This window comes from Podarcis bocagei (genome assembly GCF_964188305.1).
Source record: "Podarcis bocagei genome assembly, chromosome: 17".
Classification (NCBI taxonomy): Eukaryota; Metazoa; Chordata; class Lepidosauria; order Squamata; family Lacertidae; genus Podarcis; species Podarcis bocagei.
In genome coordinates, this window is record NC_138143.1 from 25,763,576 (window position 1) to 25,835,664 (window position 72,089).

The window sequence follows — 72,089 nt, forward strand, 5'->3', positions numbered from 1 at the left end:
ATTATTCGGGACAATGCCATTACCCAAGAGGCTGGGTTCTATAGCCTCTCTCTGTAAAGATTGAAATAAAAAAAGTATGGTAAGGAACTTTCCCTTGTCTTTATACTTTCCTGGGCAACCAGCCAGGAGCTGCTGACAGCATCCTGACAGCATCACACCCTTCATAGGACTGCTGGGAGCATGCTGCGATAATAAGGCCTCAGTCACAACATTGCTTTCAAATGAGTTTTTGAGCTTCCATGTTATCATCTGACACCTGCAGGTGTTGTGTATGCAAGTGCCATAAGCTAAGCTAGGAACATATGAAGGTGTCTTATGCCTAACCAGACAACTGGCCCATCTAATGGTCCCTATATGTGGAGAACATGGGCCCTCCAGATGATGTTGGACACACATCATGGTCAAGGATGATGGGGGTTGTAGTCCAACAACATCTGGAACACCTCAGGTTCCTCATCCCTGGTCTATGTGAAGTGGTTGAGGAGCTTCAAATGACCTCTCAAAATTCTTAGCCCGATTTGTGGCAGAGAAATTGCAAGATGATTTATTTAGACGGCAAATAAATTATCCAATAGTTTATTTCTTGGGGGAGTGTGGTGGTCCACAAACAGCAATGGTATTCTTTCTCCATTTGCTGCAACTTCCTGTCGCAGCAGGAACTGCTTGGGCGGTGTGATGACCACATTGTATCACAGGTGTAGCATTGTTCTGGGGCATTGTGGGAGAATTGGAAGCTGCCACAAAGAAAGAAAATGGAGGGGATCTTGAGAAAAACTTGCAACTGGCTCTCTTTTCTCCCCTGGAAGGATAAGAAAAATAAAAATCTCAGGACATTTCTTAGGAAAAGAAATTTCTTAGTAATTACGGACCAGTTCTGGTTTCAGACAGGGTTAACTTTTCCTGGGCTACCTGGAGATGTGAGGGATTGAATGTACAATCTTCTACATGCAAAGGATGTTCTGTTTTTTGTTTTGTTTTGTTTTGTTTTGTTTTGTTTTAATTATTTATTATTATTAATGCACAATGAAAAAAGCCATACATCAAAACTGAACGAAAAACAAGTAGAAATGATAATAAACAAAGTAAAAACAACAACAAAAAACACAAAGCATTATAATGAAAAGAAAAGAGGTCTTTTGACTACAGACCTGACCTCCCGTCTACTCCTTAATTCAATTACATATGACTTATTGCCGGTAAAAACTATTATCGTGATGTGAGATCAAAGAAAAACTAAGAATAAGTTAAACCACACAAAGGATGTTTGAGTGGCTCCTGTCACCAGAGGCAGAGCAACCTGCTCTGGTACCCAGAACGGCGCTTGTCCTAGAGGGTGTGGCACGCATCCGTGTCACTCCTCCTTTGGAATGGCACCTGGGGTGGACCGCCCTGCCACCCCACCCCCGCCTCGGGACACCCCTGCTTGTCACTGCCAATTTCACAAACAGAACACTACACAAATCAGGCTTCTGCACACAACTGCAAACAGGACATCCCAATCCGTTGCTGTGACTAGGAAGCTAGATGGAGCCGGCAGTGGGCAGTAACATAATTTCTCCAGCTCGTGGTAATGGCTGACATGCAACCATGCTTGAAAACATTTGTGTGCTAGATTGTTCCCATTACATCTATTATCGACACATATAATAGTGCTTAGCTCATTTGAAAGAAGAACGAAAGAAAGAAAGCTCCTGTTTGTCTAGGTTATGTTTGCTTTCATTCAATGAAAATCCAAAATCCATGCTGTTGAATAGAAAGCATGGTTAACACTTGCCATTAGGGGAAGCCAGTTGCATAGAGAGACAGGGGGTGGCAATGCTCTGATGTGGTTTAATGGCAGATGCTTCCAGTACATCGCTGCCCTTGAAATTGGTTTTAATGTAGGAGTCCCTGGCAGGCTCTTTGATTGACTTGGCTGCACTGCAGTTCTGTATTAACCATAATTTTATCTTGTGCCGAAGACAAGATGAACATACTTTTAAAAATCTGGGAGTCAATGACTTTGTTGCTATGTGCCCCCCTCCTTTTTATACTAAATAAACATGTGCATTTCCTATACCTCTAACTCCGAGTACATTTCCATCTCCAGCTTCTGTGAGGCAGACTTTTCTCTCTCCTCATAGATCTTTCTCTGCATGACAACCATGTTAAAACATGTGGTTCAGTTGCTGAGAAGTAATTGTCTGACCACAGCCAGAGATCTTTTGCAAATATTTTCCAGCTGCATCAGAGTACAGTCTCTGGGCATCTCTCTCCCTCTCTCTTGTTCAATAAATCAAAATCAAGCCAGGCCACTCTCTGCTTTCTAATCTTCTTTTGCAAAACAACATATTATCACGGTCATGCCAGTCTTAGCTTCATGCTGAGGGGGTCACATTTGAGGGCAGCAGCAGCTTACAGTGGTAGCCGGGGTTTTTTTGTTTTTTTTTTAAAAGCACCTAGGCTAAGCACAACACATCTGATTGCATTCTCTGTTAACAGCGTCAGACTTTTGCAAGAGAGGACAATTTTTCATCTGGTATGGATGCTTGACCCTCCACTGATTTTGCTTAAGCCTCATTTAATGATATGAGCTAATGACCTGAGATAAGACATAATGTCAAGAACTAGTATCCGGCACAATCTCTCTGCAGATTCAGAATCTCCATTTTCATTACTGCTTTCACGACTGGCATGACAATCAGCTATGCAACTTCCACGAGACTAGCATATGAAGCATAAAAAAAGGTAAAGGACCCCTGACAGTTAAGTCCAGTCCCGAACGACTGTTGGGTTGCGGCGCTCATCTCGCTTTACTGGCCGAGGGAGCCGACGTTTGTCCGCAGGCAGTTTTTCAGGGTCATGTGGCCAGCATGACTAAGCCGCTTCTGGCAAAACCAGAGCAGCACACGGAAGCACTGTTTACCTTCCTGCCAGAGTGGTACCTCCTTATCTACTTGCACTTTGATGTGCTTTCAAACTGCTAGGTTGGTAGAAGCTGGGACAGAGCAATGGGAGCTCACCCTGTCACGGGGATTCGAACCACCAACCTTCCGATCAGCAAGCCCTAGGCTCAGTGGTTTAGACCACAGCGCCACCCGCATCCCCTACATGAAGCATAGTATTTCCTTAAATCTTATTTTCAGTATGAATGTAGCAGTCTTCAGGGTTTCAGACAATTGCCTTTCCCAGTCCTACTGGGTTCAAAGAATCATGGAATCAAAGAGTTCTAAGCAAAGGATCACAAGAGCCATCTAGTCGAACTCCCTGCAATACAGAAGTGTTTTGCCTAACGTGGGGCTCGAATCCATGACCCTGAGATAGTGTCTCATTCTCCACCAACTGAACTATCACGCAAAACACGTGCTCTAGCACTGAGTTTTGGCCCTTGACCATCTTATATTTTCCTCTGGTGTCGCAATGTTGAAAGCTTCCTCTGCAGCCAGAAGACCTGCTGCATGTAAAACCCAAGGGCCTCTTTGGTCACATCCAAACAAACAAAAAAAAAAAACCATGCACACACTGCTGGGAATTGATCCTTCCACTGCCACTAACGAGAGGGAAATGGTCCCCTCTGCCTCGCTTCTTATAAACACAAGTTTAGGTATTTGTGCTTCTCTGATGTTTCTATTTCAGGGTCTATAGAATTCCCCACCACAATAACTCGGAGTTCCTCAATGGGACCCTATTGCACCAGGTACCTTGAAGAATGTAAGAGCCTACTGGATCAGGCCAATGGTCTATCTAGTCCAGCACTCTGTGGGAAACTCACAAGCAGAACCAAAGCACTAGAGCCGTCTCCTCCTGTCAATAAGGATTAATCAAGCCTGCAACTGCAAGCTCCCCTTCTAGCAACCCCTGCCATTGACTCTTGATAAAAAGCACCAGGTGCCAACATAATATGGGACGGAGGTGGCACTGTGGGCTAAAGCACTGAGCCTAGGGCTTGCTGATCGGAAGGTTGGTGGTTTGAATCCCCGCGACAGGGTGAGCTCCCATTGCTTGGTCCCAGCTCCTGCCCACCTTGCAGTTCGAAAGCACATCAAAGTGCAAGTAGAAAAATAGTTACCACTCTGGCAGGAAGGTAAACAGTGTTTCCGTGTGCTGCTCTGGCTTTGCCAGAAGCGGCTTGGTCATGCTGGCCACATGACCTGGAAAAACTGTCTGTGGAAGTGGACAAATGCCGGCTCCCTCAGCCTGTAAAGCAAGAGGAGCGCCGCAACCCCAGAGTCATTTGCGACTGGACTTAAACTGTCAGGGATCCCTTTACCTTTACCTTTACCAACATAATACAGGCCAATTTAGCCAGTTTCACAAAGTTTGGACAACTAGAGGTCAAGCTTACATTAAGTATGCCAAGGAAATATGAATCAATTAGTAAATCTTGTGGGGTATTTTTTGTGGGGTGGGGGATTAAATATCCTGTTGTATATATTCATAGATATCATTATATCTATCTATCTATCATCTACCTATCTATCTATCTATCTATCTATCTATCTATCTATCATCTACCTATCTATCATCTATCTATCTATATGCAGGTTTTGGTGTCTTCGGGTGTCTTCCCGTGTAAGAGTTGGGGTGTCTAGGCGACGTTTCGACGAGGTCTCACTCGTCATCTTCAGGCTGGTGCTTTCGGCTTCTTGTTACTGGAACAGAGCTCTGTTCCAGTAACAAGAAGCCGAAAGCACCAGCCTGAAGATGACGAGTGAGACCTCGTCGAAACGTCGCCTAGACACCCCAACTCTTACACGGGAAGACACCCGAAGACACCAAAACCTGCATTCCTATACCCGTGAAAATCTACGAAAGCAAATATCTATCTATATCTATCTATCTATCTATATATATATATATAAAACACCCAATCTTGCTATATATAGTCACAAATGATGTAATCATGGCCAGAGCAAGAAACAACTCAGAAATCTCATTCTAACAGTAGTTTCTTAGTCCCAAATGTTGCTTATTTGTTCTCAGGGCAGGCTGATATGTGGAAGCAGAGCTGCCTGTCTTTTTAGCCAGTGTATGCCTCAGGTGGAATCATTTACATACAGTTAGAGGGGTTAATGAATAGAAAAGTGCTGGCAGTGATGAGCTTTTGATGACTTTTCTGCTGATTTTTCTTTCCTCCCAAGCAAAATCTGCGTGGGAAATGATGTAAATGGACCATAACAATAACACATTAACGGATGGAGCCCTAGGTATCCATTTTTGTATGATATATCTCATTTGAACTTGGCTTTCGAAAGGGCTGTTATGCTGGTGTGCGATGGGTGTTGGAAGATAAGCAAATCTGTAAACATTTGCCTTTGTTTTTTGTACAAGCAAAGGCAAACTTGATGGAGATGCAGGGCGAGCCATTTCCATCCATTAATATCTCCCCACCATTGTGTTGGTGAAGGAAAAAGATGGAAGGAACAAGTAGAACAAGTGTTTCCCTAGTTATGATTATTCCCATCTCAGGAATTTCATTCAGCTTACATAGGAACATGGGAAGCTGCCTTACACTGGTACATATAGCTTTGTATTGTATACACTGATTGGCTAGTGACTTTATAGCGTTCTAGATTATCTTTGATGTTAGGTTTTTGTTGGTTACTGATACATTTACAGAACCTCGAAAGGAAGATGTTTATGGTGTCATTCATTTTGCTACTTGAAGCCCAGCACTGGTACTTCTGCTCCTCCCTTGTGTTTAGGCTGAGCAGTGGCCAACTTTGGGCTCTCAAATCTCAGTGACGCCCTGTGCAATGCTAAAATTTAGTGCCCTCTTCTTTCTTACTCTGTTCTGCAGCATTGTTGTGGCTCCCCCTTCAGTGCAGCACCCAGTACGGTAGAAACAGAACCCTACGGTACCCTAAAACAGCCTCTGGGCTGAGAGACAGTGACTGGCCCAAGGTCATCCAGTGGGCTTCACAGCTGAATGGAACTATAACCCTGGTCTTCTAGATCCTTGTCTGACACTCTAGCCACTAACCGGCTCTCTCTTTTAGAGGGATTTATTTGCCCACTTCCTTAGATCTGCTTTACATAACCAGTTACAATTCAGTGCTTAAAGTATTGCCAGCAGTTTTATAGATTTGCTGCTGTTTTCTTTCAAGGAGGTGGCTATCAGATAGGGGAGGACAAGTTCAGTTCCCATCTCTGCCATTGCGACTGGGTAGGCTATGAATCAGCCAAACTAGAAGGAGATGAACTTTGCTGTGAATATTTGGTTCTGCTCCAGTTTTAATTTGAGCTATGTAGGTTGGGGATTTACCATATTGAGCGGTTTGAAGTTTGTACATAGACGGATGTATTTCTCCCTTTCCCTCAGGGCCATATTAGAATTTTAATCTCCTAAAGCAGAACTTCCAGAGCATGAACTCTCATCATTAGCACAATGGATGTACTTTTGAAAAAGAACCAAGCCACATGTTAACACAAGGTGGGATAGAAAACCGGCAAAAATATGATACCCTATTAGATTTGACTTACATACAGATGATGGTGTATCTAAACTAGTGTTGGGTTGCATTTTTTTGCCCCCCCCCTCTCTCTCAATTTGAGGAGCTGGCAGTGAATGGAAGTATCCTGTGAAGCAGTGGCATCTGGTGCCCTTTAGGACTGGAAGGAGAGATGGCAGGAAGACCAACAGTAGGTGGCGCCAGAGGCAATGACCGACCGAATCAACTAATACTCATTTTCTCCTTGTCCTCTTCCCCACTGCATTCTATCAGGGCAACACTAAGACAAACAACAAGGGAGCCAACAGATGGTGTCACCCCCTGAACTGGTTTTAAGTAGTAAGGTACACAAATGGGGAAGGTAGGCAGGTGGAGGCTGGTTGAGGGGGATACTGAAGCTGGTGGGGCAGTGCCCTATTCTCCCTAATGGATCCTCCTCCGCTACAGTCAAGGGACTGGGAGAACTGTGAAAATATAATTGGTGGGTGGGTTGCAGTTACTTTTCTGCCAGCTGGACCTTTCTTTCCCACCTTTCTTTCCCCTTCAAAATTGTAAATGTTGTTTACAAATTGCGAGTCTCTTGGTATAAGGTCTTAGACCTCCTAGAAGGACCATGTGAGCATATGACATCACATGCTGCTGGGATGCAAGTCTTTGTGCTAAGGGAGGGAGCTTTAAAGAATCAAAGGAGAAGAGAATCCATTCAGTCAGCTGCTGTAAACCTCCTTCTGCCCTTACAAATTATTTTTTGGAAGTTCTTCCTCTCTCAGGAAAAGAGCCATGATTTTCATGGAGAATTAACATCTTTGCAAAAATAGGAGATAGGGTTTGGCTCAGAACTAGTCTATGCTTCCAATATGGATGGATTATTATTTATTGTTTATTTGTTGGATCCATACCCCATATTTTTGCCCCAATGAGCTCAAAGGGCTGCACATGGCACCACCTGATTTAGGCATCACAACAACACTGTAAGAAAAGTGTAAGAAAAGGTATCTGAAGAAGTGTGCATGCACACGAAAGCTCATACCAAGAACTAACTTAGTTGGTCTTTAAGGTGCTACTGGAAGGAATTTTTTTTATTTTGACTGTAAGAAAAGGTTGGGCTGAGAGATGGCAACAGACCCATGCAGGGGTGCCAACTTGGACCCCAGATTATGGGTGCCCAATTGCAGCTGCTATATAATGTGGCGTCATGACATCCCGTTACATCAGCGTGCCGCAGTGGCACTTCTGAGAGTTCGCAGGGCCTTGGAGGTCATGTGCGAGACATCTGACAAAACTTCTGTATCGGAGCCATATGGTGTGGGTGCCAAGGACCCACAAAAATTGTTTGTGGGTGTCCGGGCACCCAGGGCTCCCTATAGTTGATGCCACTGAGCACAAGGTCACAAAGTGAGCTTTATAGCCTACTGGGGTTTGAACCCTGGTCTTCCAGGTCCTAGTCTGACACACTAACCAATAAACTGCCTCCACATCATGTACATATCATCTTTTGAAGGTGGAAAATACCCACATTTATTAATATTTTTAGTCACATGCCATATATATATATATATAGAGAGAGAGAGAGAGAGTACACACACACACACACACACACACACACACACACACACACACACACACAGTGCTACCTTGGTTTATGAATTTAATCCATTCCGGAAGTCAGTTCTTAAATCAAAGCGTTCTTAAACCAAGACGTGCTTTCCCATAGCAGTGGGGGACTCAATTTACAAATGGAACACACTCAACAGGAAACGAAACATGTTCTTATTCCAAGGCAAAGTTCACAAACCAAAACACTTACTTCTGGGTTTGCAGCATTCTTAATCCAAGTTGTTCATAAACTAAGCTGTTCTTAAACCAAGGTACCACTGTATACACACACGCTCTCTCTTTCTATATGTATGTGTATGTGTATGTGTCTGTTTCTGTGTGTGAGAGAGAGAGACAAAGGGATGTCTACAGTTGGACTACAATATGCAAGCTTTTGAAATTTATTCAGACTTTTCTTATACCATTGACACCTTGAGGATGGGAAGAAGTACATAGCTGAGTCTTCCTGAAACTGTTATGGTATTTATAGTGTTTTAACTTTATCCAAAATAGATATGCAGCCAAATCGGACACATCTGACAGCCAGTTCTGATGATTTCAATGGGACATTTCCAACTAAGTGTCCATTATGAAGGCAGATTCTGTATTTGCTGCCAATATCAGGTGGAAGACATTATTCACTATTGCTTAATCTGCCTTTTATATAGTGATTCAAGAGAGAGATTTCTGAAAACCTTTGCTGACATATGAAAGCAGGAACATCTTTGTAGAAACACTACAATTTCTGTTGAATGACACTAACAGCTTTGTGACACACAAAGTGGTTCTTTTTACACTGGCCGCAAAAAAACCCAAAACCCTTAGAGAGTTAATATTGCTGTAAGTTGTTTTGGAAATTTTGAGTTTAATCTGAAGTTCAGTTAGCTGATGTTACTTCTGATTTTTCTCCTTTTATATTATTGATGTTCTATTTTTACTATGTTTGTATTGAGGTGCATTTTATGGACTAGCACAATAAACTCAGCTGTAGCTGAGCTGCTGTAGCATTGCAGGGGGTTGGACTAGATAACCCGTGGGGTTCTCTTCTAACTCTACAATTCTATGATTCTATGAACTAAGGACTCATCCTCACTTTCACTTTCGAGGCACGGGTCTAAGTGGTTTGGGCCTTTGCCTTGCAGCTTTCCTCCAGAAATCCCACTCCTTAGTGCTAATTCAGAGCAAACATCAAAGAAAACCTGATTGATGTTTTGCTCTGATTCAGCAGTAAAGAGCAGGTTTCCCGGCAGGAAACAGTGGGACAAGTGGAAGTATGGATGACACCTTAGTGTGCATAAAATGCTGATTGTTCCCACCTTTATTTCCCCCTCTTGCACTGAATGTGTGGTTCCCAATGTAATTTATTGCACGCACTTCTACAGGCCTGTGGAACCTGTGGCCCTCTCGGTCAGGCTTCCTCAACCTCGGCCCTCCAGATGTTTTTGGCCTACAACCCCCATGATCCCTAGCCAGCAGGACCAGTGATCAGGGATGATGGGAACTGTAGTCTCAAAACATCTGGAGGGCCAAGGTTGAGGAAGTCTCCTCTAGATGTTGCATACCCTCCAACATTGATCCAACGGAAATTGTAATGTCCTACCATGCCCTCCAGCATTTCGCTGATGAAAATGGGGACATCCTAAGGAAAAGCGGGACATTCCAGGATCGAACCAGAAACCAGAACAACTCCTGTAAATCTTGGAATATCCCTGGAAAATAGGGACACTTGGAGGACCTGTTGTTCTTACACTTAAGCTCCTGTCATCTCTGATTCTTGGCCATGCTGGCTGAATGGGAATTGCAGTCCAACAACACCTGGAGGTCACCACATTGTCTATCCCTGCATTCAGTCAGGCAGAAGGCCTTCTCAATAGTCACGCCTGCCCTGTGGAACACCCTCCCATCAGAGGTCAAGGAAATAAACAACTATCTGACTTTCAAAGCATATCTGAAGGCAGCCCTGTTCAGGGAAGTTTTTTAATGTTTGATGTTGTTTGTGTTTTAATTTGTTGGAAGCCACCCAGAGTGGCTGGGGGGACCCAGTCAGATGGGCGGTATATAAATAATATGGGCACGGGTGGCGCTGTGGTCTAAACTACTTAGCCTCTTGGGCTTCCTGATCAAAAGGTCGGGGTTCGAATCCCCGCGACGGGGTGATCTGCTGTTGCTGTCCCAGCTCCTGCCAACCTAGCAGTTAAAAAGCATGCCAGTGCAAGTAGATAAATAGGTACCACTGCGGCAGGAAGGTAGATGGTGTTTCGGTATGCTCTGGTTTCCGCCACGGTGTTCCGTTGCACTAGAAGCAGTTTAGTCATGCTGGCCATATGACCCAGAAAGCTGTTTGTGGACAAACGCCGGCTCCCTCGGCCTGTAAGCAAGATGAGTGCTGCAACCCCCATAGTCGCCTTTGACTGGACTTAACCATCCAGGGGTCCTTTACCTTTTACCTTTTTTATAGAGATGATGATGATGATGATGATGATGATATTGGTTGACAGTTCTCTGGTAAAAGTGAGTCAGCTCAAAGGTGGGGGTTAGGGGTAAAAGGTTTTACATAGCCACCCTCACTCACCATTTTGACCACTGCCACAACTGAGTCAATCATTCCTATTGATACAGACTGCATTTTTAAGGCATCACATTTTCTATCCTTGGTAAGATACATACGTTGGGGCGGGGGGGGGGGGAAATAAAGAAACATTGGAGGTGGGGAGGGTCATAGATGCCTTGTGGAAGAATTGACCTTGCAGTATATCAGGGAGAACATTACAAATGAAAACATGCAAAAATATCTTTCCTTTTCTCTCTACTTTATGGTCCAGATCTCTCAGCTAATGCATCCTAATGCAATGCATGGTGATGTATTGGACCATGCCTTGTACGCATTTGCTAGAGTGCCCTGGATATCCTATTTAGTGGAATGGTTTTCGATTGCTGCTTCAGTGCCATTCTCTTTAATAGGTTGGGAACTTTGATTCCATTAGCATGTTTAGCACACTCCTCCTGCTGATGTGTTTTCAGGGTCACTTCCAGGATATAAGGAGATGAAAATTAGCAAGAGCAGGTCCTGGGTGACCTAGTTTCAACCTGGGAGATGGCTGTGGTGCAAAAGGGGGAAAAAAGAAAAGAAAAGAAAAAGCAGCTGTAGATTTGATTGACTCATTGTGTCAGGGAGGCAGAGTATTATAAATGAAGGAATTATTAACAGATTGAGCCTCCTGGGATCGATTCACCTTCAGCGCTAAGCAATGGCAGGAGTAGTGAGGCATTTGCATTTGAAACAGTGTTGATTCTTTTTTCTATCTCCTGTCAAAATCACTATCTCATTTCCATGGAACTTTTACGGAGAGTGAAAATGGAACGTGGGCTCCCAAGTCTGGAGTGTCAGTAAAAGAGGTTATTTAAGATCCTTTAGTAAGGTGATGCTGATGATAATTTTTACCATTGTTGTTGCTGCTGTTATCATTGTTACTACAACTGCTGCTGCTGAAAGGGTCCCAAATGAATAAATGGATGGATGATAAAATTAAGTATCTAATGCTCAGAAATGATTTATTAACTATTGTTATTAATGGTATTGTTATTAACGGCTTAATGCCAAAATAGGCTTCTAAGCAGTTTACAGGTACAAAAGCCAATGACGCAATCATTAAAAGATGAACATCCATAATTAAAATACACAATAAAGCAATCCCATTAAAACACCAAAATATAAACATCCATAATTAAGATGTATAATAAAACAATTCCATTAAAATGGCGTAGCAATGAAATCAAGAGACTTAGATCAAGGGACCAAGGGAACGTCTGTGCAAATGGATGTGTCTTCAAAAGCTAGCAGAATGCCAGTATGGCATCTGGCACAGCACTTTCCATTTGCTATAAGAGGCAGAGAAACGATTAAGAGGTCCTCCAAGACCCTCAGCAATTTTCAAGTGGTATGTGATGGTGGGGAGTTTGGGAACCATTCATCTAAGATGCTGTCTCTGTTATCGTCTCTCTGTCACATAGGTTAGGCCTGGAGATTGTGACTCGCCCTGGACAATACAAAATTCCCTGGACAATTCCCAAAATGCACCCCCAAAAGCACAATAAGAAAGACAAAGCCTACCCTACCCCGGGAAAAGATGAGCAGAACAGTAGAGGTCAACTTAACTACCAACTATTCAACTACTTAACTACATTCCAACTCTACAGCAGTTCTATGGTTCTGTGCCAAAGGTAAGCAGAAATGTCTTAACTTGGTGCCTGAAAAAACAATGATGAAGTATTGCATTTTTATTTTTATTTTGTGTTTTTACATATTTTGAAAGTTGCTTTGATGCATCTTTGGTTGTGGGAAGGGATGAGTAAATTAAGTGAAGAAGAAGAATACATGGCACCAACTTTACTAATTCATTATCGATCAGTTTGCAATAATGTCCTGAATTCAAATGAATTCATGAAGCTTTGGTTTGGCAAAATTCCCTCCTACCTCCAAACTACTTTATGAAGATGAGATAGGTCTCCAAGAAAGCAGAAGTGGTCTATTCTTTCCCAGTTTCATCCAATGCTGACATTCTACTCATTGGTCATATGCCCCTTGGGTTGTCTAAAAGGCTTCTGAGGCCACTAACCTGCAAATCAAAGGCAATACACTGATGAACAGCTTTTCCTTGACATCCTGATTCAAAAACATGAAAGGTGTGCTTAATTTTTTTAATTTTCTTGACAAATGCAATTGGGCAAGAGGATTGTGGTAGGAATAATGGAACTGGTGGAGTGGAGCTGCAGCTAAAGTCTCCCCCAAAACAGGAGAGGTTAAGGGGTGAGGTGGCAGAAAGGATAGGGCTGTGCAAGTGGAGCAACAGCAATGCCAGATTGGCTCCACTGGGGCACCTGTGAATCCCTGGCCTTGCCACTATTTACTCCTCCTCCTCCTCCTGGCATTGCATGGAGACTATTGCCAAAGCTCTGAGTGAGCCACTCCTGGAGTATAGCAACAGCACCAGTAAATGGCTGCCAGAAAATTATTGCCACAGGCAGAAAAAAAACTGTCCTTAAACCTTTACAGATTGTAAATAGCTCCAAGATGTCTCATAGGCATACAAGGGGAGGCGGGTGGCCCTGACCCTCTTGGGCCAGTGCAAGTAGATAAATAGGTACCAATGCGGTGGGAAGGTAAACGGTGTTTCTGTGCACTCTGGTTTCCGTCACAGTGTTCAGTTGCACCAGAAGCAGTTTAGTCATGCTGGTCACATGACCCAGAAAGCTGTCTGTGGACAAACGCCAGCTCCCTCGGCCTGAAAGCGAGATGAGCGCCTCAAACCCATAGTCACCTTTGACTGGACTTACCCATCCAGGGGTTCTTTACCTTTACATTTTAGGCATACAAGGCACCATCGAACCATCTTAGGGATTCCACTCTGGATTTGTGTAGAGCTTACTTCTTAACCTTTTCTTCTTCAAAAGATATCCCTTAAGGCAGCAGCAGTTGAGGATCAGAGTTTTCCTTCTCCTAGATGGGCTGCTTTCCCATGTGGACAAGTCCCACCTGACCCCCGCTTCCATGTACAGAAAACACCTTCCTGGATCCACTATTCCATTGTTCTTGTCCATTCAATCCTCCAGAGCCTGTCTTCACATGTAGAGGAAGTCCCTAACTCACTGAGGAGTTGAGACCCATCGGCTACCCCAGTGCTTTTCTTCTAGGGGAAAAAAAGGTGCTAGTACTAACCATGAAGTTGTAACAGTAAGCCCCACACTTTTAACCAGTGATTTTCTTCTTGGGAAAAAATGGTGCTGGTACTGCATACCATTGAGTACCCCCAGAAGAAAGCACTAGGCTACCTTCACCTGGTTTAGGCAGCCACTCAAAGCCATTCCTGGGGTTTGGCCACTGTCGCATGCTGACATCCAGAGGTGTAGGAAGGTCAGGTGGTACTTGATACGGAAAATTTCTTCTCACCCCCCCCAAACATTAATTTATTTTTTTTTGCCTGCAAAAATGGTTTTACGTTATTTCATATTTTCTTACGAAGGAGTAATAATAAGTTCAGTCATACCTCTTGTTACGTTTGCTTCATGATACGTTTATTCAGGTTGTGTCCCGTGGTGACCCGGAAGTACCGGAAAGGGTTACTTCTGGGTTTCGCCACTCGTGCTTGTGAAGATGCGCAAAATGATGTCACGCGCATGCGCAGAAGCGGCGAATCACGACCCGCGGGTTGTGTTCCTTTCAGGTTGCGAACAGGGCTCAGGAACGGATCCCGTTCGCAACCAGAGGTACCACTGTAATTATAATAATAAACTTTTATTTATATCCCACCCTCCACAGCCAAAGTTGGGCTCAGGGCGGCTAGCACCAGACACATAACATTGGTATAAAATCAAACAATAATTAAATTACCTCCTAAAAACATGTCAAAATAGAATTAAAGTCTAATTAGATGGTTTTCCGCAGGGTTAGGGTTGGGAACAGTAAGTGCTCCACTGAATTGAAATTTCAGCCTTCACGACATAGGGAAACGGCCAAGTAAACAACTATTTTCATGGAGGAGGGTCAAGATATTAACTGATATGCATGAAGTTTCATATATAGCTATATAATCCCTCATGTAGTAAGATAAGACCTTTGGAGCGGGAATTTTTTTAAAAAAAGTTTTTTATGAACTGTCCTAGTAGGGCAGTAATTGTTCCTTGATAATTTGTCACCCGCCTCCATGATGGAACCTGGTGCGTCCCTCCCTCCCCGCCCCCCCTTCCTACGCCCCTGCTGACATCTTCTAGAACCCACAGGTGAGAGATGAGTGCTGGGTGGGAACCAAAGGTGGAAAAACTACCCCAGAAAAAGCACAACATGTCCCCCACCAGAGGTACTACCCCTCCTCTAGCCCCCCGATTGATCAGTGAAAACAATAATGACATATCTTCCTAACTGACTGTATATTTTACTTTTTCCAGGGCAAATAGGAATTCTGGTGAAAGACACGTGGAAGCCAAAATCAATGCCTTTCTTCTGGGAAACACAACAACATTGCGTTTTCTCTGCCCACACTCCCTTGGCCTGGCCTTGTATTCAGGGGAGAAAAAGCTGTATCATTTCCTGAGCATGCTGCCGGCACAGCCATTGTCCTACTCACGTCAAAAGTCTGAAATGTACACCTGCTTCATGTCTCCATTCTGGTTTGCCACACATGCGTAATGGGCTTTTGGGGAGGAAGCAGTTCATTATGTCAAGGACAGCATGAGTCAATGATTTTAGGGAATTCAATAACAAGCTTGAGAAATCTGCTCTGGGAGAGATTTGCTCTGACACATCCCTCAGAAGTGTCATACAGGCCTCGCAGAATTGTATTGCTGAAGAAGGTACTCCAGGAGAGCGAGGAGAAAGTGCTCTAAATGTGGGTCATCATGTTCTTCTTGTGTAATCATGGTGAAGTAGCAACTAGGCCTTTATTATGCTGGGAACTTGAAAAATAAAGGCGTGAAATGCTGCTGCCACAATCGCCCAGAATACACCAGCCACTTAATAAGCTGTTCCATTTTCTAGACGTCAGTCTAGTGATTGGCAAAAATTGAAAGGTCCAGAGGTCCAGATAAGCAGAGCCTTAACATTTTGCTACATGTCCCAAGCTCTTTGGTTTGGCTTGTGAAACAAAATAAGCAGGCCAGCAATTTGATATGGTCATGGCTTGCTTTTTCAATTTGGATGTGATATGCATACAAGGACACTCTTACATGGCAACATTTTCAAAGCGATCATCGCCAAAGGTGCATTCTGACATGTTTATTCCACAAAAGAGCTGTATTGTGTGCCCTTCTGCATTTTTTAGTTAGCTCTGAATAAAAGCAGATTGGCTTGCATCTATTTTATCAACCAATATATACAGTATTATTTTTGTAGGATCTGTTGGTACAGCTTTATCCATGTAACTGTTGTCCCAAGCAGTAATTTTCTCTCAGTCCCTAAATTCTCCGAAGCACAGATTGACTGTTACAACTTGAACTTTGACAGATGTTGAGGGAGACAGCTGAAGCCCTGTCAATTTAAAATTCATTCAGAGAGACCCACCAAATTCAGGTGGTATTTTCTGACAGGAAGGGAAGTCAAGCCGCACAGTTTTCTGGCAATACTCTGTCACTTCCTATCAGATCATTTTGTGCTGTTTCTGTCTATAAGCATTGACACAATTCTCTGAGATGTGTGTAAACAAACTACAGAATTCTGGTTGAAGCTAAGTACCTCAAAATAGCATGGGTGGAGGAGAAGTTTGGGGAAGCTTTCCTCCGAAGCTCAAACTGCAGGTTACAAGGAAAGTGTGGCCATTTCAAGCCAACATCTCTTCTCCACTAAGAAACTTTAACTAAACCAGGGGTTACAAACATGGCAGACTTAGTGGACAGTATGCTTGCCACTACATCCTATGGTGGCCATGGAAGGACTCTGTAAATATTTGATTTGTGTTATGCCATGCCCCTATAACATCCATTTTGTGAAGGGCACCGATTGCACTTTCTCAAAATTCTTAATGTGCCCACTGACTCTCAAAGGCTGGCAAAGCCTGAAATGAACATTACCGGGAAGAAATGGGAAAGATCTGTTCCACTGTGGGTAAGAGCCACATTTTATTTGTCAAATTTAGTTTGGGCTGAAGCACCGTTATTTAGAGATGCAAGAACATTGTAAGGGAGATGCTCAACTTAAGCTTTTCTAAGGGTCTGTTTTAACGCCCAGGAGTGAACACAAACGCACAGTGCTATTCTCAAACAGCTTCATTAGAGGAAAATATGGTACTGCAAGGCTGGTCATTGGTCCATCTCCACCAGGCTCTTCCCTTCTCCATTTGTCACCTTGTGGTAGCCATTACATCAGGCTGCAGAGGAGATAAAAATAGGCTATTCCATCAGCTCTGCTGAGTGAACAGTTCCACCATGAAAACATAAGAAGAGCCATGCTGAAGCAGACAAAAGGCCCATTGAGTCCACCATCCTGTTGTCACAGTGGCCAACCAGATGCCTCTGGGAAGCCTCATCCCATCCATTGTCACACCATGAGGGCAATGTTCTGAAAGAGTGCTGGGGAAGTCTGCCTTGGTGTCAATCCATTTCCCAACGTTCAAAGCCACACTCCCATCAGAGAAAGTGTTTGTGTGGAGTGGTCAAAGTGTTCAGGAAGCAGTCTCAACCCATCATCTTATCTTTAGTTGCAGCTGCAATGATGAGGGAGAATTTCAGGAATCTCTATTTGGGATATTGTGACTTTGGCAGCAGACTTCCACATCTCTCTTTTATGCCTCAAGAGTTGCTCATGTTGCTATTTTTCTTCTGTCATCTCCTTTGCTGGGATACAACTTATTACTTTCTGTCTCAATCCCGGCCATTGCTTGGAGGAAACCATTTTCACTAAGGCTGAACATACCAAGTCATTTATCAGCAAAGGGGGTGACAGACTGTTTAGTACCTTTTGCAGGAGGTCACCAGGTTTCCGCCAATAGTTGAGGATTGTACTCTGCCACAAACCTCTGCCAGTTGTGGGGTGGGGGAAGGTGTGGTGGCAAGGAAGGCATTTTTGTGTGTGGGGGGGGGGGTAACCATCTCCCTGCCCCTTGGATGCCCCTCTCCCTGAATGGTACAATCTATTCCCATGAAAATAATGGCATTTCTCCCATCAATACTGTTTGTCTACAAGAATCCTATGCATTGCTATACTTGGAATCAAGCTCTATGGAATCCATTGGGGCTTACTGCCAAATTAGCATGCACAGGATAGCAGTCTAAATAATGTTATCTGTTCCAAACATTTAAGCTAAGCTAATGGAAATAATATAAATATTATACATTATTTAAAACTCATTAAATTATGCTTTGCTTTTTTAAAAAAAACCTCATCATGACATTATGCAGAAATGATTTCTCATTCTGAGTAATTGCAATTAATTACATAGCGTTTGTGTGTTTGTGTGTCAATGGCTAAGCAAAATAAATATTTTTTCCATAAATTGATGCATCATCCAATATGTAAATAATGATTTTGCTATACCGTACTAGCATCTAAAGAACATGAGAAGCATATTTGTCGAATGGGAGGGGGAGATGAAGAAGTTAAGATTTGTTTTGAATCAAACAAAATCATGTATTGGCATTGGGACAATGAGCAGCATTCAGCTTTGCTGCTTTAAATTCTGGTTCCTGCCTAGAATTCAATTTTAATTCCCATTGAAGTATGTTTTCCGATCTCATTGAAGCACCTCCAGTTCAAAAGCAGATGACTTTGGTCAGATTGCATTAGCTTGGGAGGGACCTGAGGTTATTGTCACTCGATGAGACATCTTTATGTAAAAGCTGCTTTGGGCATGATGCGCCGAAACTGACTCCTGCTGTATTATAGTTTATCATTTGTTTAATGGAAGCATGTGTTCTGATTACTGCCGGATGACCACAGCAGCGCTGCATATTACAGATAACAAGACAATTATAAAATCCACTTGGCATTGTTGAAAATGGTAAACATCCTTATATTTACAACTCAACAGATGCTATACGGCTTTCATGTTTTGCTTCTCTTTTGCGTGCTAGTACATTGGCGCGGAATGGATATACCCTCCTCCCCCCCCCACCCAAAGATGCTAATGCAAATATGAAGTGCTAGGGATAAGAGCATGGTTGAAGGAGACTAAGTGAAACAAAAGTAATTAGAAAGACAGAATTAAGAGACTCAATGAACAATTAGTGTCTCGTCAGCAGTTCTTTTCAGTATTGCCCTGGTCCTGTTCTTAACTCAGGGTGTGCAGAATGCTGAAGGCGTAGAGCCTGGCAGGGGTGGTTCATAGGTCTAGTGAGCCAGGGATTGAGCTGAAAAGACTGATCAAACAATAGAGATAAGGGAGAAATTTAAATAAAAAAATTTCTTCCAGTAGCACCTTAAAGACCAACTAAATTCTTGGTATGAGCTTTCGTGTGCATGCACACTTCTTCTGAAGACGTGTATCTGAAGAAGTGTGCATGCACACGAAAGCTCATACCAAGAACTAACTTAGTTGGTCTTTAAGGTGCTACTGGAAGGAATTTTTTTATTTTGACTATGGCAGACCAACACGGCTACCTATCTGTAACTGGAGAAATTTACTTTGGGTTCTCTAATTCACAGTTCCCTAAACAATACACTGTGATGGACTGGCTGGATAGAGAGGGTGTGTGTGTGTGTGGCAGGCACCAACTAAGGAACCCTCAAAGGAAGAAGGCTCAGTGTCCAGGGAGTAGTGATGGGATGACAATAAGTGGAGAAGAGGGAGCAGACTGGGAGGAAGAGGCGTCAGAAACTGAAAAGGTGACAGGGTTTGGTGAGCAGGAAGAATCTGAGGCAGAGAGCAGTCCACAATCAGAGGCAGAAGTGGAGACTGGAGAGGAGGGGAGCCAAGAGGCAGCCAGGGTATTTACTTCACCTGCGCTGATCAGCTCCCCTCCCCCTGGTCTTCCAGAACCCGAAGAGGTATGAAGAGGGTGGAGCAAAGACGGGCAAGATGAAGGAGCCTCAGATTGCTTGGTAAGGAACCTGGGGAGGAGACTTAGAGGTGGGGACTTTCAGTCTTCACACCTGCCTCATTGGGGCAAGATCTACCAGGAAGAGTTGCTGTGCAAGAGGCCTGAGCTGTTCGTTTATCTGAATAAAGAGTTAACTTTACTGATACCATATGAGTTATTACTGACTTAATCCTGGCACCTGTCCCTGACATAAACCAAGGGTGGGCCTGATCTTTATTTCTCTCACCTGCCAAGAGCCAGGTTTGACAGGTGGGCAGCTTCACCCACCTGTCAATCATCTGACATCATGATGTTTTTTGCCCGGTGCTGTTCATGGTGCTTTGTAAGCCCCAATAAGAAATATGGCTCATAGTCTTGTTCCTTTTGAAATTTGCCAGATATTTCTCCCAAGTGGGAATGAGGCTTGACATTCTACTTCACGTCTGTGGAAACACAGCGGAAACTCCCTAATCAACCCTAAATATCAAATGCCATTAATACAAACATGCAAGAAGGAACATTATCGGCACCTTGCATTTGTATGCACTTCCCAAGTAAAACTTTGCCTATTTGGCAGTCTTATCGTCTGAGATACAGAGAACAAAGCAGTGGGAAAATCTGCCATTTCTTCGGAAAATGCAGTCCTTACCGAGAGCAGCTGGCAATTTGGACAGCTACGTTGTTTCATGTGTTCAGTTACTAAAGCGTAAGATGACAGGGAGAGTTGCTATTTGTGGCTCCAAATCAAAATTGGCTTTGGCTTCTCCATGTGGTTGGATGTCCCCAGTGGGCTGCCATTGTACTCCCCTGAGAGGCTCCTGAAGCGAAATCTGAGCTTTACTTCCTTTTCAAGCGCACAGTGGCCACAATACAACCCACCTATCTTATAACCTGTGTCCTTGGAGCCTCAAGAGAATCCGTAGCATCTCACAAAATAATCTCTATTTGAGTATTTGTTTCCCTCACACAATTAAAGCCACATGAAGGAGAACAGAGGCATGCAGGCAAAGCGCTGTCCCGTGTTGCATGTGGCCTTCCCCTTGTTTACTACTAAGGATGTAAAAAACTGTCAATTTCTAGCCCAGTATGTATGCATTAAAGAAATATATTTCTTCCATTTCACCGTTCCTGCATTCTGCTAAACACAACTCAATCATAATCTATTCTATTTTATTCTACTATCTCAGGGCTCCATCACTATATACAGCAATGCAGGCACATTGCAACAATAATGTTGCAATGCAAGGGAATCTGCTATGTCTCATTCGCACATGCAAGTCACCGCTTGATGTTGTAGTCATCAAGGGATGAACATGGTTGTGTGAAGCAACCCTTACTTAGGGTTTTTCCCCTGCCCAAGGGACTTAAAAAGGTAAAGGACCCCTGACAGTTAAGTCCAGTTGCAGATGACTCTGGGGTTGTGGCGCCCATCTTGCTTTACAGGCCGAGGGAGCCGGCATACAGCTTCCGGGTCATGTGGCTGACTAAGCCACTTCTGGCACAACGGAACACCGAAACCAGAGCAGCGCATGGAAATGCCATTTACCTTCCTGCCACAGCAGTACCTATTTATCTACTTGCACTTTTTGGCGTGCTTTCGAACTGCTAGGTTGGCAGGAGCTGGGACCGAGCAATGGGAGCTCACCCCGTCGCAGGGATTTGAACCGCCAACCTTCTGATCAGCAAGCCCAAGAAGCTCAGTGGTTTAGACCACAGCATGAAGACAAATGTGCTTAGTATCAGCACTGGTATCAGAATGTGCCCAAACATTACACTAAGTCACAAGTCAGAAATTGGTCTGAAAGAAAAGTGTGCATTATTTTTTCATGCTGTGGTTCAGCTAGCAGTGTCCCTTTCAAGCCACCACAATACAGCAGCTGGTGAATATTTAGAATTCTACTTGAAGTCTCACCAGTTTTGATCAGCGGATCAGGCCATCATCGGGGGATCAATCAGCTGCCAACAAATGTGGATTGTGATTTGAGTGGGAGGCCAGGACAGCTTAATTGGGGGAAGGGGTGTTAAAAGTTAAATTGACAGTCATGTTACATTTTTTGATTGAACTCCCAGTGCTGCAATTCTTGTCTGAGGAGAGGATAGAGTTGCACTCTTTATTAAGCGGGAGCAAATTCAGGTCCCTGCATTTCTCACACATCTCATATATTTCTGTATCTGGAAATAAATCCATAACGGAGCAAATAAACTGGAAATAATTAAAACTGAAAATAACTAAGGGACCAGAGAAGCAATTTCATGGTTGATATTATTTTGTTGTGTAATGGGATGGCTTCATTGGAAGCAACCCATCACCAAACTTGTTACCCACCAAACTGAGTAGCAGTTGCAGAGTAGCATGCCCCAAAACTTCATCTCTTTCCCAGTGGGCTCAAGTGATGCATTGCCATTGACTTGTGCACTTTTGTTTTGTTTTTGAAAAATGTAGAATAATGAGGGAAAGGGGCAAAAAAGATTTATGGTTAAGCACGTGTAAAACTGATATGGACCAGAATTGGACTGATTCATGCATCCGAATCATATTAAACAGGCTTGGTTCTATTTGCACTGGGCTTGAAGGCAGTGGTTGATTGACTTTGTCTATTAGTAATGCTACATATGGTGCCTTGCTCTGGTCTCAGACATAGGGGTAACTATGTCATAAGCGAAGCCTGTAGTACACAGTGAAGCCAGAAGTGGATATGATATGCTTCTAACACTGGTAAATGTGAGCCACCTGCTACCTGCTATATTTTTTATATCTTTGTTTTCAGTTCTAATCCTGAACCTGGTAGCATCAGTGCATAACAATTTTGTAGTGGTGGCAGAAAGCCAGTGCGATTTTTTAGCATAGAACACATAAGTGAATTACAAATAAAATTATTGTTGACAGCAAATCACCACCTGCCTTTAGCCAAGCCAATAGTTGGCAAAGTGTGTGTGTGTGTGTGTGTGTGTGTGTGTGTGTGTAAAATATCCTTCCTTCCTTCCTTCCTTCCTTCCTTCCTTCCTTCCTTCCTTCCTTGAGCTTGTTTGGAGGTTCTAGCAGGGGAGCGCAGCTATCGTATACCCTTGACCGAAGAACGGTACACTCCTTCTATCTGGGATGGTCGTCCTCTTCCACCGAGCACGCAGCTTCGGGAGGGACGCACATGGAGCGGTGAGGGAGGAAGGGGACACCCGCCTAGCCAGCCAGATCAGCCGAATCAACCCTGGCAATCAATGGGGTGACAGATGTCACAGCCAGATTGCCCTCACATCCCCTTCCTTCCTTCCTTCCTTCCTTCCTTCCTTCCTTCCTTCCTTCCTTCCTTCCTTCCTTCCTTCCTATTTTGCATCCTAGATATTAAGGGCATCAGTGACTAGATCCAACGGCGCTGGTTATATGGGGCACCTCAATATTTTGAAGCAGGGGGCCCAGCCCCCCCCAATATTGAGGGGGCCAACATCCTCATCACCGTCGAGGGATATAGCATGTAGTAACCAGCATCACACCTTTTTTGCAATTGTTGTTTACATCCTCATCTTTCTTTATGTCAAATATTTTATCAAATCTATGTCTACATCATAATTTGAAAGTGTAAAACACAACATGTATAACCTACCTTGTAATTATTTGTTGGAGGAACCCCTAATCAGCATTAATTAAATTAGCACGGGAAATCAAAGTCGAAAAAGTCAGAGTTTATTTGCTGGCAAGCTACAGAAATTAGTGGGTTATACAAGATTTGCATTTTAATTAAGGCGTCATCATTGAACACGGTAGAAGAAGAATGAAGACTGATCATTTGGATTTGATGGATGGAGGCTCTTCAACTTGAACTGGGCCAACCACCTCTTCATTTCTGCACAACATCATGTCAGTGGAACAAGCTGCATTATGCATCATTACCACTACAACCAAAGTTAATTGGTTCTAATTTTCATTGATTTCATTTGGAGTGAATTAAGCACTTGCTTAATTCCCCATTGAAATCAGCAAGATGAGCGGGCCTAGTCTTAGCATGACAGGATCACTCTATTTTGTCTTGGTCAGACTACACCTGCAATACTGTGTCGAATTCTGGGCACCACAATTTAAGAAGGATGTTGACAAGCTGGAATGTGTTCAGAGGAGGGCAACTAAGATGATCAAGAGTCTGGAAACTATTGAGAAATGGTTGAAGGAGCTGCATATATTTAGCCTGGAAAAGAGGATACTGAGAAGAGATATGATAGCCATCTTCAAATATCTCAAGGACTGTGACATGGAAGATGCAGCAAGCTTGTTTTCTCCTGCTCTGGAGGGCAGGTCTTGAACCAATGGCTTCAAATTACAAGAAAGGAGATTCTGACTAAACATCAGGAAAAACTTTCTGACAGTAAGAGCTGTTTGACAATGGAACAGTCTCTCCTGGGAGAGTGTGGACTCTTCTTCCTTGGAGGTTTTAAAGCAGAGGTTGGATGGCCATCTGTCATGGATGCTTTAGCTGAGATTCCTGCACTGGATGAGGGCTGGACTAGATGACTCTTGGGGTCCCTTCCAACTCTACAATTCTACGATTCTATTATCTCTTCCATGAGTTGTAAATGGTTTGGCATCTGTCCACTGCCTCTCTTAGTAAGAGGCAGTGTTGTATGACACTGGAAAAGCAGGTTAAGCAACACAGCTCCACCACCATGCTAGCCACTAATGATATTGTTATTGTTTTGGAGGTGGGACCTCTGAAAACCCTATAGATTGATTATTTGGGATATGAAAGATGTAGAGGAATTCCTGAACTAGCTTCTGCAAAACGACCTGGCCCAGCTAGGGCCATGAAGAAACAATATAGGGCCATGCAAGAGAATTGTCCTCCCCCCTTGCCCTGAAGTATGAACAGAGACTGGGGGTTTGGAAGGTTGCCAGAGTAACTGGGCGTGAGGTGGCAGGAAGAGTTTGGGGCTTTTGGCATGAGCGAGTTTGTTTTTTCTTCAGCTGGAGCTCACAGGAACTCACTTCCGGCACCTCTCAGGTGGGCACCATTGCCATTATCAGAGAACAAGGGAGGTGTTCATGGTGAGTTCCGGTCAGGTGTGGTGTCCATGGGGGCTGGGGGGGAATCAACCCCCCACATTTTTTTCAGTGAGGGGGTCAGGCTCCCTCAACATTCCACAGCTGGGTGGGCCCTATCAGGCCTCTTCAAAACGCGTGATGTTACATGCATTTTTTAATGTTATCTTCATTTACGCATCTATTTTTATGCACTTAGTGTATGCATTTCTGTAAACATTTGTTGCATGGAGAACTGCCCTGCAAAATGTGGATAAGGGTGAATTTTGAAGAAGGGTCATGTTTCGGTTCTCATATTGTTTCAGAAAGTGCAAATCTGATAGATTCTCCTTAAAATGAAAACTTAGCTGAATTCCTCCCCCATTCCTACCGGGCATGTTCAATATTTGTAGGCATTCCCTGGTATAGCTGCACACCCCACATGCAGGTTAAACCAGAACAGGTATACCAAGACTTGATTCTGTCAATTACATAAATCATCCCATAAAGCACGGAAGGAAAATCGAAATGACAGATGTAAATCTTTTTTCTGACGGGCAAACATGTTTTCAAATGATCTCTTGGTTATCTCCTATACTCCATGGGAAAACCAAAGAAGTCAAATGTTACAAACTACAGGGTGCAGCGAATGTTACATGATTCAAGAGCAATTCTGTCTCTCAGTACTTCCATCCTCATTGGTATGTACTACATGCCACAGACCAAGCATGAGCTTTGGAGGGAGGAAAAAAGCTGAATAGAGTAAATGTCAACACTAAATAAATCCTATTGCCAACAAGCTGCCAGCAAACGTTTATCACACTTCTGGTAATGCTCAAAACAGTTACTACACAATGATGAATCATACCCTTATATTGCACACATGTTGATCATAAACATTTATCAGGCTTCTGGCAGTGTGCACAGCTCTGGAGAGACAGTATGGCTTGCCGAAGAATGCCTGTCCCTCACTTGGTCCCCTGTGGATTCTCAGGGTTTTAAACCACAATGAAATGGAGGCTGCTGATTACTCGGGAACATAAGGCAGGCGGCCTGGGCTGCATTCCCCATGTTGTCCTAAATAAAAGAGGAGATTGGCAACCTAATCCTCAACATGTGTATTTGGATGTAAATTCCAGTCAGTTTAAAAGGATTGCCATCATGGTAATCCTGCTTAGGTTTTCAGCACTGAAGATCTGCCCCTCCCCCCACAAATTAGTATTATTACATCTTATTTATCTCATGTTTATCCTACCCTTACTGCAAGGAGTGATTCATCCTATATCATATTCTCTCTCTGTCTCTGTCTCTCTCTCACACACACGCATACACATGATGAATTAGTCTTGGATAGTGATCAAATCTCTGTTATACATTGCTTGAGAGAAAGAGAGAGAGAAAGGTATGTGATGGTACTATGAAGTTGTTAAAGTAAGTGCCACACTTTTAACATTTTGGGGGGAGGTGTTGAGTACCCCTAGAAAAATGCACTGCTGAGATAGATGATAGATAGATGATAGATAGATAGATGATGATGATGATAGATAGATAGATAGATAGATAGATAGATAGATAGATGATAGATAGATAGATATATGAACATTTTTATTAAGTTTTACAATTTAATCAAAATACTCCATTAACATAAATCACAAAAATAAATAAAAATGATTCCTCTCTCCCCCCCCCAGTGACTTTCCTCAACCTCCCCTTCTGGTTCTTTTAATATTTTATCATTCTGCATATTTTAATATATTTTAATTTCATTCTCTTTTGCCTAAATGCTCTGTCCCCCCCCCCATGTTTTATACTAAACCATTAAAATCCCATATTATACTTATTTATTTTCAAATCCTTCTTCTACATCTTTCAAATTCTATTTTCTTAATTGTAAGTGTTTACACAAACCCTGCTAATGGGTCTAATTCTTTACAATATTTCTGCATATATAATGTAAATAAATCCCAATCTTTTTAAAAAGTCTCTGTTGTCTTTGTCTCTTAATCTTGCTGTAAGTTTCGCCATTTCTGCATATTCCATCAATTTAATTTGCCAGTCTCCTTTCGTTGGTATGCTGTTATATATTTTTAAGCAGAGACTGGATGGATTCCTTTCAGGGATGCTTTGATGCTGGTTAGATGAGCCAGGAGGTCCAATCCATTTCTATGATTCTGTGATGTGTTGGGGGGTATGTCATAGCTGAGTGTTGAAGCCTAGTGCACTGTTGCCAATTCCAGGGAGCCCAAGGAAGCCCAGGCACCTACAATATTTTTGTTGTGGGTGCTCAGCACACACTCTGCGGGGCCTTGGACACGACTTCTGGGTCCCATCCGAGGCCTCAGGGGGCCTCGGAAACAGCATCTGAGCCCTTGCAGGGCCTCCTACACCACTTCAGGTTCCTCATGAGGAACCAGAAGTGACATTGGAGGCCATGTGGGCCTAGGTTGACACTTTCAAGGCCCTACAAGGCCTAGGATGGGACCTCCGGTTCTTATTGAGGTCCTGTCTGAGGCCTCGCAGGGCCTTGGAGATAGCATCCAATGTCCCATGGTGCCTTGGAAGTAGCTTCCTAGGTCCTGCAGGGCCTTGAACACTGCCCCCAAGACCTTGTAGGGCCTTGGAAATGGCCTCCTAGGCCTTGCAGGGCCTCTAACACCACTTCCAGGGATGCCGTAACATGACATGATGTCACATTACCATTGGGCACCCATGATCTTGGGCCCAAGTTGGCAACCCTGACGTAGTATTGGCCTTTGGAGGAATTTTGCAGCAATGACAAATATACTGCTTTGGTGCATTACCACTACTGTGAGAGTTGTTAGCTAACTAGAGGTGTTAATATACAATGGCTGAAAGTAAACAGAAAACATAGGAAGCTGCCTTATACTGAATCAGACCTTTGGTCCGTCCAGTTTAGCATTGTACAGGCTGCTCTCCAGGGTTTTCAGGTAGGATCTTTTCCCAACTTTACCTGGAGATGCCTGTGATTGACCCTAGGAGCTTCTGCATGCAAAGCAGAGCACTACCACTGAACTATGGACCTGAGGTCAGGTGTCAGGATGGAAAACTCAGTTTCTATTTCTCTCCTTTTCCCAAACTGAAATTCAATTCTCTCAATTTCTAGGTTGTGATTTTTTCATACATATGCATTTTCTTCACATTTCTCCTAATATTTTTGCACACTTCACCCCCTATACTTTCTCTCTAAGCCGAATGCATTTTTACATCTTATTTTCATGGATATATTAATTTTCACATGCATTCTTTGGTTGGAGAACTGCACCCAAAAATTAAAAGATTTGTGAATTTCAACGGAGATGTTTGCCTCTTGATTTGGGGAGAGTCCAAATTTGGAAGGTTATCACTGAAATGCAAACTGGAAAAAAAAATCTTACCTATATCCACTCTATAGACAATTGCCGGCAATATCGGGGGGAGGGGGGCGGAGCCCATGGATTAAAGAAGTGTTGCCTCCCAGGTGAGATATGAAGCCTGAGAACGTTGCTTCATCTATGAAGTTTGAGAATAAAGACTTTGCCGTAGCACCGAAGTGCTGCTTAAAAGTACATGTGTGGGGTGATATCAATTGCACTGAGAGATGAGAAGCAGAGACTGTAAAGAGATGGTGTTTAAAGAGTTGCCGCGAGTTCACAAGACCATGAAAACTGAGTGAAAATGGCTTGACGGAGGGAAGTGACTCTGCTGTAAGAAATGAAAACAAGCTAGCCTGTCAAGAAGGCAGAATTTCCCCCATTTTGCTCACCACCTCCATATGTTACCTGAAAGTCATTCCCACAACCACTGTTCACTGCATCTCCAAAAGTGCAAAGTAGCTTTGATGCAGAAAGCACAAGTGAACTAAATTCCTCCATTTTCCCACCTGCACTTTAGAATGAGAAATTTCAGAAGCACAAAATGCTGAATTTTCCATTGTGAATGTCATTTTCCTCAATGCAAAATGACTAGAATCTGATTCCTCCTTCCAACTCGTTGCCGCCTCTTGATTGGTTTGATGTTGGCAAGCTTCAAATATGAAGTCTCATATGTTATTAAATACTAATTAGCATTTCCTGCTAATTGCTATAATATATCAAACACTAATTACGATGGCTCGTTATGTGTCAAATTATATAGGATAAAAAAATACCGCCGAAAATCAGCTATCAAGTGCTATTTAATATATTAAGTATTGTTGCATTCTAATAATCAAATACTGTTTATAACTGTCTTTCGGGGTTCTTTGGAGACTTTGTTAAAGATGTTGAGAGCAGTTAGGAGACTCTTATTTCCCTCACAAAGCTACAATTCCCAGACTTCCATGGGAAGAGGAATTGACAGCTGAACCACTCTGAGAATTGTAGCTCTGTGAAGTGAATCATTGGTCTCCTAACAACTCTCATCCTTACCAAGCTACAGTGTCCAAGATTCTGTGGGAGAAGCCATGACTGTCTAGAATGGTATGATGATGATGATTTAAATATATAATGTAGCTGGATGGGACCATAGAAAACTGTTATCTCACACCCCCGGCTAGTCAGTAGGACTTCAGACGTGGTGGCGTATGCTTCTTCATCAGTGTCGACTTTACGTATAAGCTAAACAAGCTACAGCTTAGGGCCCCACTCTCTTCATGGCCCCACAAAAAAATAAATAAGGGGAAAAAACCTGGATGTACATTTCCAAAATATAAGATAAAAAATTTTAAAAAAATAAAACCTACATACAGCAACAGTGTTTTGTGTTGTGTAGGCTCCTATGATGTAAATAATGGGCCCCGCCTGCTAGCCTGCTCCCTAAAATATCACTGGTTCGCTCATTTCTATACAGTATATAGGGTGCCTACATTCTGCATGGACTGGTTGCATGGCAACAAGTGCAAATGGCTTTAGATACCTATTAGGTCCATAAATTGCCATATAGCATATATTCAACACACACAGAGAGAGACACAAAAAAGTGACAATTTGTTGTTGACAAAGGACAGCTGGACATATAAAGGGGCCCATTACCTTCAGTAGCTTAGGGCCTCATCAAACCTAAAGCCGACCCTGTTATTCACTGTAATAAAGCTGCAGTCTAGTTACAATTTCACATGGCAGTTCCCACCTCCATACAGGGATGATATCCCTCTTAAGAAAAAGAAATCTCTCCTACCAAGTCAGATGTAGCTTGAAGTACAAAAGGCACTATGCTCAATATCCCAGGCGTCTCCTGTTAAATTGTCAAGTAGCAGGAACAATCTCTACTAGAGGTCCTGGAGACCTCCTGCTAGACAGAATTGACCAGACTGGGCTTGACTGACCAGGGTTTGGACCCAGTGTAAGGCAACATCCAATGTCCATATAGATGCCTATTTCCCCACAGCTGTATGTGTTGGAAAGTGAGTGCACATAGTGGCTTCTCCAGGTGCATAATTAAGTGGGGGGAGATGGAATTGGGATGGTTAAGCCAGGTTCAATTATGTAAAAGAAGTGGCATGGTGTTTCTTTCACTTCCATACCACTTTGTGTAACGGTTATACTGATGTACGCTCATGACACATTTTTTATGCACAATAGTGCCCTCTTTTCTTCATTTTGCACTGATGTTTATCATACATAAAACAGTACTCAGTAGATGGGTTAAGGTCTAGCTGCCATGATGGCAAACTCTCCAAATGTCCCTATTTTCCAGGGAGAGTCTCAGGTTTACAGAAGCCACCCTGGTTTCTGATTTGATTGCAGAATGTCCTGTACCTATTTCCATCAGAGAAATGTTGGAGGACTTGGTAGCATATCCCTATTTTCATCAAAGAATACCACCTTTAGACGACCTCTGAAAGCAGCCTTGTATAGGAGAGGTGTTTTTTTTTAATGTTTAATGTTTTATTATGTTTTTATATATGCTGGAAGCAGCCCAGAGCGGCTGGGGCAACCCCGTCAGATGGGCAGGGTACAATAATAATAATAATTGAATAGGACATTCCTATTTTCATTGGAGAAATGTTGGGATGTATGTGATGGTTGTCACTTGCAAAAAAAAAACAACAGCAGGGGGTGCAGGTAGATGATTGTCTGGGCTTGTGAACCCCTATGCATTTGTCTGTGCAGTTTGATTTCAAAGGAAAATGCATAACCTGACATCATTGCAACATCAGATGATTGACAAACTGGCAGTCTTGCCCCACTTGCCAAAGTTGGCCAGTGGAATGGGGTGGCATAGGGGAAGTAATGATTCCGCTCATCTCTTGAATCCAGATCCCCATGCCTGGACTAAGCCATGAACGAATATCCCTTGTCTATTTGCTGTGTTGCATATCTTGAAAATGAATTTTCTGCACTTAATTTTTGAACCAAGGGCTGGGCGGAGGGAGGAAATCCTGTTTATTGTAATGTATGTAGCCTGTTTGTTTCACATATGGTGTTTATGTAGCAATATCGATAAAACACATTCTCAAGAGAAAATAGATGCTAGATCTTCCCTGCCTCCCCCAGTATTGCGGTTATTGAATTACTACAGTGACTGTAGGCTAGTACCAGGAATGAGTGTTTTCATTGACTACAAAATTATATCTGACTGTTAGGAGAAAAGTGGGAAATGGAAAGCCAGTGGGGCATGGAATGGAGTGTCCTGCAGGAGGGAGTGGCAGGCTGTCTGGAACCCAGAACAGGAGCATTGCACTAGGAATGAAGGAGATCTTCATTTGGTCTATTTGCAGTGGACCAACTCATTCTGATGCTTCTGATCTTGACTTAGAACAGAACCCAATTGCCAGTCAGTTTATAAATCTCTCTGGATTTTATGGTGCAGCCTTCCTGTGCAAAAAGTGCACTGGGACACTATACTTCTGTTGATGTAGCTTGAAATAGCATTTGGTTTAGGGAGGGGGATTTGAAACTGTGACAACTGCCCCCCCCCAAATAATCTGAAATTGCACCCCTGAATCCAGGGCAATATCTATGCCCATCTTTTTCATACATCCAGATTTATCTTGTAATGACACTGGCTTTTACCGGGAGCATGTTTTCACTTCCTTCACTCTCCTTCCATCGGCCTGAGATGATCCTCTCTTATGAAAATGAAATATCGTAAGTTTAATTGCTCTGCACTGCCTCTGGGGACTGGCTATGACAGGTACGAAGGGGATAACAGAAAAGCAATTACAAAATAGAGGATTATACATTTTGAGGACTGCGGCTTAGAGGTTTAATGTTGACTTGGTCTGCATTTTTTGACACTTCTAGGCTTCCTCCATAAAAGCATTTGCTGTTGGAGGGGAAAGGGTTTTATGCAGCTGCCTCAGCTGCAGGGAGGGCTGCTAATCAGTCGTAAATTAGTTTTAGACATTAGCAAACATTAGCAAGCCCTCATTATATATAGAATGTGATCTTAATTAAAGGGGTGCTTTCGTCGGAGCATTGCAACCACCCATAGAAGAGAATTGGTGCTGTGGTCTAAACCACTGAGACAGGGGCTTGCTGATCGGAAGGTCGGCAGTTCGAATCCCCATGACGGGGTGAGCTCCGTTGCTCAGTTCCAGCTCCTGCTAACCTAGCAGTTTGAAAGCACATCAAAGTGCAAGTAGATAAATAGATACCGCTCTGGCGGGAAGGTAAACGGCATTTCCGTGCGCTGCTCTGGTTTCACCAGAAGCAGCTTAGTCATGCTGGCCACATGACCCAGAAAAACTCATGGACAAACGCCGGCTCCCTTGGCCAGTAAAGCAAAATGAGTGCCACAACCCCTGAGTCGTTCGTGACTGGACTTAACTGTCAGGGGTCTCTTACCTTTACCTTTTTAAAGCCTGAGAACTGAACGTGTCTTGTTTGTTTCTGGACAAAATGTGGCTCCAGGGTTGGCTCATACATGCATGGAAATTGCCAACTCACCTGGATGACTTCAGACCAACAATGGTGGAAAGGTCCTATTTTTAAAAAATAAAATATCTGCCAGCAAATATGCAAGAAAAGGAGATTATGGAAAATCCATTCTCCATTCTAACCAGCTCTGGCTGTTAAATTATTTTCTTTGAGATATCCACATTGTTTTCCAGTTGAAAGGGTCATGGTTTTCATGAGTTTTTCTACATGGAACTCATTCTGGAAAATGAGTTTTGGAATCAGCATTCTAGTTTCTTTGTGGAAGGGGTGTTTTCCCGCATTCAGTCAAGAGATAAGAAAATGGAGATTATAACCATCTTCATCCAATGCTGCAATCTCCCATCAAATTTGTGTACCTTTTCATTTGCTGTTGTAGACTTTCAGTACTTGAACAAAAGTCACAATTCCGCAAAGTACCTAGGTGTCAATATGCAATCACCTGGAAACAATTAGCAGCTAAGTTGGAGGAGATTGGCTATTAAAACTCACAGAAACACAGCTATATACCACTTGACTAATGAAGCTGCAGTTATTGAGATCAGTTCACGAAGTGATAGACATTAATGCAGCTGGTGAAATTTTAAAGTCATTTTCTTCTCTGTTTGGGTGAAGGGGCTATTGGGCTTAGGTCCTGTTGGCAGACTTCCCATAGGTTCAGGTTTATTAAGGTATATCACTTCCCACTAAAATGTCCTGAAGTGATCTATCAGCAAGTTTTATAAATGCAGCAATAATATTCACAAAAACATAGACATCTGGTTTGCCACAGTGAGATCAGAATGCTGGAGAAGATGGCTCTCTCATGCTGTTATGGGGGACCAATTGAGAGGTGTTCCTTTTTTTATCCGAAATTGTCAGGGCTATAGTCAGGACACAGGTCTGCAAGCAAGAAGCAGAGTTTGCCAAATAAGTTAACCCTTTATTCAAAGAAATGGCATACAATTGAGCAACACATCCAGTTGAGTCCTGACCCTATAGAGCAGTTGCCAGTCCTGATGGTCCAGGACTGATGGTCCTCGCCTTCAGCCACCTTTAAGGCTCCTCATCTCCCGCATGTTTCCCAAGCAGACTCAAACTGCGTCTGGGCATCTCTAATCTCTCTGCACGTCCTTGGAGAAAAGAGGGGAGGGAAGCTTGTCACAGTAGGAGAGAAAGATTCCCTATACAGTATTCTTCTGCAGCCTCTTGATCCTTCTCCACTGCTTCAGCCTTGGAGTCTGAATTGCTCCCCATCACAACCCCTTCCTGCTCACTAAACCCTGTTGCCCCCTCAGCATCCAACTTCTCCTCCCAATCTTCTCTCTCTGACCAATCCTCTTTGTGCAGCCAGTCCCTGACAGATACTTCCTGAAGTAAACACAAAAGCTTGGCAGCCTGATGCTGTTATTTTATGGCCAAGGTTGAAAGAGGTTCATTAACCTCAGCGACCTTCCTCCAGCAACAGCAATTAACCATGCATATTGAAAAGAAAGGTTTCATCACCTGTCTTCTAATTTGGCTAGGTTCCAGATAGGATGCACTGGAAGATTGTGGACATATTGTAATAAAATAATAATAATACAATTTTATTTTATTTTACCCTGCCCATCTGACTGAATTCCCCAGCCACTCTGGGTGACTTCCAACAAAATATACAAGAACACAACAGAATATCACATATCAAAAGCTTCCCAATACAGGGCTGCCTTCAGATGTCTATGGAAGGTTGTATATTTATTTATCTCTTTTGACATCTGATGGGAGAGCATTACACAGAGATTCCATCACAGAGGGAAGCATTCACCATCCCATTGCCCAGTCCTATCAGGCTTGCTGTTATAAGCCAGGATGGAAAAGGGTCAATAATTTTATTATTTATTATGTTTTTATATGTGCTGGAAGCTGCCCAGAGTGGCTGGGGAACCCAGCCAGGTGGGTGGGATATAAATAATAAAATTATTAGTATTAAGAAGGCAGGTGATCAGTTTTGTTTCTCCAAGCAGCCTGTCAACATCCTCAGAGGCAACAGGTTCAAACTGACCTCATGCAACAGCCAGTATACCACCTCTGCATGAAATGGTCCTGGGAGGGATCAACCTGGGCCTCCTTTGCTTACTGGAGCCACTGCATCACATGATGGAGGCCTTGTCTGTTTCCTCAGTGCCCCTAGAAAACTAGGCACAGCTGCTTCATTGCTTTTCCACTTTCTGCTTTATAAAATGGCTGCTTGCACCGAAATGGCTGAAGCCTGGACTTCATAACCACTACAATCAGACTGCTGGAGTGATAAGAGCTCCCTGTCCTATGCTTTTTTGCTTCTTTTGAAACCCCCCCCCCAAAAAAAAAGTACACACACACAAATGAAATTTGGCTGTTGCTGTTGATTTCCCATTCAAAAGATGAGATTGGACACTCTGTTTGGCATAATTGTAGGCTTGCTATACATCAGGAAAATTCCTGACATGTCCTGGCTTTCTGGTGTAAAAATGTGGGGGGGGGGGCAGAATTTTGCTGAATTGGCAAAATGTCAGGGAAAACCTGGGTGTATGGCAATGTGGTGGAAAAAAGCAGCTGAAACAGCTTAAAATCACTATTTTGGGGTTAGGGTTCACCCAGAAAGCTTGAAAAAAACGAAGTCTTCCCAGTCTTCTTTTTTCTGGTGGACACAGGGGTACGTATACCCCTAAACATTTTGTGAATCTAAGTTTGGCCTCATTGAGGGGCAGTACAGTGGTGCCTCGCAAGACGAAAAGAATCCGTTCTGTGATTCTCTTCGTCTAGCGGTTTTTTCGTCTTGCGAAGCAAGCCCATTGACGGATTAGCGGATTAGCGCTATTAGCGGCTTTTAGCGGCTTTTAGCGGCTTTTAGCGGCTTATCGGCTTATCGGATCAGCTGATAAGCGGCTTAGCGGCTTAGAAAAAGGGGGGAAGGGAAAAAAACCCGCAGGAACTCGCAAGACATTTTCGTCTTGTGAAGCAAGCCCATAGGAGATTTGTTTTGTGAAGCACCTCCAAAACGGAAGCATTCGTCTTGCGGGGCACCACTGTATTTCAATATGAGTAGGAAAATGAGAATACCCCTAAACATTTTTAAAGAAAAAAAACCACTGGGTCTTCCTTAAAAAAGCAACTCTACATACTTGAACCCTACATACTTGAAACACCTTGAGCACCAAGTGCCTGATTGTTCATGTTCTGTTCTCTTCTGTTCTGTTCGTTCTGTTGCAAATACACCCCTATGTGACTTCCTATTGCTTCTTCCGAAAAAAAAGCGGCTCTTTGCTCTGGGAGCAAAAGATCACAGCAATTTGCTGCAGCTCTAACTCAGTCCCTTGAAAAAGATTGCTTTAGATACAGGCTTAATTAGCAGTGTAGCCCATTGATAGAAGACTTGTTTATTCCTATTTTCAGTACATAGCATTTTTTATTTAATCTGGTAAAGTTTTGCAAGTGACATGCAGCACTCTCTTAATGGACCTACATATCTCAGAAATACATCACTGCTTGAAATTTGAATAGTGCCAAGTACCAAATCTAAATATTTACGACACTGCAGACCTATGCACGTGAAAAGCAAAAAAAGAAAGAAAGAGAAAGTTTTGGTGCTTGGTAACATGAGTAGTGGTTCCTAGCTTCTCGAGGTGGAAGGGCCTGTAATTTTAAAACTAATCATGTCCTCCCTCAAAGAGGGTGTTGTGGTGAGACCTGGAGACCGATCCCGTGTTGTGGATGGGTAAGATTTGTCAGTCACAACACCCTATTGGTAGGTCCCTCGATGTTGGGTTCAATCTGGCCAATGGGATGCAGTTCAAATGATTCAAGGGACCTATTTATGCCCATGCATGTGACCCAGAGCTTCCTCTTTTGGCGTGTGCATTCGGAACACCTGCCCACCTCTCCCTAATTTTAGGTTTTGTGCGCTTGACCTTGCTATGACGTCATGTGTCGTCTGCCGTTGGGACAGGGGCACAGCAGGAATTTTCCCCACTTGGCTGATTGGCTATTGCCATTTGGGTTTCGTCTGCCACATAGCAAATTGTCACAACTTGTAAGGTTGCGGATAGGCTCTGGTTCAGGTGATAGGGATGGGGGAACGCTCTCGCCATCCCTATGTGAAGGGTATTCTGTTAAAGGAATCCAGGGACCCGATGGCTTGGTCAACACCTGAGAGTGGGTTGTGCCCGTGCCTGAGTCCAGGGGGACATTTGGGTGGTGGAGTTAACCCGTTCCCGGCTTTCTGCTTATCCAGGTGTACACCCCTTGGCTGACCTATGTTGGAACTCTGGGTCAGCGCTACCTGCAACCAGTCAAACCAGAGCCTATGCAACCAGTCACTTTGTGTAATCAATAAAGTTGTGGCCGAAATTCTGCCAAAAACCAAACTAAAATTTGAGTCAACTGTGAATTTACTTAGGGAGGTCTCTGGGTCTGAACACACAACTTCACTTTGCTACAACAGGACTTCTGCAGCCCTTATAAAGAGAAGACTGCTTTTAATCTAATGCTGACCACCTTGCCACTAACTACTTTGGAGTGCAATGGTGAGACATTTATGATGCAAATCACTACCCAAGTCTAGGATTGCTTGAGGACATTGGGTGGTATTCAGCTAAGCTGTACTCTAGGTAGATCCACTGAACTTAGCCATGCACATTAATTTAAGTCAACTTACTTGAGTAGAATGTGGTTGAATACTACCCACTGATCTCTGCAAATTCATGTTTCCAGTACATTTATGAGCACAATTCAAAGTGCTGGTGCTGACCTTTAAAGCCCTAAATGGCCTCAGCCCAGTATACCTGAAGGAGCATCTCCCTCTCCATTGTTCAGCCTGGACACTGAGGTCCAGCTCTGAGAGTCTTCTGGCAGTTCCCTCACTGTGAGAAGCAAAGTTACAGGGAACCAGGCAGAAGGCCTTCTCAGTTTAGTGTTTGTTATTTTACTGTACTATGTTTTATATATGCTGTAAGGCACCCAGAGTGGCTGGGGAAACCCAGCCCAATGGGTGGGGTATTAATGATGATGATGATGACAATTAATAATAATAATAATAATAATAATAATAATAATAATAATTAAAGATTAGGTAAGAGAGAGATTTAAGTGAACAACAATAATTGTATTATTATTATCAATGTTTTACTTTATGAAAAGAATTTTGTGGCGGGACTCACCATGAATTTATTACAGTAATTGCCAGACTTTTAACATTTGTGAGAAAAAGGTGCCAGTACTGCGTATCCTTGAGTCCCACCCCCCAAAAAAGTACTGATTATTATTAATAATAATAACAATTAATTAATGGATTTCTGAAATACATCTAATAATAGATGTGGGCTGGGGTGCTTACACATTAAATTTTCTATTTTCTATTTTTTATTTTATATGAGTAACATCAAGGTTTTCCTGTTTTTAAAAGGTTTTTCCTTTTTTCCCCCATTTGGGCTGCAATTACAGAAACTTCTTACTCAAATGTAACTATTTTTGAAACTGGTCTTCCCTTGGAGGTTTGGGGTCTTACCCTCATTCAAAGCAATGCCTCCCATTGGCCTCTCACATAGGCATTCAGTTCTTAATTGCCCAATAAAACCATCAAGGCCGCCATCTGGAAGTCTGTGCACTTTGGTAGACCAGCTGCTGCAGGCTCATTACTCGCCAAGAGGTGGTAGGGTGGGTTTTTTTTGTTAGCAGAACCACTATCATCATAACGCGCTCTTTTTACGATTCCCACACTCTGCTTCCATATGGCTTCAATGTATGCAGGATGCTTTCCACGATGTGGCTACCTCCAATGTATGGATCTTTGAAAAATAACATTGGTATGTATAGGTCACACTTGAATCTAACCTAAATAGCCTTCACTGGTGTGGCGGCAAAAAAAGAAGAAAAAGTATCCAAACATTTTATTGCATCCACACATTCCTGTCCTGTCCATCAAAACCATAGAGGCTGCAAGTTCATTAGTATGAACCACAAATAGATACTTGTTTGCTTCTTAATGAGGTATGGTGTGGTCAAAAGCCCGCCAGGGACTTTGGTGGTTGCCAGTCTTCAAGGCAGGAGTCAGCAAACTTTTTCAGCAGGGGGCCGGTCCACTGTCCCTCAGACCTTGTGGGGTGTTGGACTATATTTGAAAATAAAAATAAAAATGAACGAATTCCTATGCCACACAAATAACCCAGAGATGCATTTTAAATAAAAGGATACATTTTACTCGTGTAAAAACACACTGATTCCCAGACTGTCTGAGATTGAGAAGGCGATTAGGCTGAATCCGGGTCCCGGACTTTAGTTTGCCTACCCATGCTTCAAAGCCACACCTCCCTCCCTCCAGCTAAAAAACAGTAAGGCACTATTGCTCTGCCATGAGGGCGAATGAAGGCAATTATCATCTCCCTCAAGCATAGCATGAGGAAAAACTGAAAGGAAAGATCTCACACAACTGGTGCTTCTAACTACTTTGGGATGTGGCAGCCAATACAGTCAGTGGGAGTCTTCTCCGCTCCGACCTAGATATTACCAGAGGCACCCTGGCAAAACCCACTAGTGATGGCTGCTGTAGCTCCCCACTCCTTTTTGACTTAGTACTTGAAGTAGCAAAAGCCATCTGGATCTAGCTACTGACAATGTCCCTGACCTAGCATCACTCCGGTGCATTGTGGGGAAATTCAAAGGGGGCTAAGTTCAGGCACGCAGTGATACTTGGAGTTCTGCCACCACAGCCAGGTTAAGCCTGCCAGGGCCAATTAGCAGAATAGAGGGTTCACCAAGCAAAACTTTGCCAAGGGACCCCCTCTAACCTCAAGCTGTCCCTGGACAAAAAAAAATAAGCTTTCCTGTTAATCAGACCAGGTTGCCCTTTACTCTTCCTAGGATGATTTTAGGATACATGAAAATGTTGTAGACAAACATGAGTGTTTTGTTTTTCTTTACACTCTTCTACTACTAAGAGATTCTTCTGAAGGTCTCTTTATTTCCTTTCCATTAATCAGCTCCAGAACTAGTGCAAGTTGCCATTTGGGGAGATTATGTAGAAATCTGTTGTTGTACTGGGAAGATCAGAGAGTTTACTGCAAGTGTAGGCATGGCACAGCTCAGGGAGGACTTAATGTGATAAATAATAGAGAGTTCTGTGAAGAACTGTTTATGCATAACAAAATAATCCTCGCACACGCATTGACAGTTATTTGTGTGGTGGGAGGAACACATGGAAGGGATTTATGTGTCCAGAAAGCAGTAACACAGGGTTTGGTTTTAATTGGGAGAAGAAGCGGGTCCGATTCTTCAAAAGAAATAAAACTTCTTACAGTTTTCAGAATAACATACAAGGCTCCTAATTATCTTTCTTCCTTCTTTTAAGAAAACATTCTGTTAGTATTCCCCATTAGTAAAATCTGTTGTTGTTTTTTAATGTAAAAGAAACCTTCCTGTTATGGTGAGTTTCACTTTATTCCCCAGTAGTTCCAGCAAGAAACGCTGTAAGCAATAACGTTTTAATTGGAAGCAAGCTTTCCGGTCATACATATTTTCAGGAATAGTCCTACAGTGTTTGGCATCTGTCTGTCTCATGCAATGGAGGGTGAGGTCAACCACTGCATTATCAGCATCTAAGTGACCTCCTTTGGGTGCAAGCCTGGGCAGTATGTATGGAGGTCCTGGGCTGCCCAGGTGACAAGACTCCCCTTTTGGCCTTGCTGATGTGGTCCAAAGGGAAGCAGAGAAATTGCTACCATTAATAACAACAGCAGCAACACACAGGTAAGTAGATGAGGATGCACTCTCCCTGAAGGAGCAGATACACAGCTGGGTAGGGCTCCTAGATCCATTGATGTCCATGGAGGCACAGGTGTCCTCAGTGGCCAGGCATTTTCTTCCAGCATCAGCTGCTATATCAGCTACATGGGGCTACCCTTGATGGTGGTTTGGATATAGCAGGTAGTCAAGAATGCTGTGGCCCAGTAGTTCTGCATTAACATATTGCACTTATGGTAAAAGCGCTGCACTGGGTCCCAGTGTATTTCTGAGCTAAGGGCAAGGTAGTTGCAAATGTAGTCCCACACCAAGGCAGAGAAATTTCTCAGTAAGGGATAGTGAACTCTGATGAACTGCAGCAACTTTCCTCCCCTATAACCAGCCCAGTGGGGCAGAGCTGGTAACACTTGCTTCATCCATCTCCCAAACCCAGGTCTTCGCAATGCATGCCAGGTTGGAATCTTCATACATTATTACATTGTGGATGAGTGTAGCCTTACTATGTTGGTGTTTAACAACAACAACAACTTTTTATTTATACCCCACCCTCCCTGGCCAGAACTGGGCCCAGAGCGGCTAACACCAAGAAAATTACAATAAAACATAATAGGAAAGTGGAAAAAAGTTACCGTATTTTTTGCTCTATAAGACTCACTTTTCCCTCCTAAAAAGTAAGGGGAAATGTGTCTGCGTCTTATGGAGCGAATGCAGAATGCGCAGCTATCCCAGAAGCCAGAACAGCAAGAGGAATTGCTGCTTTCGCTGCGCAGTGATCCCTCTTCTTGTTCTGGCTTCTGAGATTCAGAATATTTTTTTTCTTGTTTTCTTCCTCCAAAAACTAGGTGCGTCTTATGGTCTGGTGCATCTCATAGAGCGAAAAATACGGTAATTAAACTACAATTTAAAATGCAGCCTCATTTTAGTAGTAGCCCATAAATCAAAACCATAAGGGGAGGGAAACGTAAGGGTCAGACTGAATCCAAACCAAAGGCCAGGCAGAACAGCTCTGTCTTGCAGGCCCTGCGGAAATATGTCAAGTCCCACAACAGCACCACCATGCAATTGGGCTTAGTGGAACATCATGCCACCATACCATGGGGATGTGGAGTTGGAAGATAGGTACCATGGCCTTCAATGGTTCAAACTTTCCATCACTTCTGCTGCATTTTCACCAGTTAACTGTGAAAAGAACAAACACTAGCACCTGCACAAGACCTCTTCAAAAAAGTCAGCCAAGGAAGGTTGCCCATTATTATTTTCTCTGCAGAAATAAAAATAAAAGACTATTGGATCAGGGGGCAATGGCTAAATTCAAAATAGAATTTAAATTTTTAATTAGAATTTTCATAAAGATGAAAATTCTAAAACACTTTATTGTGAAGTAAATCTTACTGAAATCAGTCTGTCTAACTTCTAAATAAGCATGTTTAGGATCAGAATGATAACTGAAAACACACATCATATGGAGACATTTTACATGTCTCCACTGCCCCCATCCAATCTGGCTGTCTTGAAATTTTAATTATCTTAGCTTCAGGTCAATTAGCAAACAAAGCAACTTCCTTCTGCGTACTACAGGACTCAACAAGCATTTCTGACAAACTTCTTCCATTCTTTATTATTCCGAATAACTTCTTTCTCAAGCATCAAATGTTAGTTCTACTCAAGAGTAAACTGACTGAAATTAAAGGACATTACTAACAAAAATTCATTAATCTAGATGGATCTAATTTGTGGATATTTATTTTAAAACTTGAAGGTGGAAACCCATTGAGAGTGGTATTTAACTAATTTTTACTCAGAATGTTAAAAAACTTCCCTATACAGATGTCTTCTAAAGGTTGTATAGTTACTTATCTCATTGGTTTGATAACTTCATATTCTCCAACATTTCTCTAAGGAAGACATGCATGTCCAAAAGAAAAGTGGGACATTCCAAGGTCAAATCAGAAAGCGGGACAGCTTCTTGAAAATAGGGATTCTTGGAGGTTTTGGAACACGCTCACCAAACAAAATACTAAGTTTGCTCAAATTTGGGCTTCTTGAATGGTGCATAGATTAATAGGAGGATAGTTTCTTCCAACTCTGGTCACTTTCCTTCATTATATTTACAGTTGTGAGATAAGTCAGCCTGTGGAGAAGAGTAGGTCTTTCCCCTCTTGAGGGACAAGAATTGAATTCCACCTGTTCAGAGATTTCCAATGAATTCACGGCAGCAGAAACTAAATGACATCTAGGTCAACCATAGGAGAGGAATTGGAAGTACATCTCTGCCTCCAATGAAACAGCAGAATATTAACTGCAGCTGAACTCGGGGCTTCTGGGGACTGAACTTCAAATGACAGGGTTGAGCTAACAGTGGCTGAAAAGTAGAATCTGCACTTAACGGGCTCCCAGTGCAACAGAAATCAGGATGAATGTTCTTAATTCCAGTTTATGGCTTAACTTCTCTTCTCGTGCCAAAGCATTTTAGTGTTGCTTGTTTTGCTCGTATGAGTGCAGCCAAAGTGATGAGCAAACTTCATTCCTGAGATGCTGAACATCGAGACCTTGCCACAGGTGGCATTCAGCCAGTACTCTTATGCTCATAGCAGGGTGGGTTTTTATTTATTTAGTTAACAGACACCTGCACTAGTGGGAGAGGGGAAGTTATTTTTGTTGGCTCCTTCCCACCACCAGAGCAACTTTACACCCTGTTTTGGAAGAGGGCAACTCTCTGCCGGACTTGTTCTCCGCTTCACTCGGAAGAGATCTCTGCTGGATGAAAATCCCTTCCATGAGTTTAAAGGTACTAGCAGGAGATCACTACACATTTTAAAAACATAATCCCCAAAACTGTATTTCCATAGGATTTTTTCCCCATGCTGAAAACCCTCCAGAGGTCTTGCGACAAACTCAGTACCTGATCTGAAATCATTAGAAAGCTGAAACAAAGTAATTAAGATGTTAAATAAATAATGTTAATGCATCCCAAATCCTCTTTTAAAATATTCTGTTTAATGGAGGACAACAAAAGGAAGGGAGGGTCATCTAAAGTTTCCCTGGAGCTATTTAGCTCATAGAAATGAGGTGAAGGGGGGCTGGTATGCATAAAAAAGGCTCCTGGCATGAAATATTAAATGTTCTATGCATCCAGACTAAACTAGGCATAGGACAGGCAAGAACAATTTCTAAATTATTCATGGCTGTCATAGCAAATTCATATATTACCCAAGACATGGACGGATAGAGGTGGCAAATGAAACAAAGCTATTTTTGTAGTTTGCCGCAAACACAGTTGTAACTTTCTCTTTGGCTAAAAGAACTCAAGGGACTGTATACATGGAACCTTTAGCATCATCAGCAGATGGCTTTTTCCTGCTACATTTTTCTTATTGTCAACTCCCCACCACCACCACCACCACCGCCTTAAAATGAACTGCGTTTTTATTTCTGTTTCGAAAATTCATTATTTAAGAGAAAGCCAGGAGCTGGTTGTGCTACTCCCTTTGCATCCTCCTTCCTCTCTGACAACTTCCACTCTCAAACCACTCCTCAGGGCCAGTCTCTGCTACATATTCATGTAGGTTACTCTCTTAGTTAGTTTCATACAAAGGCAAGCAAAGAAAAGTTAATCTCTCAAAATGCTTTTCCGTTTTAAAAAAGATCTTCCACTTATAATTAATAATGATTTTATTATTTGTACCCCACCCATCGGACTGGGTTGCCCCAGCCACACTGGGTAGCTTCCAAACATATATAAAAGCATAATAAAGCATCAAACATGAAAAGCATCCCTGTACAGGGCTGCCTTCAGATGTCTTCTAAAAGTTGTATAACTATTGATCTCCTTGACGTTTGATGGGAGGGCATTCCACAGGGTGAAACATAGGAAGCTACTTTATACTGAGTCAGGCTGTTGGTCCATTCAGTTCAACATAGCCAATGCTAACTGGGAGTGGCTCTGTGGGATTTCATCTCAGCCCTACCTTGAGATGCCTGGGATCAAAACTAGGAGCTTCTGCATGCAAAGCAGGTCTTCTATGGCAGAGCTACAGCCCCTCTCCATTAGTGAGTGTTACACACTGTCAATTATTAGTATCAGTGTACTTGTATTACCGTATTTTTCTGCTCCATAAGGCGCACCTGACCATAAGGCGCACCTAGTTTTTAGAGGGGGGAATTCAAGAAAAAAAAAATTATTTAAAGGGAGCGCTGAGCAGAGCCTGTATGCATCCCAGGCTCTGCTCAGCGCTCCCTTTCATGAGCCATGTGGAATGTGTGTGCGGCAATTGCAGGCTTTTCCCCGAGGAGGGAGAAGGACAGCCTGTCACTGACGGGTTGCCCTTCTCCCTCTTCGGGGAAATCCCCCAAGAGAAACACACACACTCTGTGCGGCTCTTTAAAGGGAGCGCGGCTCTTGGGTGCTTTTGTGGGAGGTGGGGGAAGGGACAGAGTGTGGCTCTTTCCCCCCCCCCCAGCCCCAAAGAGCAGCTCAGGGAGCAGCGGACAGGCTGTGCGCAGATGCCCCGCTGCTCCCAGAGCTTGAAATATGGTGAGCAATACCACAAGTCCTTACATCAGCCAACCCCATGGACTAATGCTTCCTTCCCTCAACTCCCTGGCAGTTGTGCTGCCATTGTCAGAATCCTGGTAAGCGGTCTTTATTCTGCTATTAGAGATATTTTGTGTTTTTGAATGAAGAACATTATGCCCAGGCGAGCCGTTTGCAGAAAATACACATGCAATATGCAACGATGGTTTGCGTCTGACTATTCTATTCTTGTGGATAAATATTGGCCTAAACATTGAATGCCAAGATACACACACACATACAAACAAACAAGATGCAGGGAGGCTGAATGAAATGCGCAGGAATTAAAGTCCTGGTTTGATGCATCCCTACTTTTTAACAATAATTTACATTAATCCAGTGGAGGTTTACTTTTTGCTCTTGTGTGAAAACTCCCTACATCAAGCACATTAACTTTCTCTCTTTTCAGTGTATTTAAAGTCCAGGCTTCAGAAATCGATTTTGCATTGTACAATTGCAACTTCAAAGAACTGCCTACAGAGTGGTGGGTGAGAGGGCGGGGAGAGAAGTCTGCAGCAAATAAAATATTGACAAGCTGTTCACTACAAACTGTTTTAGTTCATATTCTCCCATGAAATTATGCTAATACAGTTTGAGCAACACTCGGCGTTCGAATGCATTCCTGTTGGCCTCTGAATATCATTCCAATGTATCTGTCATTAGTATGTGAATCAAAACAGGATAAATTGATTAAGTAAGTATGAAAATTTATAAGACCTTTTATTATTCAGGACACAAAAGATCCTTACATGCAGTTAAATGTGAAACAAACAGAATGCTCTGGTTCTTTCCCCTGCCCCGTTGCATCCATTCCTCCTCATCCAGTACATTGTTGACGCTGGTGGCACTGTGGTCTAAACCACTGAGCCTCTTGGGCTTGCCGATCAGAAGGTTGGCAGTTCGAATCCCTGTGACGGGGTGAGCTCCTGTTGCTCTGCCCCAGCTCCTGCCAACCTAGCAGTTCGAAAGCACACCAGTTCCAGGAGATAAATAGGATGGGAACAGTGTTTCTGTGCGCTCTGGTTTCCACCACGGTGTTCCGTTGTACCAGAAGTGGTTTAGTCATGCTGGCCACATGACCCAGAAAGCTGTCTGTGGACTAACACTGGCTCCCTCGGCCTGAAAGCGAGATGAGTGCTGCAACCCCATAGTTGCCTCTGAGGATGATGCCTCTGTCTGGGTCAAGCAGAATGCCACCCCCTCATCACCAGCTGGAACAAAGGACACAGACTCCAATGATTTCTGGGAGAATTATGTCCAGGTTGCATAAGCAGTGCTGCCAAAACCAAGCCTAGCCAACAGGGAGAACAAGATGGCGGAAAAATGTGGCTCAGTTGCCATAGTGGCAGGAAGCCTATAGGTACTGGGAGTGTGATCACCAAGCAGGTTCAGTCATAGAGCATTTTTATTGAGCAGAGTAGGCTGAAGGCAGAAGAAAGCTCAGTGAGAGAGGAGGAAGACAATGGGTACATTAGCACCACCCTCTCTTACTTAAGTGGCCAAAGTAAGAGAGTGGGACAGACCGCTCTGTGCATGGGAGTCTCCTATGATTATGACTTCTCCCTTCCAGCAGGTCTTCCAGGCATTTTTCCTTCAATTCCTAAGGCTCACTGTTATTGTTGTTTTCTACTTGTAGGTGATTCAAACTATTTGAATTTGAGCATCCTCTGGGGTATATTGAGTCAGTACTGGGTGTTGAAATTTTGCACTCCTAATATTTTTGTGCCCAGGGCTACTGCCCCCATTGCCCACCCCCACATGCTACTTTACTGTTTCTAAATACTGCATTTTGGCAATTCAAGATGCATTTTACTCTTCAATGCTATTTTTCTGCTTATAGTAAAAAACAAAAAAAATCCCACTTTTTTCTTTAGCAAAGATTGAGACCCAGTGATTTCTGTGAATTTTCCATGGTTGTAACAGGCCAGCTTCTCCATGGCAAACCATGATTCTGCACTTAAGTTCTCAAAATATCATGCCACTGTAGTAACAAATTTTGCATGCATGTCAAAATGTAATGTGTGGGGTCAGGGACATGTAGAAACATGGTACCAAAATGTTGGCATTGAAGGTTGTGGGAGTCAGAAAAATAATCAAGCTTCAAAATGCTTGGTTTTGTTGTTGAGTAAAGTTGTTGTTGTTGTTTAGTCATTTAGTCATGTCCGACTCTTTGTGACCCCATGGACCAGAGCACGCCAGGCACTCCTATCTTCCACTGCCTCCCGCAGTTTGGTCAGACTCATGTTTGTAGCTTCGAGAACGCTGTCTAGCCATCTTGTCCTCTGTTGAACCCTTCTTCTTGTGCCCTCAATCTTTCCCAACATCAGGGTCTTTTCCAGGGAGTCTTCTCTTCTCATGAGGTGGCCAAAGTATTGGAGCCTCAGCTTCACGATCTGTCCTTCCAGTGAGCACTCAGGGCTGATTTCCTTAAGAATGGATAGGTTTGATCTTCTTGCAGTCTATGGGACTCTCAAGAGTCTCCTCCAGCACCACAGTTCAAAAGCATCAATTCTGCGGCGATCAGCCTTCTTTATGGTCCAGCTCTCACTTCCATACATCACTACTGGGAAAACCATGGCTTTTACTATACGGACCTTTGTTGGCAAGGTGATGTCTCTGCTTTTTAAGATGTTGTCATGTTTGCCATCGCCTTTCTCCCAAGGAGCAGGCGTCTTTTAATTTCGTGACTGCTGTCACCATCTGCAGTGATCATTGAGCCCAAGAAAGTAAAATCTCTCACTGCCTCCATTTCTTCCCCTTCTATTTGCCAGGAGGTGATGGGCCCAGTGGCCATGATCTTCGTTTTTTTGATGTTGTGCTTCAGACCATATTTTGCGCTCTCCTCTTTCACCCTCATTAAAAGGTTCTTTAATTCCTCCTCACTTTCTGCCATCAAGGTTGTGTCATCTGCATATTTGAGGTTGTTGATATTTCTTCCAGCAATCTTAATTCCGGCTTGGGATTCATCCAGCCCAGCCTTTCGCATGATGAATTCTGCATATAAGTTAAATAAGCAGGGAGACAATATACAGCCTTGCCGTACTCTTTTCCCAATTTTGAACCAATCAGTTGTTCCATATCCAGTTCTAACTGTAGCTTCTTGTCCCACATAGAGATTTCTTGTCCCACATAGAGACATGAGGTGATCAGGCACTCCCATTTCTTTAAGAACTTGCCATAGTTTGCTGTGGTCGACACAGTCAAAGGCTTTTGCATAGTCAATGAAGCAGAAGTAGATGTCTTTCTGGAACTCTCTAGCTTTCTCCATAATCCAGCGCATGTTTGCAATTTGGTCTCTGGTTCCTCTGCCCCTTCGAAATCCAGCTTGCACTTCTGGGAGTTCTCGGTCCACATACTGCTTAAGCCTTCCTTGTAGAATTTTAAGCATAACCTTGCTAGCGTGTAAAATGAGTGCAATTGTGCGGTAAAGTGAGTAAAGTTAGTGAACAAGTAAAGTTAGGGGACGCGAGTGGCGCTGTGGGTAAAACCTCAGTGCCTAGGACTTGCCGATCGCATGGTCGGCGGTTCGAATCCCTGCGGCGGGGTGAGCTCCCATCTTTCGGTCCCAGCTCCTGCCCACCTAGCAGTTCGAAAGCACCCTTAAGTGCAAGTAGATAAATAGGTACCACTTTCTAGCGGGAAGGTAAACGGCGTTTCCGTGTGCTGCGCTGGTGCTGGCTCGCCAGAGCAGCTTCATCACGCTGGCCACGTGACCCGGAAGTGTCTCCGGACAGCGCTGGCCCCCGGCCTCTTAAGTGAGATGGGCACACAACCCTAGAGTCGGACTCGACTGGCCCGTATGGGCAGGGGTACCTTTACCTAAAGTTAGTGAACAAGAAGGTCAATGAACTCACTAAGCCCTGATTAGACAGTATTCCTCCTAGGATTTTCCCTCCCAGTGCAAATTTCATCCCCAACACTTTTAGCTTAGCTGAATGTTTCATTAACTCACATTTATAGATAGCTGCCAGTTTATTAGCCTAAAATGGGTTTCTGTATTTCCTGCTCTCACCTTCATTTATTCACTTAAATTATTCTCTGTATACTGGGAACCTTTTGAGCAGGAGTTCCTGTTTGCCTCTTAAAAGTAACTTTCTCCCTTTCTATGTTCTAAATCAACAAAATCAGTTATGACAACCACAGCCAGTCCTTCCCCGTGTCATAGGAATAGTAAAGAAATTGAAAGTAAAAGGTGCTTTCTGCAAACAAGCTGAATCCTATATGCAGGGTACACTTGCAGAATTTGCACCTAGGTATAAATAGCCTAATTAGATAAATTTAAAAGCAGTTCTCTTTGGTTGCTGAATGAGCCCACCATAACCTTCAAAACCAAGTTATAACATTTTATGTGTTTTTTACAGCGTATTTATAATGTTGTAAGGCACGATGTGGCACCATTTTAGTCTGTCATAAAATTAAGCATTATGCCAAACTGATTCTTGTCACCTTTATAGTGTTGCTGTCATCAGCATCACCCGGGATCCATCAGTTCTAGACTTTTATAAGCGAACTAGCTAGTAAATTTTCAAGAGCAGTAGTTTGAAGCAGTGAAGCTCAGACTAGGAATATCTTTGTGAAGTTCACAAGGCCTGATTTCCGTATTTCAGCCACACTTTTTATCCATCCCCATGATTATCCTGGTCAGGCCAGCATTTTGAAATAGTGTCTTTAAAGATTCGTGACAATTAATATGACTTTGACCCCTGCCCAAACAAAAACCATTTGTTGATTTTTAAAGGAGAGAATGTAAACAGCTGCCATTTTCTTGCAGATAAAAAAGAGAACTATTTTAGTATAGATGTGGTAAACTGGCAACCTATAGGTTGGTTCTGCCTAAAAAGCAGTTTTGTCTACCCTGTGACAGCCCAATTCAATTTTTTTGACAACCTGTCATAAACTTTTTAATCCTGATTTCAGTTGTAAGGAAAATATTTCTGAGGTGCATCCAGTGGCATCCTTCCCTTTGTGGAAGGTCTTTTTTTTATTTTATTAAGAAAATCTAATGAAAGCATATGCACACCCTCCAACATTCTCTGAAGAAAATAGGGAAGTCCTATTACATTTTTTATTATTATTATTATTAGTTGTTGTGGTAGTAATAGTAGTAGTAGCATCCTACCCATCTGACTAGCATGCCCTCCAACATTTCTCTGATGTAAATATGGACATCCTATTCAACAACAACAACAATTTTATTATTGGTACCCGCCCACCTGACTGGGTTGCCCCAGCCACTCTGGGTAGCTTCCAACATAGATAGAAGTATAATAAAACATTAAACGTTTTAAAATTTCCCTATACAGGGCTGCCTTTAGAAGTCTTCTAGAGGTTGTATATCTCCTTGGCTTGGGGGTCACATGACTTGTTAAACCAGCAGTGAGGAACTGGATCCAGCCACTGATAGAGTGGAGAGAGCTGGTTTGGGCTGCATGGTTTGAAAACAGCTGACCATCAAGGCTTGCAAAAGCACCATGCACCATGTTATGTAACACCAAGAAGCAATCCCCCTTGCACAGCACTTTGCAAGCCTTGGAGATCAGCGGATTTGATCAGTGTGGTACAGGTCCACACACACCGTTTCCCCAGCGATGTCATTTATGGCATCAGACGTAGCCCAAGAGGGCATGGCTTGGCCAAAACAACCTTGCAGGCCAATTGGGGAGGCCTGGTTGGCCTAAACTGATCTTCAGGCTGGAGACTCCCCAGCAATGTGCTAAATGCACAGCACCCCCTCCCCCTCCCTCATTTTGCTATTTTATTGCCTGCCATTATCATTCCTCCTAGTTCTGTGAGTTTCTTCTCTTTTTTTATCGGCGTCCCTCCAGGACCACCTGAAATCAAAAACCGAAAGATAAGAGAGAATTGTAATTACGTCTGATTGGCACAGAGTTCAGTTTCGTGAGTTTATTAAGTCTACTCATTCCTTTACTTTCTTTAAAAAAGAAAATGAATTAATTGTCAAACGGGAATCATGATAAAATTAAAACACCATATGCTAAAAAGGTTAGGAGCTACTGTTGCCAGTTTATACACATCAGGTGATCATTTAGAAAAAGAAGAATTCTACCATGTCTAGGTTTTAATAAATGGTCATATGAGAAAGCTTTAGGCACAAATAATTGCTGCTTAGCTTGAACCTGAAATGCTGCAGATCCGACATATCAAAGGAACAGAGGAATCAGATGTTCTTCCACTGAGCTATGGCCCTTCCTTGATCCAGTGGTGTAGCTTGGGTTGCCAGTGCCCGTGTCCATGTGGATGGTGGGTGGGAAGGAGGGAAATGGATGAAGTTGTTCCATTGTCTGGAGAGGTCACTTTCTGGTTCTCATGGAGAAGTGGTTTTCATGGAGCCCAGTTACAGAAGCACACAGCTGTATTTAGGCAGCACCGGGTGTTGAATTTTTGTGTCCCTAACAATTTTGTGCCCAGGGCAACTGCCCCTGTGCCCCCACCCCCACTATGCCACTGCTCTGCTTCCCATATGACTCAAGTTCCATCTGAGACACTGGATTAGAATTTTTCTAGCTGAGGGAGTCAAGTGATATCTGAAGGCAATTCTGGTACCACTGGCTGATACTAGATTTCTAAATCAGTTGCTTTCCCTCAATATGGGTAGCTTCTTTCTGAATACACCAGTTTTTTCCATCTGTGCTGTCAGGCTACCAGTCTTCAGCCTAACTTCTGCCTTCCTGTCTGTCTGTCACCTATGTGCCTGAGAAAGATATTGACTATATTTAGGGCCTGGTGGCTTAATAATTTCAGTGGATTTATGTAGTTTATAGCATTGTGTTGTTGCTGTTGTTGTCATTTCTTCTTCGTCTTCTTCCTCTTCACTTTTATTATTTCATTTATATACCACCTAATGGCTTGTAAGCGGTTTACAAGCATAAAATCAATGATGAAATCCATACTTAATTAAAAGATGCAACAAAGCAATTCTATCATTAAAAGCACACATTGACAAAATTAAAATAAAACAAGCCCATCCGAAGGTACAACAGTAAAAGGGTTTAAAAATCAATTAAAACAATTAGATCAAGAAGTTCAGTGGGTATGTAAGGAGCTGGCATGTTCAAAATATTCTCCTCCGTACTAAATTTGTATGAAGACAGCTAGTCTTGTCCCATAGATGGTACTGGTGGCACCTGCAGGCACCATGTTTCCAACCCCTGGAATGAGGTATATAATAGCACTATCATCCCTGTAAAATATGTACGGTACATCTTCCTGAAGTTATTGGTAAGAGGCATGCGCTGCAAAGCTGGTATCATTAGAGTTGCCTTCAATGGATTAACAATACCCTCAATTTTCCTCGTGACACTTCAGATAGAGTTTTGAAATATCACACATTTGTTTGGCTACTTTTTTTTTTAAGCCTTAAGAAATGTCAATTGCAACTAAACTTGTCAGGTGTGGAAAATGTGTGGATTTGCCTTTATCATAATCTGGAGGGTCTCTAATATAATTACCCATGGCTCCATTTCTGCTCGTGAAATGCTTTTCTGTCTCACTTTCCTTTACTTCACACTTCTCATAATGAAAGAATCTGATAAAGGTTATCTTTCTTTTATAGCAAGAATTGAGGTTAGTGCTATAATGGATGTGACGTAGGAGCCATTTTTTGTTTGCTTGATTGCTTGTTAATAGCTGGGGATGGTTAGTTGACATTAATGGTCAATTTGCCTTCAGGGTAGGATCTCTCTCTGGAAGTGTTTAAAAAGAACAAAAAGGACTCTGGTGCTCTGTATACATGAGACAACATGTATACATGGAAGAACAGCGTCAATTATATTGAGCTGAAATGAGTAAGTATACCTAAGTCCAAAATATATTTAAATCACACTTAAACTGCAAATCTCAAACCCTCTACGTTATACCCTCTGAACGGAAACTTAAAATACCTTTCTTATAAAGAAAAAAAGTTTTAAAAAGACAAGAAAGGCAGCACGTTTTGGTACTCATCTTAAACCTTAGCCAAGAATTCCTTCAAAAGATGCTTTGGGTTTTTTATTATTATCAATTTTTAGATAAAAGTCTTCATGAAAATCTCTCTGAATATAACAGTTTTTGCAAACAGGTTCCTATAAACCATGTTTGTATGTTATCTTCACTAATATGTGTGAATTTATGTAATTTGTATTATATACATATATATACAGTGCTACCTCTGGTTACGAACTTAATTCGTTCCGGAGGTCCGTTCTTAACCTGAAACCGTTCTTAACCTGAGGGATGACTTTAGCTAATGGGGCCTCCTCCTGCCACCATGCAACTTCTGTTGTCATCCTGGGGCAAAGTTCTTAACCCGAGGTGCTACTTCCAGGTTAGCGGAGTCTGTAACCCAAGGTGTTTGTAGCCCAAGGTACCACTGTATAATGTATTTTCATGCCTGTTTTGCATACACAAATGCATTTTCATAAACAAGTACTTGGATCGAAAACTGCATTGCAAAATTTGCAGATGAGTGAATTTCAAAGGCTGGCTGTGTTTTGGTTCACGTATTGCTTTTGGAAGGTTTGAATTAGTTAAACTCGCTTTTAAATGCAAACTACAGTGTATTTCTCCTCCAACCTATCTACCTGCCTGGCACTGAGCTTTGGATCTTTCCCAAGCAATGATTTGACTCATTTTAAGGCAGCTTCCTGGATGGGGCATGGGTGGCGCTGTGGGTTAAACCACAGAGCCTAGGACTTGCCGACCAGAAGGTCAGCGGTTCGAATCCCTGCGACAGGGTGAGCACCTGTTGTTCAGTCCCTGCTCTTGCCAACCTAGCAGTTTGAAAGCACGTCAAAGTGCAAGTAGATAAATAGGTACCGCTCCGGTGGGAAGGTAAACGGCGTTTCTATGCACTGCTCTGGTTCGCCAGAAGCGGCTTAGTCATGCTGGCCACATGACCCGGAAGCTGTACGCCGGCTCCCTCGGCCAATAAAGCGAGATGAGCGCCGCAACCCCAGAGTCGGCCACAACTGGACCTGATGGTCAGGGGTCCCTTTACCTTTAAGGCAGCTTCCTAAGTACATACTGTACTATTCTGTGTCTAAGGTTACTTTGTTGTTGTTGTTGAACTAATGTTAAAAATTGGGGGTCGTCTTATAGATGGGTAATGCAAAGTGGGGACGAGTGATTATTTGGTGCCACAAGTAGGAGATTTTCAGCGATGGTTGTTCGGGTGATTGGTGGCTGCGTCAAGGGCTGGTGTTGATTGGCTGTTGTTGCGGCAATTGTGTGGGCCACTGGCGGCTGCTGCTGAGTGGGCAGAAGATTGTTGGCTTCTGTGACGTGTGATACAGGCAACATTGGCCAGGCGGGTAAGTGATTCCTCCCCAAAAGCTCAACAGCTCTGGACAATCTCCCCCCATATTCTTAATTTCGAGTCCCCCCAAATAGGGGGCATCTTATACACAGGGGCATCTTAGACACAGAAAAAAATGTTACCATCAGGCCAAAACTATTCCCTCCAATGCATCTGCCCTTCCTTCCATAGACTTTTAATGAATGGAAAACTTCACAGCAGGTTTCCTCCCAAGACCTTACCAGTAGGGATTATAATAAACTGATGGGCAAACCTGATGCATCTTGCCTTTGAATCTGATGCTGTGATAAATGAAAGTAACAGATGAAATCCAAATCCAAATCTCAGATCCAAATGTAGCAGAAAGCAGTTCAAACAGATGGAATAAATAACTTTGTATTGTAACATAGTTCAGTCCCAATAAATTTCAAGCGTTTTGACAGAGCATAATGAATGTTTTCCCACAGACATTTTCCCAGAAGCAAAATCATGTGGTGACTTTTTATTTTATTTTATTTATTTTATTTTGCAGGCAACTGTCCAGTCTCAAAACCTCTGGGGAATTTCAAGGAAGCCAAATGAGTTTTGGGTAAGACTTTCAAAATAACATTTGGAAGGGGTGATAGTGAGGAAGATTCTATACCTCCTTAGGTTGTCACCAGATGCCTAAAGGGGGGGGAAAATTAAGTAAATGTTTGTAGATCTTTTTTCAGGTTAAACATCAGAGGAATCCCAAAGGAAGCCAAAATACTTTTTGACAAGTCGAGAGAAGTTTCTTGGTGTGTGTGTGTGTTTGTACACCCTAAAGGAGATCTGTAACTCTCTTTCATGCAGGCAGGTAATCTCTTTAAGATGCCACAGTGCGCGCACGCTCTCTCTCTCTTTTTCTTTCTTTCTTTTCAAATCCATTTTACAGCTCAATAGATATCTTAGGGCTGGCAAGGTGCTGCTAGATATTGTCCATTACAAGACTCTGTAAAAGCTTCTGTAACATCAAAATATAACATTGCCCTCATTGATTGGCACAGAGGGGGCATTACTCCTCCTGCTGTGGTTTTGTAAAATCCGTTGTAATATCATCCGAACCAAGATTATGAATGGCAGGCTTATCATAATCCATATCTGTGAGATGCCTTTTATTAAGTGAGGCTGAGATAGGACTGTCCATCATATGATATTGTTCAGTCAGGAGTTCTCTTGTGAATTTCCTTGAAGCAATAAAAGTGTCGAAGAACTGAAGGGAAATTGTTGTTTTGTTCCCTAGATCCTCTGCAGTTTTATTTACATAGCGAAGGTCTTATTCCTAGAAACAAACCGTCGGTGGTGAACAATGGTGTTGGGTGTGAAGATCCCATAAGTGAGGTTCTGTTCATGGAAGGGGAGGGAAGGGGAGGGGGTATCTTCCAAGGTTTGGAAAAGTGGGAGTAGGAATGGACTGAGGGGCCCAAGTCTATCCTGATTAATCTGAGCGGTGCCCACTCGTAGCTTTTTTCTCTCCTCTCCTTTTCTGAAAGAACCCAAAAAAATCACACATATATTTTATATTCATTTTTTTATGTAAAATGCATTTTGGACATAGCTTTCACTATATATATATATATTCACTGAAACTGAATCACAGCATCCACTCCAGTGGTCAGGGATGATGGGAGCTGTAGTCCCAAAACATCTGGAGGGACGAGTTTGCCTATGCCTATTCTGTGGAGTCCCAGAGTTGCTTAGAAACCTTCAGAGGTCCTTCAATGAGTAGATTCGCCCCTTCAACAGGCAAGTAGCCAGAGCCCACACTGCAAACACGGAAGGAGGGAAAGCAAAGCAATAAGCTAAAGAGGAAGCACAAGGGAGAAGCAGGCTTATAAAGCCCAGTTCCTACCCCTTCCTATTTGACCTTCAGGCCCCATGTGACACCCATAACCCCCTCCCTTTGGAAGTCCTATTTGAAAAGGAGGGAAAAAGCATGGTCTCATTCTCTGCTTTGGAAAGGTTCTTCTGCTTTTTAGTTATTTCATTTGCTGCAGTTTTCCCTCAGATCTTGCCTTTCTCTGAATATTGCTATCCATTTCTCTTTAAAAAACACACCAAAAAAACAACAACAACACACACACACTACCAAATGCATTGGAAAAATGCACATTTTAAGACATTTTTCTTATAAGAGGAGATATATTTAGATTAGAAAATATGTTTGTATTAGAAAAGATCTATTCATATTTTTTTCGTAGTTGTAAATATGTACTTAAATATTATAATTTTGCAGATTAATGCAGATTAATGCAGAAGTGAAATGAAGCAGATTTATGAATGAATACATGCAAAACTGACACAATGAGAAACTGACTCATAGCTTCAAGAAAGGTTACCCAAATGAAATGAGTATTGTCCTTAATTCCCCAATTAGCCTGAGTAAGTATCTCAAGAAATGCATATTTTGATCATTCTAGGCAAACAGTCTGCAGTATGTGGAGATTTTGCTGGTAGCTTTATTCCAGGAAATCCTGGATCATATGTCCCATGGTTTTAAAAGTCTGCCAGTCACTTTTCAACAGTTGTTTCATTCAATTTGCTACACTGATGAGCTAATGAAATTGGTCTTTGTGCCTTTCTTAGCAGGACAGGTGTCCATGCTCAAAGATAATATTGACATCTTTTTTGTCTCTCTCTGTATGTAGCCACTATCTCAAAAGCGCTTCTTGATCTGCCTCTGGCTCTCTGCAGGATTACAATCTCCCTCCATGTACTCTTTCAAGGCTAGCACATTACCTCTTTCTCCTACATTGTATAAACATAAAACAGCTTGCTGATTTCTCTGTGATTGTACTATTCCACCTTTACCCATCCACTGGTTTGTTTTATGAACAATTTGAAATTAGGATCAGTAGCCTCATTGTGCCGTGTACTGTGGGGGAGAGGGAGGGGGGAGAGGGAAGAAAAAAGAAAGGATTTGCTTTTAAAATGCTTTCTTCCCCCAATTAACCATGTTTTACCTGAACATATTTTTTTATTTTGGCTGGGCAATCCAAACTCTCCTTGGTCTGGGATGGGGAGGGGTTGGAATGGGAAGAGCATGGGAGCCAACTCCTAGGGACCAAGGTCCTTTCACCCCCCCCCATGTTAAGTTGTGAGTGAACATATCAGACAACACAGCGATTCTTCAAACAGCTCTTGTTTATTCACAGGCCAGAACAGAACTGAACTGAAGGGTTCAGCCAGCCTGCTTATATAGAGCTCCACTACAACACAACTGTAACAGATTCCTGTAACTATCCAATCACTGAACGTCACTTTCAATCCCTTATTTGCATATGTGGACCTGAGTGAAAACTATCTACAGTATCCCCCTGCTGGCCCAGGGTGAGAATTTCAGTACATAACACCCTAAAATATCTGAGCATTGCCATTCAGATGGTGTGCTTGCACCGCATTATATGACCTGCCGCCCAATATTTTATTCAAGCTGGCAGCCCTGGGGAAGAGGTTCTCTCTGTCCAGTTCTCCAGGCCAAATGGGCCTCCTGCCACCTCCTTCATTGCTGCAGCACTCCCTGTTTCATTTGCCAAACACAAACCAGAGCCAGCCAGCAGAAAACCCCCAAACTGGATTTTCTAATGGTAGGTAGGAACTGAGATGGTCAAAGATTAATTTGTTTCTGAACAGGTCTCACTGCCATCACATGGGGGCTTCAGCCAACACAATGAAATATTTGGTGAGCGTTTCCATTCAAATGGTGTGTGTGCACTGCATCATGTGATTGATTATGTGGGGCAGGGCTTACCTCGGTCCCCACAATATTTTATTCAAGTTGGCACCCCTGGGGTCAAGATTGATTTGGACCCAATTGCTGTGTGCCATCTTTGTATGGTCTCCTATGCCCTGTCAGGAGCATCCTACTCTCGTGTAGGACCCTGGTAGAGACACACGTCTGACTGGCATGTTCTCTTGCTCCTGGTTGGTGGTTCGGGAGCTTCAAAAGCTGTCTCCAGCCCAAACATTACAGCTACTGATGCCAAAAAGCATTAGCACTCTTAGGACAATAGTCCCGCTTCACGGAACACAGTAATACCAAAACATCCTGTCTCCATCACTTCCCACACTGTGGAATGAAAACATACACCATTATGTGATAGACAGCAATCCCATGATTGGGAAATGAATCTTCAACATGCCCCACCCTGCTTGCTGTGTACTTTAGGACTGAAAATGCTATGGTGGTTCTACCATTCAGGAAATCACTGCATTGCAGCCTTATTTTCTTTTTCTGTTGCACCTATTTTAGACCTTCCAAATGTCCCTATTTTTCCAGAGACAGTCCCAGAATTACAGAATTCATCCCAGTTTCTGATTTGATCCCAGAATGTCCTGTTTTTTCCTTAGAACATCCTTATTTGCATCAGAGATAATGTTGGAGGGTGTGGAGTTACGTGACCCCCAAGCCAAGGAGATAAGTAATCAGCAAAACTTCAATTGCCGTCTAATATCTAACCTGCAGTCATTTATTATTAACTTGACTGGTTGATTCATATCCCAATATTCCTATTCTAACTAGGTTGCATTATTTTATTTTAATATATATATATATATATATATATATATATATATATATATATCCCCAAAAACCCAACCCTCCACTTCTAGTCATGCAGATATTGGAGACGCATTTACCGTATTTTTCTGTCTATAAGACACCACATGTATAAGACGTCCCCTATTTTGGGGGACTCCGATTTAAGAAAATGGGGAAAGATCTATCCATGTATAAGAAGCCCCCAGATTCCCCCAGATTTTGGACCTAGTCTTATACACGAAAAAATACAGTAATTAACGAGACAGTTGCAATGATTGAAATCCATGTGCACATAAAATTGTAAGTTTTCAAAGTCAATTGAGAATATTTATAAAAAGATGAGTTCAGATAGGTTTTTGTAAAAGGAGACTGGGAATTAACCACAGAGGGTAGTTTCCCCTCCCCCCCATCTGCAAACTGGCACACAAAATTACTACTGTCTCGTTCAGATGACAGGCGTGTGCATAGGCTACCTCACACGAAATCAGATGGAAATCATGCTTTTGTATGTGAAAATGCAAAACATTGTGTCTCAACTGCCTATTTCAGCAGGCCTGCTTCATGGATGAATTGAATGCTTATCAGTCATATTCTGCTTTCAGGCAGGTGTCCTTTTCATGGACACAGGAGTGTTGGCTTAAGCTGATGGACAGGCTTGTGATTCAAAACATGGCCAAAGAATATAGCAGGGCTAGACAAAACACTTGGCTCTGAAAGTAGCAGACCTGCTTCTCCATCTCCCTTCCATTGTCAAGCATTGTAAGTAAAAATCTGACACATTACATCACTGCACTTCCTCGCCTTTTATCCACTCAAGGCAGTTAAGAAACCCGAAACATCCTCTTTGCTTTCTAACCACATGGCAAAGCTGGAGTTGAGCTAAGCTAAGAATCTATTACTTACTCTTTGTTACCCATCACCAACATCACTACCACCAAACTGACTCTCTAGATCAGTGATGGCCAAACTTGGCCCTCCAGCTGTTTGGGGACTACAGTTCCCATCATCCCTGACCACTGGTCCTGTTAGCTAGGGATGATGGGAGTTGTAGTCCAAAAACAGCTGGAGGGCCAAATTTGGCCATCACTGCTGTAGATAGTACATATTGATGGGCTCACCAAAGAGATTTTGTAACTGAATTACAGCCCACATGGCGTCCTAGTGCCAGACTATTTTGCACCCCAGGAAAGGCTAACTATGTGCAACCCCCCCCCCGAAATGCTAACTTCCATTTTCAAAAACAGATATCTTGTAGAAAAAAATGAAAAGCATAAAACTGGAAACTGCTAAATCTATTTTAAATTGCAAGAATAAGTAATATAAGTAATATAACAATATTTTATTGTGTTTCTCATGTGAAAAAGAAAATGTTTTACTCATTTTAAAATATTCTTGTGAAGTGTGATGCTAAAATGTACTGGTAAGTTTCTTGAAAGTTTAACATTCAGGTGTATCAAAATCTCACCCTGTGCACCTTTTGTTTTGCAAATTTTGTCACCAATTCTTTCAGGTCAAGTGGTGATTGCTTGGGCATGCTCAGCTGATACAGTTGCCAAGCCAACTAGTCTCTTTTGCAACATTGTTCAGTGTATGTAAGTATTTATAAATTTGAGCTTTAAGAAAATGCATATGCCACACTCACACTGGTGAGTGTGAGAAGTATGAGAAGGATCCTTAGAAGAACAGAAACATTAGGCACATTATCCAGGAGGTTTTGTTGTAGTATGAAGAGAAGTTCTCATTGTGGTGGCATTCAATTTGGAAGTCTTTGAGCTACTGCTTTGAGTTCACAGCACCGATCTTCAGAATCAATGTATTTGTTTCCATTGTGCATCAATGATTTCAAAGCAAGTGGTTTCAAAGCATTGATCCCACTCTCCCATCTTGTGTTGCTCAGCAGATTAACTGTTGTGCCTAAGTCTGATACATGGCTTGTTAGAATTTGCCAACTCCAGAAGGTGCAAAGCAGAATTGGTCAAAAATGCCTCTGGCCTGGAGAGTCTCAAGGGCCAGAAAGGAAGGACTGGGAGGGCCTGAGGTTCCCCATTCCTGGCTTAAATCCTGGGCTTTTTTAAGCCAAAATTCGACAGAACTCAGTTCAGGCACCTTTCAGGTGGGTGCCATTGCCATTTCAAGAGAACAAGGAAGGTGTTCATGGTGAGTTTCGACATCTCTTTTTTTAGGGAAATAGCACTGCTTAAAGCCATGTTTCTTTCTTCTTACATTGATGCCACGCTCAATATTCAGAGCAAAGGCAGATTTTACACAGCTTTCTGGGGCACTTAAGAATTCCAGCTAACCCAGTTTTGTTTTGTTTTTTGGTAGCAGCATCTCTATCCCCTATGGCTCCACACAGTGGCGGATTTATGTATAAGCTAAACAAGCTATAGCTTAGGGCCTCACTCTCTTCGGGGGCCCCCAAAAAAATTAAAGGGAAAAAACTGGGTGTCCATTTCCAAAATATAAGATAAAAAACAAATAAAATAAAACCTACATACAGCAACAGTGTTTTGTGTTGTGTAGGCTCCTATGATGTAAGCAATGGGCCCCGCCTGCTAGCCTGCTCCCCAAAATATCACTGGTTTGCTCATTTCGATATATAGGGTGCCTACATTCTGCTTGGACTGGTCCATAAATTATCATATAGTATATATTCAATACACACAAAACCACAGTGACAATTAGTTGTTCACAAAGGACAGCTGGATATATATATATATAAAAGGGCCCCATTACCTTCAGTAGCTTTCATCAAACCTAAATCCAGCCCTGGCTCGACTGCTGCATTTGCACCGTGCCAATCTTTGCGTTGTGTTGTCCCTCCCAGCAGAGAACACTGACTTACCTTCTGGTTGAAGCACAGGTCTTAAATGACTTCACTAGGCTGCTCCCCCCCTTTTTTTTAAAAAAAAAAGAGGTTTAGGAAGACATTGCTTTTAAAAGGTGAAGGGTTTGACATCCTCATCCCTCCCCCACCTTTGAAATAACCAAATCCTTTGAGCTGCCTTTCCTGAAAGCTTCTGCCCCTGTTCTCTTCGAGACTCTACAAACCTGAAGAAAACATAAATCAAGACCTGGAAGATGCATTAGCCCCTTCACTCAGTTGATTTGGGCTATCTATCAAAAGCCATAAAAGCCATTTTACTATGAAAACCTTGAGTTTTGAAGAACATCATTCATCATGGGGGGGGGGGGAATAACAATAAAAACCCAAGAAAGGTATTTGGATTTACCTTCGCACTCCAAGTTTTGTCCAACTTGCTTTGGGTCGATTGAAAACTGAATCTTTTTCACCATTTGCGCTTTGTCTGGACACCTGAGCAGTGAGATAGGAGGAAAAGGTCAAGCACTTGCAAAACATGTTCTTCACATTACTTTTCCAAATATCGTTTCTCTCTTTAAAAGCAAAACAAAGTAATTGATTTATTGCGTTGTTGAGCATTTCATACAATTCACAAAAGACAAAATCTGAGCCCTGACTAGAAATACAGTGAGGTAAAAGTAGTAAGTTAGCAGTGCATGCAGTTTTGTTCCCTGTTTTATTATTTAGAGAGAAAAGGTAACTGAGCATCAACACAGATAAGACTGATTGGAGGGGATGGTCCCCATTGCATTGAAAGAGGTATTGATGTGGCCACTCCTAGAGAAACTGGTTGTGGACCCCCTGGACTGGAATAACTGACAAGTTGCAAAACAAAACAAAACAAAACAAAACAGCTACTTCTCCTGAGAAAAGGGGTATGTGAAAAATTCAGCCCTACTAAAGAATAGGAGCGGTATTCTTTAAAAGCCTGATGCTGCTGAAAGTGGGTGGAACTTCCTGTAAAATGCAGCAGATGTAATCAAATAACCTTCTGTAGCAACTAGTTAACCCAACCTTTTAAATCAATCCACAGGTTATTTCAGGGGTGGGGAACCTGTGACTCCCCAGAGGTCAGTGGGGTAGCGTGGGGGGTGCCAGGGGTGCCGGCCGCACCGGGCGCAACATCTGGGGGGGGCGTGAGTCCAGAGGGAAGGGACAAGTTCCTTCCTCCGCCGTGCTCCCTGCCGCCACCGCCAGCCTTGCGCCCTAGCACGCGCGCCCCCCGCCGTCGCTGTGGCTGCGCTCCGCTCACCGCTCGCAGGAGGAGCAGCCGCTGCAGCAGCGCCGACGCCGCCACCGACGCCTGGCCGGGCACGGGCAGCCTCTGCACCCTGCCGCCGCCGCCATCCCCTCAGCCCAGCCATAGGCGGCAGCTGCTTCTGCCTCCATCCTCCTCCGGGCAAGCAGCGTTGTTTGCGCGGCAGCGCCAGCGGCAACTCGCAGGTTAGGGGTTGGGGGGGCGCAAATTACTTGCCTTGCCCCGGGTTAGGGGGCGCAAATTACTTCCGTTGCCCCGGGTGCTGACAACTCACGCTACGCCGCTGCCAGAGGTTGCTGGATTCCACCTCCCCATAGGCTGTTGGTGAGTCTGATAAAGCCTCTCCTCCTCAGGGAGGGGAGGAGTTGTGAGCAGGAGCCATTTCCTGCTTTGGCAGGGGGTGTTCCGCCCCCGGCCCAACTGCTCCGGCTGCCGTGCCACGCTGATTTAGCCTTCAGAAAGAGCGTAGACTTGCTATGGAGCATAAAAAAGGACTTTGACGAGCTGGCTGCTCTATCCTCCAGGACAATGTTGTTTTGGTCCAACCTTCTGAATAGAAGGGTCTGGCGTGGCTCCCATAGCCCTATGGCCGTTGAAAAATCCAGAAAACATTTAAACTGTATGGTGACGTGCAAATTGTGATATATGAATGGCCAAGTGATTCAGCATGCTAACATCTGGTTCAGTGAATGTTCTTTATTTCGTGATGACGGAGTTCACCTTTCAGACCTCGGCAATGATATTTGGTTGGCCGACATCATCAGAAGCCTTAGGGATTGGTTGCAGCTGTGGGGGTATGGTGGCGAGTCTCTTTTGGCTTGGGTGGCGGTTAGGCATTGGAATATGTTTGTGTATTGGAAGGCAGGGTGTGGCCATTGCCCACCCCTCCATTTTATGGGTATTCCGGTAAAGGAATCCGGCAGTCATGGATCCTGTCCGATGCCCTTGCTGGTGGCTAGGGCCATGGCATGACCCCCGGTGACATCAGGGGGAGCTTTCAGTTGTATTTGCATCAACAGGCTCCTCCCACTGGTGGTTAACCCTTGATTGACTCACCCCTCCCTGAGGGGGTGGAGTCACACTCTGTTGTTTTATCCAATGCCTAAGCCAATACCTCTCACATGCTGTAATCAATAAAGTTGTGGCTTTTTTTAGCCCATTAACCTAATATACCATGTCCATGAGTCTTTCTTATCCTCAAGCGGGTGGTGGCTCCTTGAATCACAACATCTGAAAGTCCTCAGATTTTCTATCCTTGTGTTAAATAGACTGGCCTTTATTTACTTCCTTCTATCAGGTTAAAAAATAACAGGTGAGTTGTTTCCCTTCTCACATTGCCAGAGCTGTCATCTTTCTTTGCCACATTTCACTTTTACTTGCGAGGCAGAAAATAATAGACTGCCGATCTGAAGATTCAGGAGCTGAAGGCTTGCCTATGACAGCATCTCCACACAGGGATCTTCCCCTGTGATATGTCCATCTTCCCAACCCTGTTTCTCCTTGCGTGGTGAGGCACATGACTAGCCTGTTCCCTGAGAGGCCGAGAGAGCCAGTAGGCCAGGCATTTATCCTTGCCCTGGGCCCAGGACCAAGCACCGCTATTGGTCAGTTGGTCCTGCACCCAGGGGAATGCCTTCTAAATTCCTGCTGCCATTGGCCAATTTGTGGGGCCTGCTTGCAAAGCCGCCCACCTGAAAAAAAAGACGAAACAGACTTCTCATTGGAGTTGAGTGAAGCAGTAGAAATTCTCATTAGGTGTCTGGAGCCACTACTAAATTGCTTGAGACCTAAGAAACCTGAAGTCAATTCAGATGAATGCATGTATGGTTTGTAGGTGTCCCATCTGATCTGGATGGGGAATCAGGTTTAAATTCAGGCCCTTACTCTGGATGTCCAGGTGATGAATGCAGCATGAAACACCATTCAGCAGCCTAGGCTGGTGTGACCCATCCTGGAAAGAGGTACTCTGGACACCACCATCCATGCCCTTTCAGCCTCCCGATCACTCTACTGTATATGGGGCTGCCTTTGAAGACATATCAGAAACTTCATCTGATTTAAACCACAGAAACTAGGGAAGGACTGGCATGGCCACACACCCCTTCCACTTATGTGATGCTTAAAAACAACAACCTCTACATGGTTTACAAACTATCTTAGAACATCACAAATGTTCTGTTGCCAGAATGATGGGTTCTATCATGTGGAAATATTTTTATTATAGATTTTCTTGGGATGCAAAGGTACAAAAGAGCATCTCTGCTTTCAGTTCATGGAGTTCCTTCCACAGATCATTCATAATCGATGTGAGACACTGATGTTATAGACAGTATAAAGTTGGGGAAGATGTGGGGAGAGAGAGCAGAGAGAGAGAAGGGGGGTAGTAATCTTTCGTTCTTCTACGTAGTGTATATTTAAGGTTTTTATGCCAGCATCACCTGAGTAGGTTCTATTTCTATTCATTTATTGCTTTTTGCTGGCAGTGAAAGAGATGGGGGAGGGGGCCAGGGCATGCCTGGTTGCTGTTGAACTAGACAGAGACCTTTTTAACCTAGCAGGCATTTTAAATTTTAAATTCTGCATTTTTATTAATTTTAATCCACTACATCATTCCCATGATTTTCATGTGCACTGCTTAGAAACTTTGGTAATTAAATGGTGTGTAAATAGCCTAAATAAATACCAAATGCAAAAAAGAGAGAACCTTTTTGTATTTGTCCAGAATTTGTCTTGTAATTTTCACAGGTTACTTAGTGTGTATTTAATATCAAAAGGCCTTAGGACTCGGGTATCTCAAGGACTGCCTGCTTCCATAGAAACTTTTCATCTCTTTAACATCATGAACTGTGGAAAAAGGCAGTATAGCTTTACTAAATAAATAAATGCTATAGAGTTTTTTCCCATGCAGATTTTTTTTTTTAAAAAAATGTTTTTTAACAGATTAATGCAGAAATAGGTTGGAATAAGCTTAAGAACACCTGTAAAACTGCCATTGACCAGGAATGTGAGTAGTTCATCTGCCCTACTCTTCCACTGCAGTAATGTCCAATGGGTACTGAAAATGCAAGAAGGTGTGTGTATGTGCAATCTTGTGTTTTGTATTACTTCTGAATCTCATTTTAAAAGAACCACCTTGCATTTGGCAAGACAGTGTGTTGTCTCCAACATTTCTCTGATGAAAATAGGGATGTCCCAAGAACAACAACTACAACAATATCCCACCCCTCTGGCTGTGTTGCCCCAGCCACTCTGGGTGGCTTCCAACATATATAAAAACATAATCAAAGGTTAAACATTTTTAAAACTTCCCTATGCAGGGCTGCCTTCAGATGTCCTCTAGTATGTGAGGGCGATCTGGCTGCGACATCTCTCACCCCATTGATCGCCAGGGTTGATTTGGCTGATCTGGCTGGCTAGGCGGGTGTCCCCTTCCTCCCTCACCGCTCCATGTGCGTCCCTCCCAAAGCTGCGCACTCGGTGGAAGAGGACAACCATCCCAGATAGAAGGAGTGTACCGTTCTTCGGTCAAGGGTATACGATAGCTGCGCTCCCCTGCTAGAACCTCCAAACAAGCTCAAGGTCCAGATGTCCTCTAAAGGCTCTATAGTTACTTATCTCCTTGGCTCAGGGGTCACATAAGTCCATACCCTCCAACATTTCTCTGATGAAAATAGGGTTGTCCTAAGGAAAAGCAGGACATTTCAGGATCAAATCAGAAACCAGGATGGCTTCTGTAAATCCAGGACTGTCCTTGGAAAATAGGGGCACTAGGAGAGTCTGGTGTTGTGTTACATGGAGGCTCTGTGACTCATAGTCACATCAAGGTGCTGCATATGATTCAGTCAGAAAAGACACACCTCTTGTTTTAACCAAACAGCATTTGTTAGATGAAATGCCTTGAGGGGCATAAAGACTTCAGGGCAATCTGGAAGGATCATGATTAGAGATCCGTTCAGTTTATGCTTCCCATAGTTTAATGAAAAGGCAGCTACTGCAACAGCTTTCTCAAGTCCAGGCAGTAGGGCTCTTGTTTTCCACTGCAATGCTAAAAACACAGCAGGCAGATAGTGTTAAGAGACAAGCTAAAACTTTAACCACAAGAGCAGGGGGATTTAAACTGCTACAAGCACAAAAAGACAGTGGAACAGGTCAAATGAATTATGGAGCATTTGGAAGCAGATCACAGGATCATGATCTTATTTCTCAGCTAGACTTGTCTCCTGTCTTGCGTAGAACATGTCAAATGCTGTTTCCAAGCTTCTCTGATCCCCTTCATGTTTAGTCTGTGCTGATCTACCTTCCTGAACTTGTTTTTCATAAAGAATATGCATAATGGAGTATTTCAGAATTAGCAGGGTCAACTACAGAAATTTTGAATTAGCTGGATGAGCTAAAATAGAAGGAAATTGCAAGGGTGTAGGGGCAGTGTAGGATATTGTCCAGCTCTCACAGGAAGCCCAGGTGTTCCTTAGTAGACATGAAAATGGGTATTGTCCTCAAGAAAGAACATTGGCAGTCCAAATAGAACTTTTGGAAGAGCTTTACTTTCTTTCCCACTTAAGTAGGAAAAAAGGGAGACTAAGTTTCATCAAAGGTATTCTCCTTTACAGCCCCATTTGCAACTCTTCTAAGTCCAGTTAGTTGTTCTGAAATAGCTCAGTCCCAAATATTATTGAACCATATCTTGAGAGGTAGCAACATGCGTTCTTAGCACATTTGGAGTGTGGTTCCTCTTCAGCGCAGACTCTCTCATGGGGACAAAAAGGTAGCTCATTCTTCCCGGCAATGTGCTGTGCATTCCAACTGGTTACATGGAGGTGGAATTGAGAGGGATGGCAAACACAAATTGTTCTTAAGCAGTTCATCAATCGTATCCCTGTTGCTAATTGTTCAATTACTGCCTTATGGTGCAATTACTTCCTAGTTTTAAATTAATTATCATCTACATTTCTAAAAGATTCCAACCACCTGGGGTGGGAAAGTGGAGCGAATGTGGGTGGGTGGGTGTCAGTGTTTTACTATCTACAGGAAAGAGGGGGGAAGATTTTCTCCCCTTCTACCTGATTTGCATGGAATACTGAAGGATAAGAATATAATGGAATTCCCTGGCACAAGTTGCACCAAGTTGAACATTTTTAAAAGGGGATTAAACAATTTTTTGGAGAATAACACTATCACTGGATTTCCTCCAATACCAGAACTGGCTTTTCAGATGTTCATTTTGGTTACGTACACAACTGAGTTATACTCGGTCTAAATTAACCACGTCCATCAATTTCACTAGGTTGTTGTTTTGGGTTTTTTTAAATTATTATTATTATTATTATTATTATTATTATTATTATTATTATTATTATTATTATTATTATTATTATTACTGATTAGGTTGCCCCAGTCACTGTGGGCAGCTTCCAACAAATCAAACATTCAAAATTTCCCTATACAGGGCTGCTTTCAGATGTTTTCTAGTAGAGATAGCTGTTCTCTTATAATCCTGCCTTTCTCCCAGAACTCAAGGTTTTCTCTGAATATGACTGACATTGGCTATAACCCCAAATGTTCACTGTTGTCTTCACTCTATGTTTATCTCCCTCCTCCCCACTCCACAATCTTCAGAGCACCAATACCTCTCACTTCACAGTATACTGGGTGGGTTTGTTGCTACAAGATCTCAGGAACTCTTCTCATCACTGGACTCCTCACTGAGCTTGTCTTTTATCCTGCCTCCTATCCCTACTTGCTTTATGTTCCACCATTCTTTTGTTTTATGCTTGCCACTAGGACTTTTATGTTTCAGATCTTGACTCCAAAGTCTCTATTTGTTGTTCAGTTATTATTTGCTGTAACTGCTCCTGCCTCCAAATCTTTCTCCTCTCCCCTTTCCTTGGATGTTTCCTTAGAGGGTACCAGTGTCTTTTCTCTATTTCCCTAAATTGCTCACTCTGCAAGCATGATAGAACACATTCTGAAAATCCTGCACTCCATTATCCTGCTTCTCTCAGCTTTCCTCTTTCTGAATCCTCCTCAAGCCATCCTCCACACACCACGGTTGGTTTCTGCTTTATCTCTGCACACTGAAAGGAGAGGTCTGTCCACCATCCACCCCGACTGGATTACTGCTGATGGGGGTTCCTGCAAGGACATAAGGAGGCAGAACCTCATCTCTCATCTGCCCTAGTATTTTGCTTCCAACAGTGGACAGTTCGTTATCTCTGGGGAACTTATCCACAAGCCAGGAATACAAAAACAAAACCAAACCCTTCTTGTGTTGTGTATCTCTTTCTAAGTGTGAAGTTGTGTGCATTATTGTCTTCTGCCCAACCTTTGAACATGTAACTCCATTTTTAATGCTCCATAATAAAAACAAAAGGCACATAGAAAACCATGCTTCTTAGAATAATGGCTACATATTTTCGCATTAGAAACATCTAACAGGGCACCTTTTCAATTCATGAGTTCCATGCTAGCCACAGGGGACAGTAATTAAATTGACCAAAGCCACCTTCATTTTGAATGTGCCTGTGACAAAAGCCACAGGGGGAAATGATTAAATGAAATAGGCACTGCTAGTTCTTGGAGAGAGCTACTGCCTTCCCCCTTCTTCTTTGGCAATAGATGCAGAAGAATACATGGAGCTAAATAGGACTGCAAAACTATATATAGTCAATAGAACTGATCTGGTGTAAGTTGCTTGTGTGGATTGCATTGTAAGACCTAGCATGCTGCGACTTGCCACAACATGTGAACTGAAATCTGAAAACTGGATTTCCTAGTGAAGAAAGCTCTCAGCAGTGATTTTCATTTCCCCCCACATTGAATTGTCTGATAAGAAACTACTCACATCCTGGGATAGCTCAGTCAGTAGAACACGAGACTCTTAATCACAGGGTCGTGAATTTGAGCCCCATGTTGCACAAAATGTTCCAGCATTGCAGATGACCCTTGTGGTCCCTTCCAGTTCTACGATTCCATGATTCTATCTTGCACTCCATTGCCTAAGGCTATGCCACCATCCTTTCCTGGGGCAACATCATCATCCCACCTTAATAGCAAGTGCACTGTAGAAAGCATCTAGCACAGGCTTCCTCAACCTTGGCCCTCCAGATGTTTTTGGCCTACAACTCCCATGATCCCTAGCTAGCAGGACCAGTGGTCAGGGATGATGGGAATTGTAGTCCCAAAACATCTGGAGAGCCGAAGTTGAGGAAGCCTGATTTAACACTCCTCTGAAGAGGTAAATCAGTAATGATGAACAAGCTGCCTTTCATGGAAGATTGTTTGGAAGATTGTCATGGAAGATTCCCCACAGGGAAAACCATGTCTTCTTATCAAAGAACCTTTTATAAGTTTTCAAGGAACCCCACAAACACAGCCCGAAACACACTGTTTCCACTGCTTGTGGAAATATATTGCTGAAACCTAGAGGAGAGGGCAAAATCAATTAAGACCACCTTGTGGAAGTATGGCCCATTGCACCTTTCATACATGGGGTTTGTTGTGTTAGTGTTACTGGTTATAATGCTATCACTTATGTCCCCATTTCTGACATTCCTCATACAGTGTTGTACCTGTTGCCTTATGGATCTGTGGCTTTTGGGATGATATACCTCCATGTCACACTAAATTTCAGTTGCCCCAGTGGGTGTGCTAGGACACAACAAATTACAGAAGCCATCCCGGCTTCCAATTGCATCCTGGAATGTCCCTTTTTTTGGGGGGGGGGTCCGGTGCACTGGCATGACTCAGTTGGCTCCCGCAAGAGCTTGGGGCTGAAAAACGAGCGTCCCAATTTTGATCAGCGGGATATCGGAGAGTATGCAAGTAGACATGATTGGGCATGTGCTGTGAAATGTTGGTTGATAGATCTACCAGTTAAACAGGTTAAAATATTGCAATCACTAATGGAGTTGCTCAGGAAGGAGTTCAGAGACAGCCAATTATCTATTGAACCAATGAAGCTAATGAAGACCTTTTTTTGAGAGAACAGAAATTGAGTGATCCCAGCGGAGAAGATGGAGAGGACCTGGCTGTCTCTTTATTTTTCATCTGGCTGCTGCTGTGTAGAATAACCACTAATGGAGTCTGTTGTGGGAGCCAAGTGGTCCTAGGTCCAAGTCAGGCTTATATAGACACTCTGGGTGTTTCTGCCCTGCAAAATGGCTACTGATAAGTCTGTTTAGGAGAAAGGAGTCTAGTGGAAGTGGTCCCAGTCAAGCTAATGGAGAGGGCTTAGCCACCTCTTTCTCTTTCTGGTTGATGCCAGATGAAACAGCTACCGAAGGAATCAGTTTAAGAGGATGCTACAGCTTGCGGCACAAAGATATGTAATGTCACACAGATTCAGCAGCTAACCATGCCCAGCACTTCCATGCTTGTGGAAATAGTTTTGGAAAAGGGCTGTTAGCCTTAGATGTTTAAATCAAAAGGTGTTCAAAACGGTCCAATTTGTCCCTCAAAACTTGGCGTGTGTGGGTAACTCTCACTGTCATTTTAAAACCTTTTTTTGGACTGACTAACGAGGCAATTTCCTGTTTGCAGCATTTCTGACATGTAGATTTTAGCTGCTTTTTATTGCTGGCACATCTGACAGCTGAGCCCGAATGCCATCTCTTTCAGAATGTTTGCTCCTGTAACTCTGTACCTGTGCATCTAATGTGCTCACCGGACTTTGAAAATTACCCTCAGTTGGACTGGAGCTGGTCTGAAATAGCTTCTGAGAATTTTCTTTTCTGGGAGGATCCACACTTGGTAAAATATGTAGTAAAATATACCTCTCTTCCATTTAAACATTCATTACTTTAACGAAGGGCTGCTAAGATTTTATTGAAACAAACTGCTTAGTTTGAAATTAAAGGGGGCAGGACTGCCACTTTAGTTAAGGTGAGTAGCAAAAAAATAATAAATGTGCCATTATAGGCTTCAAGATTGCAAAACTTCTGAAAGAAATGGCACCTGCTGAACTAATAGGGATATAGGATCTACGTAATAGCGTCTATGAATGTGCCAAATTCCAAACTGGTCTAGTCAATATTGTCACTGGTATGGCAAGTTAGAGAGTGTTGCAAAGTGACCCTTTGAACTCCAATTTTTCCAGCAGGCATGCCATATTTCTTTTAACATTTTGTAAAAAAAATGAAAAGAAAAGTGCCAATATATTTTATTCAGGATTATGGAGGGAGGCAATTTTTCGTTGGTTTGGAGAAGTTCTGAGAGTTGGTTGGATGTTTATATAGTTTTTCCTGATCCATCAAGGTCTAAGGCAGCAACTACTGGCAGTACCCCCCCCCCAAAAAAAATCAGGAAAATAATGGGCTGAATTCAGCTAAATAGCTGTACTAGCAGAAGCCAGGGCAAGGAGTCCTGCTAGGACAACAGGAATTTTGCCCACTTTCCTCCCCCATATACCCCCCAATTGGGT